The following is a 60,948-nucleotide window of genomic DNA, read 5'->3' on the forward strand; positions in this document are numbered from 1 at the left end:
TCTAGTTCCTCAGCATCCTTTTTGTAATGTGGCAACTAGAACTGGACACAGTATTCCAGATGTGATCTGACCAAAGCAGAATAGAACAGTACTATCACTCCTGTGATCTTGACACTATAAATGATTTCACTACTTATGTCTTCAATCTTTTAAACAGTCAAATAAATTACATTTTTAAGTTTAGATTCATTCCTCTGTCTTGTGTATGTATGGACAGAGTTATAGCCCAATCACATTTTCCATATGCTGCCATCTCTTTCAGACCCATTCATTGATGTCATCTAACAAAATATTATCCCCCAGAATCACATTTCTCCAGAATATTGCACCATGTGTTGTAAAGCTCTTGTCTTGTTTCTTCATTGTCACCATTCCTTGAAGCTGTCATCAACTTTTGGAGTTCTACTTTCATGCGCCCCCACAGCAGTCTAGATGACACCAATTCATACTGTCTGACATTTGATGTCTTCATTCATAATTACTTTTCACTTCCCTGCACGTATTCATCAGCTCCACTCTACAGAGCATACCACATTCCTTCAGATCCTTTCCCTTTCTCTTAATTTGTTCATGATATTCTTGTTGTTGTGTTTTATACTTTTATTTTTACTTTTAATTGTAAGCTGCACAGAATCATTGGGAGTCAGGTGGCCTATAAATTGCAGAATGAATGAATGAATGAATGAATGAATGCTCTTGCCTTTGATCAGATTATGCTTCTAATAACAGAGGAAAGGTGTAGATTAGGGTACCAATCTTAGTCATACCTCTGCCACACACAGCATTCCTTGCTAAAGGTAAGGACAAGACAGTTTATATGGTCACATTTTGGCCAGTATGCCATAATAATAAACAAACCCAGTTTTGTCCCAATCATATTTATTCTATTCTATGCATGCTAGGATAAAGAGTAATTTAGAGAAAACTTGCAAGCCAAAATAGAGCTGCCCATATCCCAACAATTAGCAAGTTAACATTATATACTGACATATACTCAAGATGCTATTTTCTATTCTCATTTTTTTTTAATTCCTTGATCATTTGGAGTGGAAGTGGAGGGCTTTCCAAACTACTCCTGGACATCCCAGCTTAACATGTATATAGTGCTTACTAACACTTCTCCCCTTCAAACACATCTTTATGATTTATAGTGTTGACTTCTTTTCTCTTATTCATGGTTCTCCTCCAACAATGTGCTTGATCATCTGAATTTACAGTATTTGAAGATCTACAGGCCGCACTTCTATGTCCACATAAATTCACTCCACATGCTTGAGAAATAGATGTCTTCAGGATGCCTGACAGCAGGGATAGATTACATGGACAGATTACTGCAGTGAAGGTTGGGTGGGGGTTCAACTCAAAGAATTCTAAGAAGCTCCCTCTGAGATCTGCTTCATGCAGCCCTATAGCCCCGCCTCCAGCTCCACCCCCTGCCAATTTTTAATAGCAAAGCAAAGTGACTGCATTGTTTTGATGGTGTCTACTCTGGCACCCGAGCAATGAAATTGGACAGGATGGCTGCTCTTACACAATTTAACCTGTAATAGTTTCAGAGAAGAGATTGAAGGATTCCAAGTGGTATTTTCCATGCCACCTAGCATCATCTACCAGCAAGAAAACCAATCACTGACTGTTCTCTTGAATGTGTAATGATGTGAGTTTGAAACATCAAATCTCAATTTTGACTACATATTATTTTTATTCCAATCTTAATTGTACATCATTAGGACCATCACTATGAATTAGGGCTAAGAAGCATGGGTATCTCCAAATTTCTGAAATATTAATTATGTAACCATTGTATGGTTTTCTGATACATTTTAAAATAAAAAAGTATACATTGTATAAGTCTTGAAATAAAGAAATAAGTACAAGTGGACAAATCTAGAAAGAAGATTTTTAAACCATGCTTTCTTCCTTCATATACAAATAAGTTGTGTGTGAGAGAGAGAGAGAGAAAGAGAGAGAGAGAGAAAGAGAGATATCAGGCCAGTCCATCACAAGAGAGTAAATTTCTCCTAACAAGAAAAGTTCTTCCTGAAGAGGTCACAGGGAACTATTTTCTTATAGGAGCATGAAAAAAGTATTTTACACTAAGTCCGCAGTGTTGAGTTGAAGTGCTATTCATCCATTCTTCAATAAAAAATGCAGAGTTGCAAAGAAAAGGGAAAGAAATGAAACTAAAAGGAAAAAAAAAGAATAAAAAACAGACAGGGCATATATTCATGGTTACATATCCATTCATACAAGTTCCATTTTCACATTTCAATGGACAGTAGACTTATTTCACTATAATCCTCATTCATATTGGTAGGCAATAGTATCAATTTTGTACATAGATGAGTTGGTGAGTCCATATATTTATCTTTCCAAGACAGAAAGATAAGTATTTTATTTCTAAGGATGGCACAGACAATCCACTTTCTTTGTCCAAATGTCAATTTCCATATGATAGGAATATAGTACAGTAAATAAACAAAAACTGGTACAATTGAATATTTTTTCAAACTTGCATCAAGATGGGCAATAACCTCTTTCCCAAATAGAATAATATGGGACACTGTTTAAATGAAACATTCATTTCATATCCTATATGATGATCTATTCGTCTCTTATCTATATAAGCCCAGTGGAGTCCAATACATCCAAAACACTTTTTTCTGGAACAAAACAAAATCTAAGCTCAACTGAAAAATTTGATATTGGTGGTAACACTTCTCATTATCTAGGCAATATAGGAATGTTTATTTTTTATTCTACCGGGGAATTAAAGTTTGCATGTCAATTATGAATTAATTTGAAATGCAAACTTTAATACTTCAATGGAATAAAAAAAAAAAAACATTTGTATTTTGCCTAGATCATGAGAAGGCAAAAAACTGAAAAACAGGAAATATAGATTATTATTTTTTTTGGTATTATAAGATTTAATAATTAATTAAAGAAGGTTACTTTTTTCTGATTAGGTGTTTCTGAAGCTGAAAATCCACAATCCAAACTGGGATGTCAATAGATATTGTAAGTGCTACCATTGAGCCATACTAGCAGATAATATTTATCGTTTATATTTGTATCCTTTATATTTCTACTTTAAAATGGAAAATGTTAAAAATTCATCATTTCCATCTATTAATTCATCCAAACTATAACTCTCATCTTCCATTCAAATTTGTCATACAACAGAGCTTTTTAAATGAATTCTGACATCTGGATTACTACATAGCATTGAACTAGCATGAGAAATAAAGAATCAAAGTTCTTTGAGTCAATGTAACAGCAAGTGGAAGTAATTTACTACATTTGATCCCCCTAACCAAAAGTGTAGTGTATGATTATTCTTGATGAGTTCAAGAAGGAGAATTGTCACTAAGAGGATTTGTCTGAAATGTGGAACTATCCATTTTCACAATGAAGAAATTTATCAGAGGAATTCTCCAAGGAAAACCCCCCTTTATTGTTTTTAATTGGGCTGCATTCCTAGCCCATGTTCTTAGAGGAAAGCCTCATCAAGTACAAAACTGTACATTACTGAATCTCTTTTACATGAAGAGTAAACAATCTTGTCTTCCAAAATCTACCTAACAGCTTCTTCAGGGCTTCTTTGACATCCTTATTTCTCAGGGTATATATTAGGGGGTTGAATAATGAGGGAAGGACTGTGTATAACAGAGAAAATAATTTGCTAGGGTTTTTCTTTCCTTCAGTGTCTGGCATCAAGTACACAAGTGCTAATGCCCCATAAAAAAAAGAGACAACAATCAGGTGAGAGGAACAGGTGGAAAAAGCCTTTTGTCTCCCAGTTCTAGATGGAATTCTCAAAATGGTCCTCAGGATAAATATGTAAGACATCAAGGTCAATGTAAAAGGAGGAAAAGTGAATGTATAAGCCAAGACTGCAACGGCATATTTCATAACAGTGGTATCACTGCAAGACAGCTTTATTAATGGCAAGGATTCACAAAAGAAATGATCAATTTCACTGGGGCCACAGAACCAAAGCTGTAACATTAAGACCAAATATACAGACGTAAACACAGTACCATTGATCCAAGAGACAGCAGCCAGCTGGATGCACCGGGCAACTCTCATTGCCGTTGCATAATGCAGAGGTTTACATATGGCTAAAAATCGATCATAAGACATCACAGAGAGGAGGTAGCATTCTGTGCTACATAGGAAAGCAAAGAAATAGAACTGTGTGATACATCCTTTGAAGGAGATGGATTTTTCCCCTGTTAAGAGACTGTCCAGCATCTTAGGCAAGATTGTAGAGCTGTACATCATTTCCAAACAGGACAAATTCCCTAGGAAGAAATACATGGGTGTATGCAAGTGCTGATCAGCCACTATCAGAAGAACAGTGAGGAAATTGGCCAGTATGGTAAAAACGTAGATAATTAAAAAGAAGTAGAACAGGAACATTTGCATACCATGAAGCTCCCCAAATCCCAGAAGGATGAAATGAGTGATGACAGTCTGGTTACCCTGCATTGTATTTCACATTACATGTATACTCACCCAGAAAATCAATGTACACACTTGCTGTAGAAAAACATTTGTGGAGTTTGAAATTCAGAAATATCCATCATAATTTCACTCTACAGGGAGTCAAGACACTAAGTTCATGGTGTCACCAAAAAAAATCAATTTCCATTGAAACTACAAGTAAAAAAAATAAAAAGCCGTGTTTCACAAACTGGACAAAGCTTCTTAATATTGTATTGCTAAAATACTGTACACTTGTTCATAAGAAAATTGTGGGTTAAAACTAAGATGAAACCAGATACTCTTTGGATCTGTATAAAATGTTTAATCAAATGCTACTGAACTAACAATTTCATCTCCTTGTTTGTATTCTGGCAAATTACTGGTTGACTAACATAGATGGAAGAAGTTTCACCTTGAATGAATGAATGAATGAATGAATGAATGAATGAATGAATGAATGAACAAATGTGCTTCCTTTTCCAGCCCTCCCAATATCCTCAAGAGTTGATTGATAATAGCATGCATGTTGCTGAAATTTAAATTGTGCAGAAAACATGGAGAGATTTTACCTCAATCACAAATAGATGAAAAATACAAGTTTGAAATGGCTCCAAATGCTTTCACTGTAATATATATCTGTATACACATAGATCTTCCTTCACCAATCTTGAAAATAGTTAACAAACCTATTTCTATCCAGTTCTGTTTCTTTGACATCTCCTATCTTATTTAAGCCTCCCTGTGTTGATTATTTAAACTTCAGGAAAGTAAATGTAACCTCAAGGGCCTTTGACAAATTATGAAATACACATTTGCAATTAGTTCTGTTCTGTTGCATGAAGTAATGTGAAAGAGCTAAATTTAGATTGAAAAGTATGTGAATGTACCAATATTCAGTGGAATCTCTAAAGAACACAACATTTGGGACAAATACATTTGTTTTTCTAATACATATTATTTGAAATTTGATGTCTCGGCAAATATGCTAGATAAAAATAAAAAAAAAATTGGGACATTTTACTTGAATTATCTTGGAATTCCAATTCCTTTTTTTTTTTTTTTAATAAATAGTGTCTTGTTTTTTGTTTTCTTTTAACCACCTAGACTATAAGAAGAATCACCTAGTGGTAATCAATTGAGCCAAGAAATTTTATTATAATTCAGAATACTTTCAATCACAAGTGGTGTCTACTAAAACCACTAACTATATGGATGGAAAACTTCAAACATTTCAAATAACTAGCATTTATATACAGGGACAAACAGCTTTACTGACGCAGGCATAAATCTGTAAAAAGCAATAATTTCAGGATTCACTCTGCTGTCACATAATCTTTTGAGCTTCTTCCATTTAAGTTGAACATACTCTGAACTCTACTTTTGGAATATTTCCAAATAAAATCCAGGATACAGTTAGTGGTTTCAGTAGTTTTCCACTCCCTCCAGCTAGCCTAGCCTATGTCATTTAAAATTATTTCACAATAACAGTCATTTGGATCTAAAGTAAATTCTGGTGTCTCTTTGATATCTAATACCTCACTTGTTTCTACTTCTGGCAGAATAATAAAATTATGCAAGTAAACCTTTAAAATAGGCCTTCTCACTTGCCAACACCCTGAATGATGGGTAACAAAAGATATGACCAAACTAAGGACATCTTGAATGACACTTGACGTGGGCACACACATTGTCCTTTGGGTCAATCTTTGTAATATATATGTGCATGCTACAAATCAATGCAACAGCCTTAAGCATAATATTTATTTGCAGCAATAAGAGTTAGCTTGTTTCCTGGTAAATGGGTATCTTATCAAAGGTCAGGTTCCCCATGACAGTCATTCTGGGAAAAGACAGCTACCTCATGGCACTATCTACAGACTCTAAAAGTCCAGATTTGCCCTCTACCTCAGTTTATCCCTGTATCATCATGATCTATGCAAGTGGCTGTAGACACAGATATGATGCCATCAGTATTATATCTAATCTCCTTCCCTTGCTCACTGCTACATAATTCTTTGAAGAAGGATTGTTGCAGCAAAATACATCCAACCCCCCCAACCTCCTCCTGATTGATTAAAGCCTTTCAGAAGGCGGCATGCAGTTGGGTCCAAGCAATTATCAATCCCTCACTGTGGGAGGGGGTGGTGCTGCCTGCTTTGAGGGAGGTAACGGTGTACCCTCATCTTAAGAGGCCATCCTTGGGCCCAAGCATATTGGACAATTTTTGTCCAGTCTCTAATCTTCTCTTTTTAGGGAAGGTCATAGAGAGGGTGATAGGCTCCCAGCATTGGAGGGCCCTTGATGAAGTGAATTATCTGGACCCATTTCAGTTAGAGTTCATCTAACTGAGACAGCACTGCTCACACTTATGGATGACCTTTGAAGGGGTCAAGATTGGAGAGGTATGTCGCTATTGGATATCAACAGCTTTCAATACCATTGACAATGGTATTCTTCTGGACTGGCTTTGGGAATTAGCAACGGGGGTCATTCTTTTGCAATGATTCTCCTCCTTCCTCCATGATTGGTTCCAGTCAGGGTTGGTAGGGGGGAAGGCTTCTTCTCTTTAGAATGTCTCAAGGCTCTATCTCTCCCTTCTCCTATTTAATAGTTGGCTGCTCCAATCCTTTGGAACAGCTTTCCCCCTCCAATTGAGAGGGCCCTCACACTATTAACTTTTTAAAGTGCTGTGAAGACATGGCTCTTCACCCAGGCATTTAGCTAGGATGGAAGCGAGCCCAGTAAATATAAACGTAGAATCAGTGGGATGTTGTGGTATTGTGGTTGGGTTATATGATGTTGTTGTGGGTTTCTATTGGTTGTATTTATTCTGTTTTTATTGAATCTCATTGTGAGCTGCCTATGATTATCATGTGTAAGATTGGCCACCATATAAGTTTTCTAAATAAATAAATAAACCAAATCCACATGAGTGTTGACATTTGCAATTCTCAGACAATGGGGCTAACATTGTAGATCAAAATATATACAGATAATGTATTATTTTAAAAGGGCACACCCTTCTATACAGTGTGGAGAATTGAAATACTGCAAATTATGCACCTGTATACATTTAACTTGTTTATACTTACAGTATTTATGAATTTTCCTTTCCTAAATCTTAATTGCATTGTGTTTATTGTTTCCAAGCCAATGGCATGGTGAAAAGGTGTTTGGGTATCTGTTTATCAGCAAAATCACTCTCTGAAAACTGAACAGAACAGGCCAAATTTGGTGTGGGAGAAAAGCCAACAGAACAATAGTGTTCAAAACTGGGCTAGATCAGGCAGGGGGATGCAGGAAAAAGAATCCCAAAAGAATTCCCTAACACATTCCTATGGGAGAGGAAGTTGGGAAGTCCTTCAGAATGCTGCTGACAGCTCCATTCTTAAGTTCTGTTCCCTTCTGGTTATATAATACAGAACTGTGTTATTAATAAGGGCTTGGAAGGAATTGTAGAAGCCATGGTCTGCTTGCTTTCCCTTCCTTGTTATTTATTTATTTATTTCAAATAAAAGACATCTACAGTATCACAATCACAGTCAGCAACAAAACCTAAGCTTCTATGCTTTAGTTGAATTTCTTGATGAAACTTAATAATTTATTCTTAATAAGCCTGCATGATTGTGCTTCTTTACAGACAGCAATTCATATATTTATTCAGGAAGTGGAAATAAATCTGATAATCAATTATTAATCTATAGATTAATCCATGAAGCAAAATTGATAAAAGATCCAAATGAATTCATAGTGATCAAATTTCTGAAGCATTTCTAATCTAGATAGATAAACAGATATAGATATAGATATATAGATATAGACACAGATTCTTTATCATGGTCAATGACATGTCCATAAAAAAATTACATACATGAAATTAATAATAGTTATTAATTAAGCATGTCAATCAAACTGCTGTGAATCTTACCTATTGCATGACAAATTTTAATGAAATAGAGTCACTTGAGATCAAAAGTCATACTTGTAAATAAAACTGATCAGGATGACCAAGGAATTTGATCAGGTATGGGGTTATCAGCTTAAGGGGGGTATTAGCATAAAGCAAACAGTAGAAGAAATCATGTCTAACTTTTCATTGGCTCCTCCTCTGCATGGGAATAGTCTAGATTCAAATGAAATGTCCTTATATTTCCTCTCTAAAATCACTGATCAGACTTAATCCAAATAGTTTGGCCTTCATAGTGAGGAATATTTGTAAATGGAAGGAATGATTTGAGAATCACAGTAACCTGATGTAGGTAGCTTTCTATCTGTGGGATTCCTTGTATGAACCTTATTAACTTAGTAACAGTTGTTACATTTCCCTACACGTCTCATCTATTTTCTGCACTAAGACCTATTATTGACATTGTTGCTTTTCTTCACTGTTAGTAAAAGTTTTGGAGTCAGAAATTTATATTGCATCTTTATGCAACAGAAACAACAACATAACAAAGCTAGATGCAGAAGATTCCATAGTGGATTACCCCAGAGCTAAAATCTTGGTTGTCTTTCTAACCAGATTGGAAAAATCAGTGTTTCCTCTTTGATCATATACTGTACTTTTTCATGTGAGCATTTCAAGACTTACAAAGATGAATCATTATTTTTCTTTCTTTTAATTTTTGCAAAGTATCATCATTTACTCTGTAAATCTGTACTACTTATATGACAATAAACTCCACTAAACTCAGTGGAATTTACTACCAATTAAGCATGTATTAATTCAATTACTTTATTACAGTCAATTAGACCAGTACAATATTAAAAAGAAGGGAAGGACATGAAATATGTCCAATCCAAATAAGGGATTATATATCCGAGGTATACTAGCCAAGGTACTTGTCAATTATAGTTAAAAAATCATTTACAATCATTTGTGCACCTGGTTTCAATCATCCTAAAATTACACATTATAAACCATTAAAATTAAAAGTTAGTATCGTTTTTTAAATACATAAATATAGAACACAGAATGCTTATATCAATTATTCACAATAATATGTCGGCTCTTAAGGGCTGCTGCACAAAATCTTGCCACCTGCACTGTAACATTACTCCACTCATCTTTAAGGAGGATTTAAAGATATTCAGCGTCTGGTCTGCCAGGATATCTGCTGATTGTTGGAGAAATAAATTTTGTTTGTATTTCTCTATAAAATGGACACCTTAAGAGGACATGCCCAGTGGTTTCCACTTCCCCAGAACCACATGGGCACAGCCTTTTAGCCAGTGGGACTCCCTTATATTTACCATCCAGCATAGCTGAAGGGAGTACATGACATCGGGCAAGTGAAAAGGCCCTCCGGTGGTTCACTACCTCTAGCTGCCTGAGATATCTGGGGGCAGCTACAGTATATCTATTGGATTCTGGGGCCATATACGATGGAACTTCTTCTAGGTCAGCTTGCCTTTCCATGTCTTCTACCCTTTGTCTCAAGTTCAGTTTTGCCTTGTCAAAGCCCAGCTGAAGTAACGAAATCGGGGAGATGCCTAGCCTTGCAAAATTACCCTCGACAGCCTTGGTCCATGAAGAAACAAATTTATCCTGAAAAATTAATGGAGCAAGGCCTTGAGGGAAAAGGTTAAGTTTTAACCATAGATTTAGAGATGACAAACAAATTCTTGATTCAACCTTTAGGAGGCCAGTCTCCAAGAGTAAGCAGGCATTTGATGCACAGTGAGGCAATTGTAGAATTGCTCTTAAAAATTTGGACTGGACTCTCTCCAGGGGTAAGAAGGAGGAGGATGAGGGTCCAAGGTGAGTCCCATACAGCATCTGAGCAAGCGATTTCACCTGGAAAAGTTTAATTGCGGCGGGGACATAAGCATGTATTACATTATTGCATAAATTATTCAACTGAATGGGGCTTTTATACCTGACCCTGTAGAGGATAGCAACCTTAATGTCTTTTGCCCTCAAGTCAAAATAAATCTTTCCAAAGTCTGTGTAACAGCTTTTTCATGGCTTCTTTGACATCTGTATTTCTTAGGCTATATATCAGAGGGTTGAAAAAGGGTGGAAGGACAGTATACAAAAATGAAAATATTTTACTAGGATTTTTCTTGTCTTTGCTTTCTGGCATCAGATATGTGATGATTAGTGTCCCATAAAAAAGAGAGACAACAATCAAGTGAGAAGAACAGGTAGAAAAGGCCCTTTGCCTTCCAGTACTGGATGGAATTCTCAAAATGGTATTAATGATACATATGTAAGATATGACAGTCAGAATAAAAGGGGGGAAAGTTAATATAAAAGCCATAAATACACTGACATACTTCACAAGGGTTGTGTCACTGCATGAGAGTCTTATTAATGGCAGCGACTCACAAAAGAAATGATCTATTTCATTAGGACCACAAAACCAAAGTCTCAACATCAAGACCGAATATATAGAAGTTAATACCATGCTACTGATCCAAGAGCCAGCTGCTAACTGGATGCAAAGCCTGCTTTTCATTGAAGTTGCATAATGTAAGGGTTTGCATATGGCTAGGAAGCGATCATAAGACATCACAGAGAGGAGATAACATTCTGTGCTAGCTAAGAAGCCAAAGAAATATAGTTGTGTCATGCATCCTTTGAGAGAGATGGATTTGTTCCCTGTTAAGAGACTGGCCAACATTTTGGGCAGGATAGCAGAGCTGTATATCATTTCCAAACAAGACAAATTCCCCAGGAAGAAATACATGGGTGTGTGAAGATGCAGATCAGTCAGAATCAGAAGAATGGTGAGAAAATTTGCCATAATAGTCAAAATGTAGACAACTAAGAGTACAAGGAATAAGATGATCTGAAGACCATGTAATTCTCCAAATCCCAGAAGGAGGAAATGAGTGATGGTGACAGTCCTGTTTCCCTGTACTGCCTTTCTCATAATACATCAATAGTGATGGTATCACCAGTCCTGAAAAACAGATTAAAGATAAGATACATGTTTATAATAAAAACACATTATTACCTGTTTCATTCTGCAGACAACCACAGAATTGAGTTTCTTGAGTATTACATTTAAGAATAAGCCAGTTATTTATTTATTTTCTTTATGTTATATTAGTAAGATAGTCTTATAGAATGATTTTGCATTACTATGGCCAATACTTTGAAAAATCTTGGAACTCCTACCTTTGTGCCAGGTTATATTCAATTGCATTTTTTATTAGCTTTTGTTATAAGATCTGCTGGGTGTCATATGTGATATGACATATGTGATATGTTTAGGACTAAAGTTTTTAAAAGTTATTTTTACTTTATTAAGGAATTTGGTACCATTAAATACAAAGTTTGCTCTTAATTCATAAAATTATACATAGCACAAGGAACATATTATACAAAAATAGAAAGAATGCATATTCATTTAAAACATCCCAGGAAAACAGATAAAGTCAGTTCAATCCCCTTTTGTTTTCTTCTTGGAGTATATTTTTATGTATAATAAAAGTGAGTGTCTAAGATTATTTTTATTGCAGGGGAGTAAAATATTTACAAATTCTGAGTTGAACCCAATTCATTACTTTAGCAAATGCTGTGTTCCACCTTGGGCTAAATGAGAATTTGTCTGCTTCAGTTCAATGCTCTGAATAGCATGGGAAATATGTAATTTGGCTATAGATATTTGGGGGGGGGGGTTGTTTTTGGTTTCAGAAAAACACACAACCTGTGGGATGATATTTTTTAGGAAAATTAAACGTCAATGAATGAAGGTGGCCCAATTTTAGAGAAATAGGAGCTAAGCTCCTTTAAATTCTGCTTTGGTTTTAGATAAATTCATGTAACTTTGGGGGAAATGATGAGATTTGCAAGCACCAATGTTTGACAAAAGAGGTAAGTCCTACCATATTTCAGCTAGACAGATGGAATCTTGAAAGCTTGAAGTAATCTTCTAAAAAATTATTTAACTCAAAAAAGTTATCGGCTTTATATTTTTGTTTTTTCCCCCCTCCACATAGCCTACATAGCTTTATCTTTACAAATATAAGAGTAATTCTTTGAAGTACATTCTATTTCATGAGGTAAAGAAAACAGTGTGAGGTATGGATAGCAGGGTTTGGAAGAGAAGATGGGAATTTACCAAGTGATGCAGCAAAATGGAGATGATGAACCATGAGTTGTATGATGATGTCACTGATGGTGTTCTACACAGGTTGCCATCATCTTCATTCTGTAACTGGATGAATGTTTCCTCTGTTTAAAAGAAGACATATCACTTGAATCAACTAATCTCCCTCAATTTCCATCCTGGCACTTCATCCCACCAAAGTCATCATTTTTACAAACATTTTACAAACATTTACAAACATTTTTACAAACACTCCATCCAAATATACAAGTCTTTACTCTCTCTCTTTATTCTCTCTCTTTATTCTCTCTCTCTCTCTCTCTCTCAACTTTTATTGTGACATTAAGGAATATCTTTCCATCCTAATTCTACTACTGTTGACTATTCCTTTTTGTTGTATACCCTATTCCTTTTGTTTGTTTGTTTTTGGTAGCAGACAATTCGCCAGATTAAGTATATGCAGGAGTATTTATTTAATAATCCATATGCGATTACTAACTTCTGAATACTGTTCAAGTTTATGTTTTTTAGTAGAAGTGGGATATATCTATATATTGGATGAGTCATCAGTGATGCTTAAAATGGCTGGTAATTTTAATGAGATCCTGGGGTATGTAAGAATAAGCATTTGTAATATTTCATAATGGTACTAACAGTATCTTTCAGTATCATTCAATGACCCATGTATTTGGGAAGAACTGTTCTACTAAGGGAAAAAATGAATGACATATTGTTTTGTATTAGAATTGCTACAGAGTCATGATTAATCATTGAGCAGAATCCAAAAGCAAATTAAATGAGGGTTTGAGATTCTTTTCTTTCCATCCCCACCACAATATTTTGAAGAGTTCTAAGGTTATCTACTGTATACATAAGACATGCATAACTAATAATTAAAGGAAATACCTCCATTGCAGGTAAATGTGGAATAGAAGCTTTGTAGAGGTCCTGCATCTTTGTAAATAAATAAAAAAAAACACATATTATATGTTTGTTATATAATTTATTATATTCTTCTTTTATTGATCTTTGGGTTTATTTGGGAAGAAAAAAATGTCACACTTGGTTTTATGCCCTTATTAAAGATTGCCTTTGGTGAATATCTAGCCTCTACAGTTAAATCTCTGGAGACCCTGACTAATTATGGAACAAAAATAAATTCATTTAAATTAGCTTTGAATGAGGCCAAATGAGTCTGTAGAACTAATATTAACTGTAAGCTAAGTTAGATAACATCAAACCTCCGGTCTTGATCCCTGTCCTATATTGGGACTTCTCATGTTTCATCTTCTAGCAACTTTTTTGAATAGCACCACGTCTTTAAAAAAATATTTCCAATTCTTTAGCATTCTAGATAAAAAGCTAAAGATACAGTCACTTAATATAGAAGACCCTGTCAAATCATAGGACAAAAGTCAAATATATCTCTCTATGGGTATGTGGTTGCTAAAAATGAACAAAAACATGTGTTCATTTTAATGCAGGTTTAATTTATCATGCCCATTTTCTGAGGAGAAAAATGCATCTTACATGATTTCCTGTTTCCCTTTCTGTTCCTGAGACTGATATGAGTCAGGCAACATTAAAATGATTTATTTATTTATTTATTTATTTATTTATTTATTTATTTATTTAATTGCTTTTTAATTACAGTGGAACCTCGGGTTACGAATTTAATTCGTTCCGTGACTCTGGTCGCACCCCGAATTGGTCACAACCCAAAGGAAATTTCCCCATAAGGTTCAATGTAATTACTGTTAATCCATTCTGGCGTGGAGGATAGGGAGGTGGCTATTGCTTGGAGGGAGAGTCCCCCTCCCTACGACCACATGTCAGGGGCAGAAAATGGCCACGGACTATGTGTCAGGGGTGGAAAATGGCTGAGGACCACATGTCAGGGGTGGAAAAATGGCCTCGGATCGTGTCACAAGAGGGAAAATGGCCGCGTATCCTGTTCGTGCCCCGAGGTGGAGTTCGCAAACCGAGGTAAATTTTTGCAGCCGGAGCTGGTCGTAACCCGAAAAGTTCGTTAACAGAGGCGTTCGTAACCCGAGGTACCACTGTAACTGTGTAAAGTAAGTGTAGCTGCATTATCTTTCTTCTATCTTTAATTTATTTGATTACTTCTTCCTACTCACTTTCTGTACTTTGTGTACGGTTGCCTCCCTCACAAGGGAATAGCCAGAAGAATACCTGATATATACAGTATGCACATCTATAAATAAAAGAGCTAGTAACTTACTTAAAAACAAAACAAAAACCCTGAAAATTCAGGACAGGGACTGGACTATTCCCAATATGATAGTTCCTGCAGTGTCTTCCCAGATTGTCTTATGAATTCAGTCTCACTTAACATTCCCTTTCTAACAATTAGTTCTTCTGGAGATGCTAATCTATTCTTTGTGACAAATAACCAATGAAAGCCTGCCTCTTTGTATAAATAAAACATGAGATGTGCAACAAATTAGGAAGCCCATTGAGAAACCAGGAGGAAGAATGGTCATGGATTACTTACAGGAGGACATAGAAGATTGATTCTTAACTTGTTTCCAGTGCCAATAGGTATACAGTATACAGAAATTGAACAAACTGCTAAATTCTGTTCAGTAGTAATTGCCACTGGGAAGTATTTGATTTGAATTTGGCCTTGTGGTATCTCTTGTTAATTTTAAAATTATTTTTGAACTTTTGTTCCTTGTGTTATCTGATTACTGAAGTTCAATTTCTTTCTTTCATTATATGCTTTTCAGTATATTCTGTTGCTTAGAATATCTATAAAATATTCATGGTTGTTAAAGTATGATAAAGAAGAAAAAAAGCATAGTATGAAATGCGACTAAAATGATTTCAACCTTTTTTGCCTTAGATTTTACTCTGAACTGATAAATCTGAAGTGTTTATTTAGTCTCAGCTCAAAGAAGGGCTATCAAGAAATTTACTGTTTCACATTTACTGAGGGATTGGGGTCATGCTGATATACAGTAATTCATCTCTCTCCCTCGGTCTCTGTCTCTCTCACACACACTTTTGTGAAGAGTTAAAAGTAGAGGATTTTATGACCACACTGAAGTGTTAGGGTTGAGCAGCAAAGTACTTTACCTATGCTTCCACATTTTGTATAAATTTTCTTCGGTTCTCTCTCTCTCTCTCTCTCTCTCTCTCTCTCACACACACACACACACATGCACACACTAAAAGTTATATATGAGATCATTATTATAATATTATTGTAACAATATTGCATAATGAGTATAATTCAGGTGGCAGCACAAATCTGTCCTTAGTTAATTAAACAAAAAAAAAATCAACAACAAACAAACAAACAAGACTGGATCTGATTAGCATTTGAACAGGAAACTAACAAGAACCCACAAGGCTACAGGGTAGACTGGGAAACAGCAACAACAAAAATCATAAAATATCTTGGAAGAATGCAGTGGCAAACCAATTCCATATTGTTGCCAAGTAAACTGCATAATTGTGCTTAAGAAATGTTGTCTCTTCAGATCATATAAATCCCAAAAGGCTTTTTCAGCAGTTGCCTTTATTATAATTCAAGAGTGCCCTTCAGTGGCAGGGCAAACTTATATCTTCTACCTTTTAAAAGTATGTCCCCTAAATATATTGTCATTCCTATAACATCTTATCCTCTCCCACTACTAAGGAATGGAGGGAATATTGTCAGTATCTTTCACCAGTCACTGCTGATTATTGTTAGGTACTTTTATTCTCTTTCTTTCTTTCTTTCTTTCTTTCTTTCTTTCTTTCTTTCTTTCTTTCTTTCTTTCTTTCTTTCTTTCTCTCTCTCTCTCTCTCTCTCTCTCTCTCCCTTCCTTCCTTCCTTCCTTCCTTCCTTCCTTCCTTCCTTCCTTCCTTCCTTCCTTCCTTCCTTTCCTTTCCTTTCCTTTCCTTTCCTTTCCTTTCCTTTCCTTTCCTTTCCTTTCCTTTCCTTTCCTTTCCTTTCCTTTCTTTTTGTTATATTTGACTTCCCTCTTCCCTCTGTGTGTGTGAGAGAGAGAGAGAGAATGAAAGAAAATTTATACAAAATGTGGAAACATAAAGTACTTTTAAGACATGCAAATGCTGGTAAAAAGGTACTAAGTACTTTAATATAAATTACTGTATGAATATAGTCACAGTAAGGGTGGTTTGCAAGGATAGACAAGTATGGAGAGATATAGAGAATGTGCATTGTGTAAAGTAAGTGTAGCTGTATAATCTTTCTTCTATCTTTAATTTATTTGCTTACTTCTTCCTACTCACTTTCTGTACTTTGCATAAGGTTGCCTCCCTCACAAGGGAATAGCCAGAAGAATACCTGATACATACAGTATGCACATCTATAAATAAAAGAGCTAGTAACTTACTTAAAAACAAAACAAAACCCCTGAAAATTCAGGACAGGGACTGGACTATTCCCAATATGCTAGTTCCTGCAGTGTCTCTGCTTCATTATCATAGATCTGCATGATTCCCAGATTGTCTTACGAATTCAGTCTCACTTAACATTCCCTTTCTAACAATTAGTTCTTCTGGAGATGCTAATCTATTCTTTGTGACAAATAACCAATGAAAGGCTTCCTCTTTGTATAAATAAAACATGAGATGTGCAACAAATTAGGAAGCCCATTGAGAAACCAGGAGGAAAAATGGTCATGGATTACTTACAGGAGGACATAGAAGATTGATTCTTAACTTGTTTCCAGTGCCAATAGGTATACAGAAATTGAACAAACCGCTAAATTCTGTTCAGTAGTAATTGTCACTGGGAAGTATTTGATTTGAATTTGGCCTTGTGGTATCTCTTGTTAATTTTAAAATTATTTTTGAACTTTTGTTCCTTGTGTTATTTGATTACTGAAGTTCAATTTCTTTCTTTCATTATATGCTTTTCAGTATATTCTGTTGCTTAGAATATCTATAAAATATTCATGGTTGTTAAAGTATGATAAAGAAGAAAAAAAGCATAGTATGAAATGCGACTAAAATGATTTCAACCTTTTTTGCCTTAGATTTTACTCTGAACTGATAAATCTGAAGTGTTTATTTAGTCTCAGCTCAAAGAAGGGCTATCAAGAAATTTACTGTTTCACATTTACTGAGGATTGGGGTCATGCTGATATACAGTAATTCATCTCTCTCCCTCTCTCTGGCTCTGTTTCTCTCACACACACACTTGTGAAGAGTTAAAAGTAGAGGATTTTATGACCACACTGAAGTGAAGGTTGAGCAGCAAAGTACTTTACCTATGCTTCCACATTTTGTATAAATTTTCTTCGGTTCTCTCTCTCTCTCTCTCTCTCTCTCTCAGACACACACACACACACACACACACACACGCACACACACGCACACACACGCACACACACTAAAAGTTATATATGAGATCATTATTATAATATTATTGTAACAATATTGCATAATGAGTATAATTCAGGTGGCAGCACAAATCTGTCCTTAGTTAATTAAACAAAAAAAAAATCAACAACAAACAAACAAACAAGACTGGATCTGATTAGCATTTGAACAGGAAACTAACAAGAACCCATAAGGCTACAGGCTAGATTGGGAAACAGCAACAACAAAAATCATAAAATATCTTGGAAGAATGCAATGGCAAACCAATTCCATATTGTTGCCAAGTAAACTGCATAATTGTGCTTAAGCAGTCATCAGGAGTTGAACTGGACTTGAGTGAGCCTTAACTTTTATTATTCATGAAACACTTCCCCCATGTTTGCTCATTCTGGGCTTAGAAATGTTGTCTCTTCAGATCATATAAATCCCAAAAGGCTTTTTCAGCAGTTGCCTTTATCATAATTCAAGAGTGCCCTTCAGTGGCAGGGAAAACTTATATCTTCTACCTTTTAAAAGTATGTCCCCTAAATATATTGTCATTCCTATAACATCTTATCCTCTCCCACTACTAAGGAATGGAGGGAATATTGTCACTATCTTTCACCAGTCACTGCTGATTATTGTTAGGTACTTTTATTCTTTTTCTTTCTTTCTTTCTTTCTTTCTTTCTTTCTTTCTTTCTTTCTTTCTTTCTTTCTTTCTTTCTTTCTTTCTTTCTTTCTTTCTCTTCCTTCCTTCCTTCCTTCCTTCCTTCCTTCCTTCCTTCCTTCCTTCCTTCCTTCCTTCCTTCCTTCCTTCCTTCCTTCCTTCCTTCCTTCCTTCCTTCCTTCCTTCCTTCCTTCCCTTCCCTTCCCTTTCTTTTTGTTATATTTGACTTCCCTCGTCCCTCTGTGTGTGTGTGTGAGAGAGAGAGAATGAAAGAAAATTTATACAAAATGTGGAAACATAAAGTACTTTTAAGACATGCAAATGCTGGTAAAAAGGTACTAAGTACTTTAATATAAATTACTGTATGAATATAGTCACAGTAAGGGTGGTTTGCAAGGATAGACAAGTATGGAGAGATATAGAGAATGTGAACTGTGAACTTTTGTTCCTTGTGTTATCTGATTACTGAAGTTCAATTTCTTTCTTTCCTTATATGCTTTTCAGTATATTCTGCTGCTTAGAATATCTATAAAATATTCATGGTTGTTATAAGCTACAATTACCCTGTTATTTGAAAATTTCTGACACTGTTAAAAGAACACGTGTGTATCATTTTGAAAGAACTAAATATATTTGAGAAATGTATAGTTAAGTACTTCCCCTGTCACTGAACACTAAAGACATCTGTGATGGTATAACTATTTTCATTTCCTTCGACTGGAAGTGAATTGCAGGCTAAGGCTGGATTTAGTTTAAAATAAAGTGATATCAATGGAACATGACAGTCTGCTCCAATTTTAATTTTTTTAACTTCTTGAAATATATGTTCTTTTTGCTTAATTTCTACATAACCTTTCAAATATTTTTGTACAAAATTTCATACCTATTTTATTATTTTTGTTTTTAAGAGATGTGATTTTGGATTTATTTCTTGTTCTGTGTATAATTTTGTTCCTAGATTTCCCTAATGTGCAATTTGTTTAACAGACATTCAGTGAAGCACAAAACCTGAAGGGTAATTGTGTTCTGCGACATGCATTATTTTGGAAAGTGTGAATTAAATCAGTTCATATTTAAACGAGAACCAACTGAATTTCTACTCTTTCCCAAAAGTGAACAGTCTTCAGAGACAAATAATAATGATAATGATAATAGCAGCTATTCATGTGACAGGTTCTAAACACATCCCAAAGTGCTTTGCAATCAGTCCCAGCAAACTATTTTCCTTTCTTCTTTACCTTTTCCAGGTTTTAGGCTATCAGAGTAATTCCTTCTAGCCTTTCCTGTGATCTTTTTCTGGTCCTGATATGTTTATCCTTGTTGTATCAACAGATGTATTATTGTGTTGTTTTACCAATGTGTGGAATTTCAAGGATTCCACACATTGATAAAGTGGATTGATAAAATATCTTGAAAAAGAACCTTGACATTGTCATCTGTTCACATGAAGTATATTTTTGTCAATGGATTAAATGCTGCACCAGATTATCTCTTCCTGTTCCTCACTAAGTAAATAGAGGACAAAGTAGGGAACAATTCATTTGTGGAATGGAAGGGATGGAAAATGCATTTTTAAATTCCACTTTTGTTACTTCTTTTTCTACAGAAAACATAAAGAAAGTGTAAATTGTCCTGAGTAATTGATATAGATATTAGTTACATACATCTACTAAAAAGCAACTACAGTTGAAATCGAGACTTGTAAAATCCTTTTAAAAAATTAAAACTGAAATTATATACTCACATACCTAATTTACCTTCCTGATAAATTATCTGAACCCTTGTTGTTGTTGATAGTTCTAGCTACTGATGTTAAATTAAGAGTAGCCAGTAGGAATAGGCTCTGTCTATATCTCCATTGCTTATGCTGATTAATCAGGATCTGTGTCGTGCAGGGAATTTTACTTACAGTACATTTCTATAAATCCTCAAAGAAATTTGTCTTCAGATCTCCCTACTTAATTTAGGGAGATTTTAGATTGAAGATGGATGAGTATGAGGATGTAGGACCAATTTTCCCAAATTAGGGTGAGTTCCTAAATAGGGTTACTAACCTTAACCTTACTAATGATCTCACCCATGCTTTAAATTTAGCTTAACCTTTTGAAACCAAGAGAAGGTGCTTACAGTGCCATCATATAATTGCATTTGTAACATCCATTTAGTATCCAAGTTGTACTGTTCCTCCTTCTATTTTCTCTCCCAAAGGTAATGAATTAATATAAAATCATGGATTACAAAGAGTATTTATGAGTGTTCTCTTTCAACCATGTTTCAAGATATCATGTAAATCTCAATGGAGTGGAACCAGAGTGAAATCACTGAATTCATCCTGCTGGGATTTGGAAATCTCCATCATCTGCGGATTTCCCTGTTTCTGGTATTTCTGGTGATCTACATCTTGACCATGGCCGCCAATGTCCTCATCATCCTTCTGATAGTGTCTGATCAACATCTTCATACACCAATGTACTTTTTTCTGGTCAACTTGTCCTGCTTAGAAATGTTCTGTAGCTCAACCACTCTACCCAAAATGCTGACTTGTCTCTTGACAGGGAACAAGACTATCTCTGTTCAAGGATGTTTTACACAAGTTTATTTCTTACCTTTTTTTATTAGTACAGAATGTTATCTCCTTTCTGTAATGTCCTATGATCGTTTCTTAGCTATTTGCAAGCCTCTCCATTATGCTACTCTTATGAATAGTAAATTCTGTATCCAGTTAGCTGGTTGCTCTTGGATCAATGGCATATTATTTACTTCTCTATATTTGTTTTTGATATTACAACTGCATTTTTGTGGTGTCAGTGAAATTGATCATTTCTTCTGCGAGTCTCTTTCATTGCTTAAAATCTCATGCAGTGATATCAGCTTTGTAAAATATGCCAGTATAGTCCTGAGTTTTGGATTCACTTTCCCTCCTTTTCTTTTGATTCTGATCTCTTACATGTACATTATTGCTGCCATTTTAAAAATCCCATCAGCCATAGGCAGACAAAAGGCCTTTTCTACTTGTTCTTCTCATGTCACAGTTGTTTCTGTTTTCTATGGGGCATTAATCATTGTATACCTTACACCAAAGACTAAAGCAATCAGAGAGCTTAACAAATATTTTTCCCTGATGTATACTGTCCTGTCACCCTTAATCAATCCCTTTGTTTATAGTCTGAGAAACAAGGATGTCAAGAAAGCTTTGAGGAAGTTCCAGGAAGATTTTAGAAGGAAAACTGCTAAATTAGAGATTTAAAACTTGTAACCTCTTTAAGCATGCAAATAAACATGGGAAAACAAACTAAAACAAGTGGATAATTCAACCATATAGTAATTTTAAACCATCTCTCCAAGTCAATATTGACCTGTTCCCACTACCTATGTCAACTTCTACTATTGTCACTTCATATATTTCCCACCAGACAAAATTGAATCCCCATTTCAGAAAAGAATGAAAGTTACATTTTTTCCCCTGATTCTTCCCACTAGACAGTCAGAGAAGATTGATAAACTGTAGCAATAACAGAGGCTTGAGGGGGAGGAGTTTCTTGGAATTATCATTAATTCCCTGGAATTAGGAATGTTTGCCTAAAACAGATTATCTAGATCCATTTACATTAAGATTCAGGGCTTGTTCTAAAACAGAGATCCTACTATCTCTGTCAATTACTAATGGAGGAATTGGACAGAGGAATTGGACAGGGGAAAGTGTCAATATTCTGTCAAGATGCTATCAACTATGAGTACCTACTAGTGATAGGACTATGTGGTAATTGCTTATGATGTTCCCATTGTATTTTGATTATTTAAATATACATGAATCCCCCAGAAAAAGAAGCCTGTAGTCTAAGCTTTGATGCCATCGGTAGGAAACATTATTGTATAGAATTTTAATTTCATTATTCTATGGTGTAGATTTCAGGGTGGTCCATGTTTTGTTATCACTGACCATAAATAAATAAATAAATAAATATCTACCTACTGATACTGTCAGAGTTTGAAATCAGTATCTGATATCAATAATGGTTTGTAGTAAAACAAACTTAATTGAAACTTAATCTATAAATTATACAGATGTTTTTGATAAACTGAAAAGTAGATAAATAATTAAGGATACAACCTGTGATGCATAAGGTTATGTTTCTTTTGAATAGCTGAAGACTTTACTCCTAAACCTGCATGTCCAAGGTCTGTTGGTGGCCAAGAATATGTTTGCTTAGCTGAAATTTGGTTGCAGTAACATAGGCTTTATTTCCTATGACTGCACAAAGGATTTGAAGGGTGCTTCACTCACACTAGCACACATACAGTAGTGAAGCATTCTTTTAGAAGAATGCATTTGTTTGCATTGCGTACAACCATAATCCTAGGGACTCCTGGTGTTTAGCAATGCTAAAAAACTTCCATTAAAACATCCATAGTAAAAACAATATCATAGAGTAGGTAGTAATATGAGATGACCACATACTTAGGAAGGCTCACTGTGGTTGCTCTTAGTGTCTTCCCAGGATGCCTGTTCAGGAATGAACAGTTAATAGTTTCACTGGCCTGTAACTGAACCACAACAACTGTGCACGCACATATTGGTGGAGAAGATCCTTGAATCCCTTGAAACAATCATAGCAAGACTTTCAGATGAAACAGATGCCTCACTATGTTTATGGAGGGGCCCTTTGCAATGAACCCCTGAATGTTCCACACAGCCCAATTCTGTATATTTTGTATGGGTAATTGCAGTAGCTCTGTAGAAACTCTTTTCCCAATAGCTAGCTAGCTAGTTAAACAAATAATCAGGACATTTCATTTGGCCCATATAATAGTAATTCTAGTAACTGGTATAGTCCTAGAGAACATGACTGTCCAGTTACAAGTTTCACCGACTACTGGTCTATTTTTAGTACACATTTAAAATGCCAGTTATGAACTACAAAACTATAAACAACTGGAGAACAAGTTATTTTAAAGGCCAATGTGACTCTTCCTGCTTTTTAAGATCTGTAGGAGAAGTCCCCCTCTCTTCCCCAATATTAGCAGAGGCAGATTTAAGAGAAGCATCTGATAAAGATTTCTTTCTGGTTGTCCCAAGGCTCTGTAGCTGCTTGCATAAAGAACCGACACATGCCTGCCTGCATATACGGAGAATTGTAGAAGTCTGTCTGTAGAAGACAGAGGGAATGGCTATGAAGGACAGGAGGAAGAGCCTCTAACAAGGCAATGGCCAGATAGGTCAAGAAAATTTTGAGAGAAAACATCTCAGACAAACCTCTCCCTAGTTCACATGAAGATAAAGTGAGGGAAGGGAAAGCACATTCAGACTTACAAAATTCTGTTACTAAAGCTGTTAAAATAAAAGTAGTCCTAACCTATATGGCATTGGTTTCTTAGTTTGGCCTATCTTGTTGGGCTGACACAGCATGCATGTATCCATCTCTCTTTCTCTTTCTCTTTTCTTTGATACAGCCGAGCTTCTGTAAATGACCGCTCCCAAGAAATAAGGAGGATGAATCATGCAAGTGCTAGTCCACAATGCAGTTCAATTAATAGATTTGGGTACCAGCTGGGTCCAACGTTTTTAATCTTGGATATAAAGGGCCTCCACTCTTCAAAAGATTAAATTCTGCTTCTCCTGCAATGAATGTAAATATTATTTTAACAAACAAACAAGTGTCTTTCAACAGTGGAGGGAAAACTTTGGATCCAAGCCAATAGACTCAGTTTGGATTTTGTTACACTTAGGGTAATTATGAATCCCATAATATTCTAAGTATAATTAAATCTCAATCTAACTTAGTGAATAGCGAGAAAAGAGTAGCTTTCAAGCATCATTTATAAACTGATTGATGTATACAAAAATTGGTATGATGTATTTGATATTATTGAGGGAAAAGAAAATTGATGCTGTTTTATTCAGACATTTTCTGGAATGTCAACATTCAGTTCCATGCCTACAGATTTTTCCACTGACTATAGATAATAATTGTCTGTATAGCCTTCCTTGACAATTAGTCTCTTGTGTTGCCAACTATTTTTACTGAAGTTAAATGATTCCCAAAGGGAGACTTCTGCTTGATATGGTATGAGATATAAACAAAAAAAATCAGGGATAGATTCATATCAAATAATTTTACCTCCATGAAAATGGGTAAAAGGAAGACACTGTACAATTTGTTTCCTGGGACTAGGGGGAATTTCAGTGAATAATTTTGCCATGGTAAAGGTATGTACCACATTGTCTTCTTCATATTTCTCACAAATAATTTTTTTTATTATTATTAGCAATACATCAACTATTATTTTTAAATGTTTTCCCAAGAACATTTAATTATTGAAAAGTACTTTAAGATCTTTCATGTGAGTGCAGATTTAAAGTGGCTGTGCTCAGATATTGAATATAAATCCATGCAATATTTAGGTCAGGGGCATGCAGTATTTTTGCAGAAGGAAAACACTAAAAATAAACACTGGAAATCAAATCATTATGAAAAATTAAGTAATTTATTTCCTAAAATGAACATATTGAAGAATTAATGTATCTAATTCTCCCATGGTAATTGATTGGACTCTATAATGTTCTCCTAGAATGTGACATAGTCCCAATAATATTAATAATGATGATGACATGGTACAATTTTGGAGATGGGCAGAATATTTTGGCAGCCATAGTTTTGACAAATATCTTCCATCAGTGGTAATATTTATTCCAAAGAAAAATCTCCATTAATGCCAGTAGAAACTTCCATGCTGAGGGTAATACTAGCCAAGACAGATAAATTTATTTGCCAGTATCAAGGCCAAGAAATGGTAAAACTTTCTTTTTCTGCTCATCATAAACTTCCTCACATGGGTAAGTGTTCTTACTTTTATACCTATTTTAAGTGATGTAGTTGCTAATGACATTTTTAGCATTATCCCTAATTTCACGTTTCGGTCATTTTATTTAGATTTAATTCCCTCCTGTATGCAAATACCATACCCATGAATGCGAATATTTCTATTGGGTTCAAGACATCCTGTGTTTCTTCATGCAGATGAGATATGATATTTCATTGCTGAGATAATCTTCATGGTGGGAGGTAAAAAAGTTAGTGCAGATTGTGGAGAGGAAAGGGAAAAACGGGCAGCATTGGGCCATTCTATGATTATCCCAAGTGTGTTCATAATTTAATGAGTCTGCTAACTGGATTTCGAAAAAGAAGCTACACTATGAGAAAGCCAAAATCATCTTTTATTCTGTTCGTATCTTATATCCTGAAATGCATTTATTTTATTCATTTAATATATTCCCATCAGTTCTTATGAAAGTTATTTATATATTTATTTGAAATCATTTTAAAGCAGCATACAAATAATTGGATTCTGTCTTTGAAATTATTTAGTGTCTTTTAATTTCTAACTGAATTCCTTTTCTCTAAAATAGATTGTGCTTATTGATAGCATACTGTTTCCAGGCTGTTTCCAAAGCTTCATCTCTCATGTTATCTGGGAAACAGTAGGAAATTGTCAACCAAATGTCTTATGTCCCATTCCGAAAGGAAAGTTTCAGATAAAGTCTTATGCACCAGCTCGCCCTTCCTTCCTTCCTTCCTTCCTTCCTTCCTTCCTTCCTTCCTTCCTTCCTTCCTTCCTTCCTTCCTTCCTTCCTTCCTTCCTTCCTTCCTTCCCTCCCTCCCTCCCTCCTGTATTAAAGAGACATTCGTTCTAGACTCATCTCACCATTACTGCATAAATACCCAGGGCAGACAGGACAATTCTACACCCCCCTGCTGCTTTCAGATACCAACCTGCTACAGCATATAATGTTGCCAGATTCTGCACAGCAGCGATTAAAATTTGCCAGATGATGACCTGCACCATAAACTAGTCTTAATGAGCATCTAGTTTGTTATACTAGAGTGCTCTCTAATTTGATTAACCTTTATGCCTTCATTTTTAATATCTTCTAGCTTTTCATAATTTTTCTTTTAGATCCCTATTAGATATACATTTTCTATTTTATATCTTTTAGCTTTTTATTATTATTTTTCTGAAGTATTTTCTATGTTTTTTAAACTGACTGTACCTCAGTCTCTTTATGCTGGTCTTTGACTGTAATAAAGATTCTTTCTTTCTTTCTTTCTTTCTTTCTTTCTTTCTTTCTTTCTTTCTTTCTTTCTTTCTTTCTTTTTTGTAATTAGAACAAAACTTTAACAGATACTTCTAGAAATATAAGCATCATATAAAATCACTTAGGAATCTCATGTTTAAAAATTATTCCAGGAACCAACATTAATTTATAAGGAGCATAATGTGGAGAAATCAGACTGAAATCACAGAATTTATTCTTCTTGGATTTGGAGAATTCCATCATCTGCAGATCTTTCTGTTTCTAATTTTTCTGGTAATATATATTATGACCATGGCTGCCAACATTATCACTGTTCTTCTGATAGTGAATGATCAATGTCTGCATACCCCAATGTACTTCTTCTTGGGAAATTTGTCCTGCTTGGAGACGTTCTACAGCTCAACCATCCTGCCCAGGATTCTAGCTAGCCTTCTTACAGGAGATAAGACAATCTCTGTTTCAGGATGTATTACACAGCTATATTTCTTTGCATTCCTGATTAGTACAGAGTGCTATCTCCTCTCTGTGATGTCATACGATAGGTACTTAGCTGTCTGCAAACCTCTCCATTATGCAACATTTATGAATATGAGGCTTTGCATTCAATTAGTTCTTGCCTCTTGGTTGAATAGCATGGTGTTTACGTCTGTATTTTTAGGTATGGTCTTAAAAATACAATTCTGTGGTCCACATGAAATTGATCATTTCTATTGTGATTCTCTCCCACTCGTAAAACTTTCCTGCCATCACATCAGCCTTGTGAAAAATGTCACAATAATAGTTTCATTCATCTTTACTTTTCCCCCTTTTCTTTTGACATTGACATCTTATGCATATATTATTATTACTATCCTGAAAATTCCAACCACAACTGGGAGACAAAGGACTTTTGCTACATGTTCTTCTCATTTAATTGTTGTCTCTATTTTCTATGGGGCCTTAATAATTGTATATCTAATACCCAAAACTGAAACCATAAACCTCAATAAACTAGCTTCTGTCCTTTACACAGTCCTTCCACCCATAGCTAACCCCCTCATATATAGCCTGAGAAACAAAGATGTCAAAGAAGCTATGAAAAAGGTGGTGGCAAATATTCTACAAAATCCATTTGTGAATTGGAGATTGAAGTCTAGGTAGTTTCTTTCCATTTATAGATACATGAACAGAAAATAGATGACTTATCATGGAAATGAGACTGTACAAAGCACTATTCCTCTCAACATTATTTGTCCTGGTAGGAAGGAGAAACAACCTTTCTCTGCTGAGAGTTGTATGTGGGCTTTGAATGGCATGCTAGGTTGTTTTCCAGCCAAGATAGGACTATGTCAAAAACTGGAAAGGATTATGGAAAAAGTTAAACTTGGTTTTATTAAATGTAATTATTAATTAAATTAAATTCTTAAATAAAATAAAATACAGCTGATGATGATTACTTCCTAAACATTTAATAGTGACCTACTTCTGCCACATTAAATATTACATTTCAGCAAATTTGGGAAGGGATCTGGGACCATACAGAATGCTTAAAAGGGCTCCTGTGTATATTACTCAGTGACTATAGATTGTACATCTCTGTCAAACAGGTAACGATAAGTATAATGTGATACCATAGGTTTTGGGATAATCAAATCAAAGATTGTGTAGAGAAATATAAAAGGGATGTGATTTGAATAGATTTCACATGAATAAATTTATACTAATAATAAGACTGTAGGGTAAGATAGGTATGAAGAACATAAGTAGGAAAATAGAAACAAGCATAGAATTGGCATTAAGATGAGAAGAAATAGGACTTTAATTTTGCATAATAAAACCAAATGAATTCTTTGTGTCATGATCCATTCCAAATTAAAAACAAAGCAAAACAAACAAAAACCTAACATTGTTATATCCCTATTATTAACCAATTGTATTATTATCATTATCATTTATATTGCATATTTATATACATTTAAATATATATTTATATTATATATTGCATATATATATATATATATATATATATACATTTACTGTATATAAATATAAAGAGCCTGGTTTGGTACCATGTTATTTGAAGGAATGCCTTTTCCCAGTTTTACCTGCCTGACCCACCAGATTGGGGATGCAGGGTATGTTACATGCCCCCCCCCCCCATTATGGAAGTCCATTTAGTGGGACTGAGAAGAAGGGCCTTCTCCGTGGTGGCTCCCTCCTTGGGGAACATCATCCCCACAGAGATAAGACCGGCCCCCACCTTGATACTCTTCCGCAAGGCCCTGAAGACATGGTTTTGCCAGTGGGCCTGAGAATCCCAGATTGACCGAGAGCCCATCAAATGACTAGAGTAAATGCATTGTCGCCAGGGAGGTGGGGTGGTGGAGTGGGTTTTGTATTTGGGATTTTTATTCCTGTAAGCCACCCAGAGTCACTGTGAGTGAGGTGGGTGGCCATATAAATTGCTTAAATAAATGAATGAAAATAAATTTAATTATAACCAGTTTTGAGAATCAGATTCCACTTTTTTTGGGGGGGGATGCTTTTATTACGTTTTTTTTTTTAAAGAAGATAAAAACTAATACTAATATAAAATGAGAAAAAGAAGAAAAGAAAAAAGAGTATCCTTTTTGTGGTATCCTCTGCAGTTCCTGCAGTGCCAGTTGCCATTGTTAAGCAAATACCGCATGGGTCCTTCAATGAGGACCTTACATGAACACAATTTCCAACTTCCTGTCTGCTTCTCCATTGACTTTGCTTATGGGAAACAGGCAGGGAAGATTGGAAATTGCAATCACGTGATGGCAGCTCGCTGTGACATTGTAATTGGAAGCTGGGTTTACATACATTTCCTCAGACATTGATCTGATATTCTTGCTTTCCAGAAATATAATAAGGATGGCTTCCTTTTGGGATCATCAGAATATAAAACTTGCAAAAAAAAAAAAAAAAGTATTTGCATAGGATTGTGCAACTAAGTTTTATTCATGTACTAGAGGCTTTATGAAATGAGAAATGAGTGCGGACAGGATTCATTTAGGAAACACTCATAGCCACATAACAAACACAGATAACGTGATTGAAAACAAAGTAGATGCAGGAATCTAAGGGGAAAATTTCTGTGCAGTTTTGTATAAAGAAATAAGAATTGTTCCTCAATCCATTAGTGGTTAATGGTTAATTAAACATGATCTAATCAATCTGATCTAAATCAATACAACGAGGACCTCACATGAACACAATTTCCCACTTCCTCCCTGCTTCTCCGTTGACTTTGCTTGTGGGAACATTGGAAATTGCAATGATGTGACCGCAGCTCACTGTGACATTGTAACTGCAAGCCAGGTAACATACATTGCAGACATTGATTTGATATTCTTGCTCTCTAGAAATAAAATTAGGATGGCTCCCCCTGGGAACACTCAGAATTTAAAACTTTGAAAGAAGCAAAAAAAAAAAAAAGTATTTGCATAGGATTGTGCAACTAACTTTCATCCATGTGCTAGAGTCTTTGTGCAATGGAAATGAGTGTGAACAGGCTTCATTTAGGAAACAACAGAAAACACTCATAGCCACATAACAAAGATAGCACGATTGAAAATAAAGCAGATGCACCAGAAATTGGAGACGCAAAGTCTGTAAGGGACTCGGCTGTAGCGATTGTACTCAGTAAAGTTTTCTTCAGTTTTTCTAACTGAGGAAAGATATTATCCAGTTCATGGTAAAAAGTCAATAGCACTAATAAACCTGCTTCAGCAAGCGGGACTGGCTGATCCCACAGCCTCACTTTCTCAAGGCCCAGGCAGAGAGGTAGCAGCCTCGGATGCCTCTGAAACCGGCTTAAGGTGGTCATTTAAAAGAGGTGACATGGCAACAAATAAGGGTTTAACTTTTGCCTCCCAAAAGACTCTGGCGAGAAAGAGTTGAAATGAAGCTAAATATGCTCCCATCCTAAATAGCATCCGTGGAATGGTGGGATGTTTAAAAGACAAAAGGATCCGTTTATGATGAGGAGCACTTGGGAACCATTCAACAGTATGTAAATTTTTTGACCATGTTGGCAATGAAGAAGTTGTCCCAGGGAGGTTACAATTACTCTCCTAGAATTCCTATGTCCGCTTTTATATCTATTCAAAGAAAGAGTGAGAGCAATCTGATGTGTTTGTAATGTGCACTTTGGCTTTCTAGGACATTCTTCTTCGTTAGCATCCAAAGGAGTTTTGATATGTGAGACATCCCTGCTCTTTCCCTTTTCCAGCTTTACAAACTTATTGGTGCACATATTTAATTGCTGTGGCACTTCATGGAGTTCTTTTACATTATCTTTGATTGCTTGCTCTTCGACAGCACTCATGCCTGGAATACAGGTCTTAACCAGGACAGTTGCATAGGCTTTTGTAGAAGTAAAAAGTCTGGTTTCATGCTTTCTAACGTAAGCCTCTATATCTCCTTTCAACACTTTCAAATCATCTGTGCTGTGGGCAGACATTGTTTTGCCATAAACTCGGCTGAACTTTCCCAGGGGAGCTTCTCCCTGAAGAGACTTCACTTCTTATCTTTAAAGCTATTTCCAGGTTCCCTGTGATTAGTAGCTGGATTATTTAACTGCAATGGTGACCCAAAATGGGAACCTGTAAGAGAATCCCAACTCCCCTCTAACTCATCCCTGACAGATAAAGAGAGCTGTAACGGATATGTTTACAGTTCTGTCTGCAAATCCCATTCTAATATTTCAAATTTGTTGGAGGTAGAAGGGAAATTTGTTTTACTCACAGATGCTTTTTGTGGAAACTGTTCTTCCGTCTTTGACTGTTTAGCTGACTTCCATGGGGGGGGGGGGGGAGGTCCCAGGGCTGGTACCATGCTGTTTCTTTCTTTTTCCCATATCTTTCAAATCCACAAAAAGTCCTTAATCTATGCCTTTGCCTTCGTATTCGTCTCATCCAGAACAGTATAGCATAAGTTAAAAGGAGTCCAAAAAGTCATTAAAAGACCATGATTATAATTAAGCAAGCGAGCACTGGGAAAACATATGTTACCAGGCTGATATCTCTAGCTCCTCCAAAAGCAGATGCAGGAATCTGAGGGGAAAATTTCCATGCAGTTTTGTATAAAGACATAAGAAGAAATGTCCCTCAGTCCATTAGTGTTTATGGTTAATTAAACATGATCCAATCAATCTGATCTAAATTAATTTGCATGTGTTTATTTATAGATCTGTTAACCGTCAGGCATTCTCTGGGGTTCATGAAGAAACCAGGCTGCTATTAAACAATGAATCATATAATACAATAAGCCACCGTTTACAGCTATTGCAATGGAAACAATTTATCCAAGAAGTAACTTATGAAAGCAATTCAATTTTGATATGGTCCAATGCTAATCTCCAAAATGTTGCAATGAAGTGATTTATTTTTATCATTATTGGGATATATTTCTGTATCGATGAGTTCTTGCAAGACAACTTGATGACTCTCCCACCACCCCCAAGATTAATTACATTAGTACTGTGCAGTTGCAACAACATGTTCAAGTATAGGAGACTAAACACCATGCTGTTGATTCTTGCTGATTCTGTTAACTGAATGCAAAGCTTACAATTCATGAGAGGTACATAATGCTGTGGCTTCCACAGTGCCTAAAAAAGCAATCATGAGACATGCTACAGAGGTTATAACATTCTAATCTAACCAGCAAAGAAATGAAATATAACTTTGTACAGTGCATCATTATAGAGAAATGGTTTTCTCTCCTTTCAGAAAAGTAGCCAGCATCTTGGGGAGCACAGCCGAACTATATAAGATCTCGACAGAAGACAGATTTTCAGGAAGAAGTACTTGAGGATGTGCAGCTGTTCTGCAGTCAGCATGTCAAAAATGGTGAGCAAATTGGCACCATAGTAGAAAGACAGAGGATTAGAAGCATCAGGAATAGGAAATGCTGCAGCTCATGGATCTTCCCAGATGTCAGAAAAACAACCTCCCTTATTTCCCTCTGCTTCTCCTTACCATATATAGTATCTGATCTACAGTATCATAACAAGTTATGTCATTTTTTAAAAATAACATCAATAATATTTGTCATTTTTAACCTCTACTCATATTTAGGGAAAAGTATATGTGTTTGAACATTTTACTAGCCATGCTTTGGAGGCATCTGCTTTCCTATTCTTCATCTCTCTCTTCCTTCTCCTGCTCTTTACCTTTGCTTCCCTCTCAATAACTGGCCTCCAAAGTTACAAGATAAATGGATCTTCACAGTTTTGTTTATCACCCAGCAGGGCAACCAAAAGTTCTTCTTGGATTCAACAGAATTAGTTTTACTGTTTTATTCATTTCTGCCTTTGGCAGAGAGCTAATAAAAATGTACCCAACTGTTTTTAAGAGTAGCTAACTTTGGATAAATTTTGTACAGCATTATTATGCTATCTTCGGAATAAAGAGGAGTATTTTTACAAACTTGTTACATTTGTTTCACATATTTCTTACAGGCAGTACAGTTTAGCTTATTTGATACTCCCCTTCTTTCTTGCTAATAAAGAAATCACAAAACCCCTGGTAGGTTTAGATGAGATAGTGTGATGGCACAAAGTGATCCATTATGCTTCATAACTTATTGGGGACTTAAATTCAGGATTCTTTAACTCTAGTCTACCGCTCTAATCTGTACAGAGCACAGCCTGGTGATGTGGAATTGGTCTTTCCCAACTTTGCCAGCATTTTTTTCAAAGCTTCCTTGACATCCTTGTTTCTCAAGCTGTAAATGAGAGGGTTGGCTATGGGGGGCAGAATGGTATATAACAAAGAAAAGGTTTTGTTCACAACTTTTGTTGTTTCCATTTTTGGCACTAAGTAAACTATAATGATGGCCCCATAGAAAATACAGACCACAATCAGGTGAGAAGAGCAGGTGGAAAAAGCCTTTTGCTGGCCAGCGGTGGAGGGAATTTTCAGAATAGCAGAAATTATGTATACATATGAAATCACTGTTAACAGAAAAGGGGGAAAGCTGAATATAAATGCTAGAGTCAGTGTGACAAATCTTAAAATTGTAGTGTGACTACAGGACAGATTTATCAATGCAAATGCCTCACAATAAAAATGATCAATTCCATTGAGACCACAATAGTGCATTTCTAGCACTAGCATCAGATAGAGAGAGGTGAATACAATACCATTGATCCAAGAGCTAGCAGCTAACTCGACACAAAACTTACTGTTCATAAGAGTAGCATAATGAAGAGGCTTGCAAATAGCTAAGAAACGATCATAGGACATTATGGAGAGGAGATAACATTCTGAGCACATCAAGGAAGCAAAGAAATAGAATTGTGCTATACACCCTTTCACAGAGATCGTTTTGTCTCCTGTCCACAAAATAGTGAGCATTTTAGGTAAGATGGCTGAGCTATAGAGGATCTCCAGACAAGACAAATTCCCCAAGAAATAGTACATGGGTGTGTGAAGATGCTGATCAGTTACTACCAGAAGAATGTTGACAAAGTTGGCAGTCAGAGTCAAAATATAGATTGCTAAAAATATCAGAAATAGGAAGGTTTGCAGATGATGAATATCCCCAAAAGCCAGGAAGATAAACATAGTTATATCAGTTTCATTCCTCTTCATTAATTTCATGGTGCCATTTGTATGTAAAAATGCCATATGTGCTGTGGGAAAAAGATACAGAGAAGCTGATATAAAAATATAGATTTTTAGAAAATATTTGTTCAATTACTACTGCAATTAAGAAAGTAGGAGACATTATAAACTATCACCCTGTAACAGGCATGAATTCAGAGTTCATGCTAACTTTCTCAGGTCAAACTGCCCATTGTACCCTTTCCCATAGTCTTTTGATATTTTTTTTTCTTTTCAACAAACTCAACATCCCTTTGAACTAAGAAAATGCTGAACGCTCAATGGTATGGTATATATTCCTCCATTAAGACTTTCTTTTCCTTAAAGCAGATAACTACAGTGCATGCCTGCTTGCCAACTGCAGATTGATGTCCCTTTACTTAGAAATAATAATAAAACCTGTTGAACTTCTCATGGATGTTTTTTCTCCTTGCCGTAGAAGCAAAGTGCTAGAGGCAGAAATAAGAAAGCATTACATTGATGTAAATGAAGTCAAAGGATTACTTATTTCTGCTTGCATTGATTCTAATACTAATTGACATAGTGATAGTAGCTAAAAACATATCTGCTTGTAATCAATAAACCTATTTCCAATCATATCAATATTACCTTTAAAATTCAAATGCCAATTTGAAAAATGCAGGCACATGCCATTTTTATAGTCACAACCTGATGCATGGCAGAATCACCAAATACCTCAGGGCTGTTTCCCATTTTCATGTCCTCAGTCAATATTTTCAGGGTTATTATTTATCCACTGTGAGGATCAGGAGGCCAGGAACCATATATTTATTTCCAAGTTCTATAAATAATAATAATAATAATAATAATAATAATAATAATAATAATGGCAGCCTTACTTGGAACAGCTTACATCCTGCGATGATATCTTTAACACCATCAAACAATCTGCCTATCCCATGTCCTTGGGAAGGACTCAATAGGATAAAAATGCCAAATCCAGTCTAAACAACTGGCTGACTGTACAACCACAATAATAATAATAACAACAACAACAAAAACAACAACAACAACAATCTTTCTTCATAGACAGTATAGCATGTTTCAAAAAGAGAAGAGAAGCTTAAATTCAATTTCCTATAGAAAATTATTGTGCCAGTGGGAAGTTGAAAGACTTTCAGTCAATTAGTCAAGATTACATGATAGATCAACTCACTGTAATTCTACTGATTTACAAAGGAAATTGTATTTTTTCCTAGAATTATACATTGTTAAATATACAGTTTAATAATGGAGTGTCATATTGTTATTATATTAAAGAATAATTGACAATCCATCTTGTGTAAGAAAGCACCATGCATTGTTTTAAAAAAAATATTAAGATAATATGATAATATCTCTATTTTGGAGAACATATTAACTGAAGAATTTCTCAGCCCAGTCAATACATACTGTGGTATCCAACCTTTATTCATCTTTATGGATCACTTAGCATATTGCTATACTTAACTGGCTTGGCCTGTATTTAATACCTGATGAAATCAAAGCACTATATTGTTGTGCTTATCTCAGGAGATTCTGATAATTTAAAAAAAAAAAAAAAAGCAGGGGGGGGAGTTGAGAAGAAGCGGAGTGATAACTAAATGCAGAATAATTGAAATAGCATGAACACTTATTCAACAGAATATCTTGATGGGATAAGCACTCTCATTCTTTTGTATTCTATTAAGCTAAACATAAGGGTTTCAGGTATATCTTGGAAGAGAAATCAACTTACAGATCCAGATCTTTATGGGTCTTCCTGCCATATAAGACTCACATGTTGATTCTTATCTGCCTTCCATTTTGCCAATTAGGAAGATACTAGTGAATGCTGAAGGCCCTTCAGACAAACTTTTCACTGGAGAATTTAAATCATTTGGAGCCATTCCAACCCAATTTTAAGCTCTTGCTGGAGTGATAACCAATTGGTTTTTGCTGGATGACTTGTCCTGGAGAATAAAGAGTAGGAGTACAGGTTTGTTGAATGGCCTAACCAGGAAAGAGGGGACTCTAAGAACCTATCCCCCTCCCTTCTGATGCATCCAATTAGGAAAAAAAAAAGATGTCACTTTGTCCCTTATGTTTTTCTATATTTTACTTTAAACTTTTCTGGAGGTCTAGCCTTGTTTAAATCCTGGGGAGTCTGTGAACACACATTTTAAAGAAACTTGAAAAAGTCCAAGAGCAGACTGAACATTGACCCAGAGAAGTTGGAAGTATTGTCAATATAGATGGAGATTTGTGACCATCCATGAATGGTGAGCTCTCCCCAAATGATGAAATTCAGATTTGCTGCTGGGCAATTCTTTTAGGATTAGGTACTCTCTGTGACAGTTAAGCTGTTGTTTTGATCCGGAGTGCTTTTTATCATCATTAAGCAGATAAAACAAACTTAGTTTTACTTACCATGAACTAATTATAAGCAGGATTTTTCTTAGCTCCTATAGGTTTAAAACAAAAACAAAACCTAATCAGGAAAGAGGGGGCTCTAAGGACCAATCCCCCTCCCTTCTGATGCATCCAATTAGGAAAAAATAAAAATAAATCAACAGATATGAGCAGATGAGAACCACTTTATTTCTGTCATTAAGAAACAATGCAGATATGGAGACAGTTTCACACAGATACAGAAACAGTGTTTATGACACACTATGCTATTGAACTCAATAGGATGCATCTGCTTTTGTCCTGCAAAAAGGCCTGTTCTGAGTTTGCATTTTATATATAGCAGCCTGGACAGTCTCCTTAAAGATATAGGATATTTCAAAAACACAGTCTGCAATTAAAGAACCCAGCTCTTCCCCTTCTTCATTTCACTTCTGCTATTCTCAGCTTCTTCAAACCTTTATCCTCCCTGAGTCAATATAATGAGAGATTTCCTACCTGGTAGATCTGCCAGTCCTTTCCTCATTGGTCAGGCTGTCAGCCTATCTCCCAGATTCCTTGGCATCTCCAAACTGCCCCTCTCCCCTTTTATCTGCAGGGAGTGGAATGTCAGCTGGACAAAGGCTGCAAGGAGAAAAGTTCCTGCTTCTCCCTTCTTTCTTTTCTTTTTCCCATCATGGTCAGACACTCAGTTTTTCTGTTGAGGCATGGAAACTTCTTAATAAATCCTATTTCTTGTTGTCCTTTTGGACCTTTAGCATTGTTCCCATGTCGCCTAACCTTGAAGCAAGATACTGCCCAGACAGAGAATACAGCTAGTTCCTCAAGTTGGAAGGTATAATGGTATATTGGAATGACCTTGGGATATGGTGTGAAGAGATGATGCCTAGGGAACAATCAGATAAAAGGGGACATAGCCTGTAGCTGCATAATGGGAAGAGAATTTTTTTTAAAAAACCCTCCCTAACTTATCAGACTGTAAAAGAGACAGCTGTAATGATCTGCCACCTGCTGCTCCCAAGTCCAGTAACTTTCCTTGCAACCAATATTGATTCAAAAGAAAGTTCATTTATTGAGAACAAGTGTATAGTTCCAAAGCATTGCTAAGACTAAGCCTCTGCACGCCAAAAACTGTTTTTTCTCCTTTTTCCCTCCTTCACCCCCTTTGCCTCCTTAGTCTTCTGATTCTCCCCCTGGTACAGCCTTGAGCATTCTAGCACCTGTGATAAGAAGCCATCTGCCTCTAATGGTGCTACATCTATTTACCTGCCATCCCCCCCCCCCACCTTTTACAATGGCAGAACCGCAGCATGCAAAAAGCAACTACCAACTAGCCAACAGTAAATTCTCCTATAAAATCTTGCGAGGATTCAGACACAGCAGGAGATTTATACTTTCAGACTTGCAAGATTCCGTTAATGTAGCCTTACAATAAAGTAGAATTACAGTAGCTCATCTGGTCATGTTTCCTGTCTGGTCTACCTGGGAAGGCTGACAGAAAGTCAGGAGGGAAGAAAGGGAACCAAAGACTACAGGTGCTGTGTGTGAGATTTGCCCCGTTCGACAGAGAAACTCTCGTGACACGTGTGGTTCACAAAGAAGGTTTACTCATGCGTAACGTAGTAGTCACAAGCAAAGCCAGGACTGGCTTGGTACAATTGCATCACTTGTTATATTCCCCCCTTCCCGCGCTTTTTCCCGCCCCGTGATCACGTTGCAGCTGTGGACTATTGGGCCCCCCAATATCCCCCTTGATTGTTCATGATGGCAGGGTCAGTCAGAGTCCATTGTCCTTGATTGCCAGTCCCCCTCCGGCTGGGTTGGTTCCTCCCTGCTACGTGCAGACCCGCGGGTTCTGTGCTGCGTTGCGATCTTGTTTCGCTGCCTGCGGCCCCGTTCCTTGCTTGCTCGCGCCGTTATCAGTTTATAGTTAAAAGCTTCCGCTGTGGTTTTCCTGTTTAGCTGGCCGCAGGTGGCCCGTTAATTAGCGGCGCTTTCGGTTCCTCTTTTCCCCGCTAGCTACCGCCGGTGGATTCCGCATGGTCTGGTTGCGAGCTTCCCTGCAGCCCCGTGTTTCCCTGAAGCCTCGTGCTGACCGAACCTGACACTGTGTATATACCCACAGTTGGGACAGTTGGTAGGAGTGTACAGTAGAACAAGCCTGATACTACTACTCTCTGAATAGTTTACTTCCTTGGTTATGCATTTTCTTCTTCTTCTTCTTCTTCTTCTTCTTCTTCTTCTTCTTCTTCTTCTTCTTCTTCTTCTTCTTCTTCTTCTTCTTCTTCTTCTTCTTCTTCTTCTTCTTCTTCTTCTTCTTCTTCTTCTTCTTCTTATTATTATTATTATTATTATTATTATTATTATTATTATTATTATTATTATTATTTTCAAACCCTGTTCTTGAAAGCTCAAGGGATTGGGGAGAATAACCTTCATCAGGTTCTCTACACCTGTGGAGAGTCCAGGTTTATTTTCTGTTACTTGCTAGTCAGCTCCCCAGTTCTCTGTCTACAGGAGGCTATGCTATAAACAGTTCAAAGTGACCGTCTGAATTGTTCCATACCACTTGTAGTGTTCCTGAGTGGCAATTTTATTTGGACCAGGAGATAACAAAGAGCTCATTCATTTCTGATCATGACAAAGAGCTCATCCAACAATAGCTCTGAGACTATTATGAACTGCATTTATATTTTTACTTTTTGAACAGTGGTATTAGATCTATCTTAATAACATAAAAATTAGAAAATCTTGAATAAATCAGAGTAGTGATACATCTACTCTGGCATCCTATTTTTTTCAGTGAGAACTCTCCAAAAACCTGTATGCAAAGTAGGAAGGCAATTTCTCCCTCATTATTTCCAACCAATAATCTGATTATAAAATAGGCTAATAATGAAATGATATCTTGAATAAGGATTTCTGCAATTATCACAATATTTCACATTCAAATGTAATTTTGATGGTGTTGCAACTATCAACAGAGTTGAATATTCCCACTTCAGTCATTATTCAAAATCTCCTGAGACATTTTTTTCTGATAACATCCAAAGGGAGATTTCTTTAATAAAACCTCTGATCTCATACAAGCTGAAGAGAACAGAAAAGAAGCTGAATTATTGTTGGGTGTACAGGATGTAGTAAGTGAGTCTATCCTTACATGGATGGCTCTATTACATAATATTTTTTTTTCATTAAGCTTGCTGAATTATGGTTTTGATTTAGCTGTAAAACAGCAGAAAATGATGGTCCATGTCATAATGTTTGTTCTGACTTCATTTACACACCTAAGTAAATTAGTCAGATTTATTATTTATTTGTTTATTTGTCCCTGGATTTCTTCCTCATGAAGGAGTGAAATGTAGTCAGGACCCAGGGATCTTGTTGAGGCTAATTCTGCTTTCTTCATCTCTAACATAAACAAATAATTTTACTCATTATTGTAAAAAGAGAAACGCATCATTTATTGTATTGCTTAAGATATTTATTGACATGCATGTTGTGCAAGATAAATTTTAATTACTGAAAGTAATTAAATTTTAATTACCAAACATAATCCAAAATTATCCATTCTTGAATCAGGGGAAATTTCTCAAATGTAACTTTGTTACACATCTGCTGTTTGGTGTATAGATGTTTTATATTCCTTATATCTTACCCATTAATGTAATATAATTATAGCTAATTTTTACAACATTTTTCTTGGAAGATGATGGCTACTGTATTTTCATTGCTTACTCTTGCCACTCTATCTATCTATCTATCTATCTATCTATCTATCTATCTATCTATCTATCTATCTATCTAATCTATCTATCTATCTATCTATCTATCTATCTAATCTATCTATCTATCTATCTATCGTATAGTAAAAATATACAAAAAAGTCAGAAAGATAAAGACAGATAAAGAGAAAAAGGAAGTAAATAAGAAAAGAAAAGAAAAGAAAAGAAAAGAAAAGAAAAGAAAAGAAAAGAAAAGAAAAGAAAAGAAAGCACACAATTATACCTTCTGGCCTTTTTTCTATCAAGTAATTATCTTCTTAACCTTTTCCCTGCACACAATTTATGTGTACTCTTTCTATCCTCTTAGGGGTCAACTTTGGTTATTAAAGAGATCTGAAATGCAATGTTTTTAATGCATAGCTGTGAGATAACCCAAGCCAGCAAGATAAAAGAGGTAAATCATTAATTTATGTGCATGTGAATACCACTTCTGGCTTCATAACAGGGTCACTCTATTCTGAATGTGTTAAATCTTTAGAATACATAAGTGAAATGAGTATGCAAGTCTGATGTTTGGTAAGTCTAAACAATAACTTTGCTAGTTGTGAAAGAAGCTGTCTATGAAACTAGAAAATATCCTATTTTATTGATGTGTAATGTAATATTGATAAGAATTTCAGTGTTCCTTTGTAATGAAGGAATGAGGTTGAAAAAAGTCAAAGGGAAATCAGAACAGACTAAAATTCTGATAGCTGAAGGGGAAGGTGAAGTTCTCCCAATGTCATAACTTTTTAGATTTCTATACAGCATGAGGGGTTGGGGGCGGATAAGGGCTAAAAGAGAGAGTGGGAAAGTCTACATCTATGTTGTTGTTGTTTAGTCGTTAAGTCGTGTCCGACTCTTCGTGACCCCATGAACCATATTGCGCCAGGCCTTCCTGTCCTTCACTGCCTCCCTGAGTTTGCTCAGTTTCATGCTCATTGCTTCAGTGATGCTATCTAACCATCTCATCCTCTGCCGTCCTCTTCTCCTTTTGCCTTCAATCTTTCCCAGCATCAGGGTCTTCTCCAAAGAGATCTCTCTTCGCATTAGGTGACCAAAATATCTGAGCTTGAGCTTCATTATTGATCCTTCCAATGAGCAATCAATCCATCTATTTCTGGATAAATAGATTTGGATTCATATTTGCATTCAACTCATGATATGGATGTTAGCTGAGTGCTTTAATTTAAAATGCTTTGTGGTGCACAGCTAGATCAATCTCCTGCATTAAAAGAAAGTGTTTTTTAATAGCCATACTTTATTCAAATTTATTTGCAATAAGTTAATTGTGAAAATATGTGAGACGGAAAAAAAGTCTTTTATAAAATATGCAATATTTCTCAGAGACTTTGAAATAGTAATTACAGTTTTTGTTTGTTTGTTTTAATATATTAAGTTAAATCAGCTTTCCCCAAGAGACGTGAAAATAATTAGATGCCTATCAAGTGGTTCTCCAGGCTGGCTGAGGATTACAGGACTTGATATTTAGCACATCTGGATACTCCCAGTTTTGAGAAAATTGCATGAAAAGATTCATTTAATCTAAGATTGTAGATTCTATGTGTAATTGTATATGCATGGCCAAATTTATATGCTTCACGTTCAAATTGTTTTTCAAATTGCTTTTCAAATTTATATTGTGAGAAAGATAATGCACAGGAGGCAAAATATAATTACAGAGTTTTCCGGTTTGGGATTTTGGAAGTTTCACCTTCTGCATATATTTCTTTTCCAAATATTTCTAGAGATCTACACTATAATTCTAAATGCCAGCAACCTTGCCTCTTTCATGACAGGGACTGATCATCACACACTATTAATGTATGTTCTGGGAAATGTGTGCAATATTATAGCAGCTCTTTCAAATATTATCTCTGTACTTTTTATAAATGGTATAATGAATGCATTACAGAAGAATCAAACTGAAATTACTGAGTTTATACTTCTGGGATTTGGGGAGCTTCATCATCTGCAGATCTTCCTGTTCCTTGTGTTTTTCACAATCTTCATTTTAACTATGGTGGCCAATTTCCTCACTATTCTTCTAATTGTTATTGATCAATGCCTGCACATCCCAATGTACTTCTTCTTGGGAAACCTAGCCTGCTTGGAGATGATATACAGTTCAGCTATTCTTCCCAGGATGCTAGCTGCTCTCATGACTGGAGACAAAACCATCTCTGTTAAAGGATGCATCACACAATTTTATTTTGGATCATTCCTGGTTTGTACAGAATGTTATCTCCTCTCGGTAATGTCTTATGACCGTTTCTTAGCTGTTTGCAAGCCTTTACATTATGCAACTCTTATGAACAACAAGGTCTGCATACAGTTAGCAGCAGGCTCATGGCTCAATAGTATTGTCGTCATCTCTCTGTATTTGGGCCTGATTTTACAACTGCGGTTCTGTGGACAAAATGAAATTGACCATTTCTTTTGCGAGGCTCTCCCATTGTTAAAACTCTCCTGCAGTGATATATTTCTGGTAAAACTTGTGACTTTCACTGTGGTTTTTATCATCACTTTCCCTCCTTTTATTTCAACGTTGATCTCCTATATCTACATTATTGTTGCCATCCTGAAAATCCTATCTACCACAGGGAGACAAAAAGCTTTTTCTACTTGCTCTTCTCACTTGATAGTTGTCTCTATTTTCTATGGAGCCATTGTTATTGTATATCTCATACCAAAGACTGAGGCAGTGAGAGATTTCAATAAGATCTTTTCTCTCTTGTATACGGTCCTGCCCCCTTTACTCAATCCCCTCATATACAGCCTGAGAAATAGGGATGTCAAAGATGCTCTGAGAAAGCTTGCAGGAAAGATGTTGGAAGGACAATGTGTAAATTAGAGATCCAAAACCTGATAGCCTCTTACACATTCCAGATTAACTTGAACATTGGCTTGCTACCAATGTGTGATTGTTGATTTGACTTAAATGGTAGTTGATGAAGCATATGGAGTGCATTTATGGAGCTGAATTAATTTAAATTATTTCAAGTTGTCTTTTCTTCCTCTTCCCCTCATTTTCAGAGTATAGTCCATGATATGCCACCCAAATCCAAGTGTATCCGGGGCCTGAAAATGGTTGCAAGGGGTTAATATAGTTTAATAGATTGCAGAGTTTAAACTTTGATCAGTGCAGAGGATGCATAGCTACAGCATCTCAACGAAGCTCTTCTTGAAGATCTTAGCACCGGAGAACATACAACCTGTCTATGTGATTTGGTTTTGTTGATTGATTTGATTTAGATTGCTACCCATCTTATGCAGTATAACCCTGGGGGGCTCACAAACAACAGTAAAAGCAATAAAAACAGTAAAAAACAACTAAACATAAAAACCAACACAGTAACTCCCAGCACTCCAAACCACAACGAATCCCCACACATCCATAAAGAACCTCTCTGGCCTCCAACCTCACCCTGCCCCAATGCTTGTGGGAAAAGCCAGTTTTTCAAAGCTTTTTGGAAGGCTAAGAAGGTAGGGGCCTTCTGGATCTCAGAGGGAAGAGTATTCCAAAGGGTAGGGGCAGCTACCAAGGAGTCATGCTGCCCAGGTCCCTTTAGATGGCAACATTTGAGGGAAGGTCCCTGGAGCATGTCCACTCTATAAGAACTAGTAGAACAGGGAGCTAACCACAGGGAGAAGCAATTCTGTAAATAACCTGGCCCTGTGCCATTCAGGGCTTGAAACATGATAATCAGCATCTTGAATCTCACCCAGAAAGAAACTGGAAGCCAGTGCTGCTCACACAACAGTGGGGTAACATGGGTAAAACCTGGAGTACCCAGAACTGCCTGAGCTGTATTCTGCACCAGTTGTAATTTCTAGTTGGTCTTCATGGGCAGCCCCATGTAGACCATGTTGCAGTAATCTAGTCAGGAAGTGGTCAAGGCATGACTGACTGAGTAAGGCCTCTTGGTCCAATAAGAAGTACAATCGGTGCACAAAATGAATCTGTGCAAAGTCTACATCTTAAGTTAGCCATGGCTGAAATCTTCCAGAGCTGTCAGTGGAGTCCATTTTGGGCACAGCATACATGTGAGAGTAGAAAAATCCCTATTGGAGTAAGAAGGGACAGAAGCCAAATTTCCCAAAGAACAAGAAGAAATAGGATTTATTAACGAGTTTCCATGCCTCAACAGAAAAACTGAGTGTCTGACCATGATGGGAAAAAGAAAGAAGGGAGAAGTAGGAACTTTTCTCCTTGCACCTTTTGCCCAGCTGAGATTCCACTCTGTGCAGCTAAAAGGGGAGAGGGGCAGTTTGGAGATGCCAAGGAATCTGGGAGATAGGCTGACAGCCTGACCAATGAGGAAAGGACTGGCAGATCTACCAGGTAGGAAATCTCTCATTATATTGACTCAGGGAGGATCAAGATTTGAAGAAGCTGAGAATAGGAGAAGTAAAATGAAGAGGGGGAAGAGCTGGGTTGTTTAATTGTGGACTGTGTTTTTGAAATATTCTATATTTTTAAGGAGACTGTCCAGGCTGTTATATATATAATGCAAACTCAGAACAGGCCTTTTTGCAGGACAAAAGCAGATGCATCCTATTGAGTTCAATGGCATAGTGCTTCATAAAGTTTTTTCTGTATCTGTGTGAACCTGTCTGCATATTTGTATTGTTTCTTAATGAAAAAATAAAGTGGTTCTCATCTGCTCGCATTTGTTGATTTATTTTTATTTTTATTTTTTCCTAATTGGATGCATCAGAAGGGAGGGGGATTGGTCCTTAGAGCTCCTCTTTCCTGGTTAGGTTTTGTTTTTGTTTTTGTTTTAAAACTATAGGAGCTGAGAAAGATCCTGCCTGGAAGATACCTGGATAAATAGCTGCTTGAACTCAAGACTACCTCTGTGTTATAGCATCAACCATACAAATGATTTTTGAGGTGTCTTTCAACTCTATGATTCTATGTTCCACCTCTTTTCTGTACCAGTTGCTGAATAGTCTTTAAAGACAGCCCCATGAGGAAAGGGTTATACTAATATTGTCAAGATAGTTCATAGTAAGTAAAACTAAGTTTGTTTTATCTGGTTAATAATGATAAAAGGCACTGCTGATCAAAACAACAGCTTAACTGTCACAGAAAGCACCTAATCCAGAAACAAACTCCCAGCAGTGAATCTGAATTTCATCCTTCACTGAGACCTCACTATTCATGGCTGGTCACAAACCTCCATATATATTGACAATACTTCCAACTTCTGTGGGTTTACGGTCAGTCTGCTTTTGGACCACTTCATGTTTTTTTAAAATATGTGTTCACAGACTCCCCAGGATTTAAACAAGGTAAACCTACTCTTTATTCTTCAGGCCAACTCATCCAGCAAAAACCACATGATTAAGCAAGAGCTGGGTTGGAATGATTTAAATTCTCCAGTGAAAGTTTGTCTCAAGTGGCTTCAACATTCACTAGTATCTTCCTAACTGGCAAAATGGAAGGCAGGTATAATTAGTACAAAACAATATGTGTGTCTTATATGGCAGGAAGACCCATAAAGATCTGGATCTGTAAGTTGATTTCTCTTCCAAGATATACCTGAAACCCTTATATCTAGCTTAACAAAATACAAAAGAATGAGACTGCTTATCCCATTAAGATATTCTGTTGAATAAGTGTTCATGCTATTTCAATTATTCTGCATTTAATTATCACTCTGCTTCTTCTCAACTCCCCCCCCCTTTTTTTAAATTATCAGAATCTCCTGAGATAAGCACAACAAAAATAATGCTTTGATTTCATCAGGTATTAAATACAAGCCAAGCCAGTTAAGAATAGCAATATGTTAAGTGATCCATAAAGATGATTAAAGGTTGGATACCCCAGTATATATTGACTGGGCTGAGAAATTCTTCAGTTAATATGTTCTCCAAAATAGAGGTATTATCATATTATCTTAATCAAGATTTTTTAAAAAAACAATGCATGGTGCTTTCTTACACGAGATGGATTGTCAATGATTCTTTAGTATAATAACAATATGACACTCCATTATTAAACTGTATATTTAATAATTTATAATTCTAGGAAAAAATACAATTTCCTTTGTAAATCAGTAGAATTACAGTGAGTTGATCTATCACTTAATCCTGACTCATTGACTGAAAGTCTTTCAACTTCCCACTGGCACAATAGTTTTCTATAGGAAATTTAATTTAAGCTTCTCTTCTGTTTTTGAAACATGGTATACTGTCTATCAAGAAAGATGGTTGTTGTTGTTATTATTATTATTATTATTATTATTATTGTGGTTGCACAGTCAGCCAGTTGTTTAGACTGGATTTGGCATTTTTATCCACCTATTGAGTCCTTCCCAAGGACCTGGGATAGGCAGATATTATTGTTTGATGGTTTTAAAGGTATCATCGCAGGATGTAAGCTGTTCCAAGTATAGCTGCCTTTATTATCATTATCATTATCATTTATAGAACTTGGAAATAAATATATGGTTCCTGGCCTCCTGATCCTCACAGTAGATAAATAATAACCCTGAAAATATTGACTGAGGACATGAAAATGGGAAACAGCCCTGAGGTATTTGGTGATTCTGCCATGCATCAGGTTGTGACTATAAAAATGGCATGTGCCTGCATTTTTTAAATTGGCATTTGAATTTTAAAGGTAATATTGATATGATTGGAAATAGGTTTATTGATTACAAGTGACAAACGCAGATATGTTTTTAGCTACTATCACCATGTCAATTACTATTAGAATCAATGGAAGCAAACATAAGTAATCCTTTGACTTCATTTACATCAATGTAATGCTTTCTTATTTCTGCCTCTAGCACTTTGCTTCTACGGCAAGGAGAAACAAACATCCATGAGAAGTTCAACAGGTTTTATTATTATTTCTAAGTAAAGGGACATCAATCTGCAGTTGGCAAGCAGGCATGCACTGTAGTTATCTGCTTTAAGGAAAAGAAAGTCTTAATGGAGGAATATATACCATACCAATGATAATTGTTCAGCATTTTCTTAGTTCAAAGGGATGTTGAGTTTGTTGAAAAGAAAAAAAAATCAAAAGACTTTTGAAAGACCCTGAAAGGGTACAATGGGCTACTTGACCTAGTTAGCAAGAACTCTAAATTCATGCCTGTTACAGGGTGATGGTTTATAATGTCTCATTTTCTTTCTTAATTGCAGAAGTAAATAAGCAAGTATTTTCTAAAAAGCTATCAGCTTCTCTGTATCTTTTTCCCATACCACATATGGCATTTTTGCGTACAAATGCCACCATGAAATTAATCAAGAGGAATGAAACTGGTATAACTGAGTTTATCTTCCTGGCTTTTGGTGAAATCCATCAACTGCAAACCTTTCTATTTCTGATATTTCTAGCAATCTATATTTTGACTCTGACTGCCAACTTTGTCAACATTCTTCTGGTAATGACTGATCAGCATCTTCACACACCCATGTACTATTTCTTGGGGAACTTGTCTTGTCTGGAGATCCTATACAGCTCAGCCATCTTACCTAAAATGCTCACTATTTTGTGGACAGGAGATAAAACAATATCTGTGAAAGGGTGTATAGCACAATTTTATTTCTTTTCTTTCTTGATGTGCTCAGAATGTTATCTCCTCTCCATAATGTCCTATGATCGTTTCTTAGCTATTTGCAAGCCTCTTCATTATGCTACTCTTATGAACAGTAAGTTTTGTGTCGAGTTAGCTGCTAGCTCTTGGATCAATGGTATTGTATTCACCTCTCTCTATCTGATGCTAGTGCTAGAAATGCACTATTGTGGTCTCAGTGGAATTGATCATTTTTATTGTGAGGCATTTGCATTGATAAATCTGTCCTGTAGTCACACTACAATTTTAAGATTTGTCACACTGACTCTAGCATTTATATTCAGCTTTCCCCCTTTTCTGTTAACAGTGATTTCATATGTATACATAATTTCTGCTATTCTGAAAACTCCCTCCACCGCTGGCCGACAAAAAGCTTTTTCCACCTGCTCTTCTCACCTGATTGTGGTCTGTATTTTCTATGGGGCCATCATTATAGTTTACTTAGTACCAAAAATGGAAACAACGAAAGTTGTGAACAAAACCTTTTCTTTGTTATATACCATTCTACCTCCCATAGCCAACCCTCTCATTTACAGCTTGAGAAACAAGGATGTCAAGGAAGCTTTGAAAAAAATGCTGGCAAAGTTGGGAAAGACCAATTCCACATCACCAGGCTGTGCTCTGTACAGATTAGAGCGGTAGACTAGAGTTAAAGAGTCCTGAATTTAGTCCTGAATTTAAGTCCCCAATAAGTTATGAAGCATACTGGATCTAAACCTACCAGGGGTTTTGTGATTTCTTGATTAGCGGGAAAAAGGGGAGTATCAAATAAGCTATCCTGTACTGCCTGTAAGAAATATGTGAAATAAATGTAACACATTTGTAAAAATACTCCACTTTATGGCGAAGATAACATAATAATGCGGCACAAAATTTGCCCAAAGTTAGCTACTCTTAAAAACAGTTGGGTACATTTTTATTAGCTCCCTGCCAAAGGCAGGAATGAATAAAATTGTAAAACTAATTCTGTGAATCCAAGAAGAACTTTTGGTTGCCCTGCTGGGTGATAAACAAAACTGTGAAGATCCATTTATCTTGTAACTTTGGAGGCCAGTTATTGAGAGGGAAGCAAAGGTAAAGAGCAGGAGAAGGAAGAGAGAGATGAAGAATAGGAAAGCAGATGCCTCCAAAGCATGGCTAGTAAAATGTTCAAACACATATACTTTTCCCTAAATATGAGTAGAGGTTAAAAATGATAAATATTATTGATATTATTTTTTAAAAAAATGTCATAACTTGTTATGATACTGTAGATCAGATACAATATATGGTAAGGAGAAGCAGAGGGAAATAAGGGAGGTTGTTTTTCTGACATCTGGGAAGATCCATGAGCTGCAGCATTTCCTATTCCTGATGCTTCTAATCCTCTGTCTTTCTACTATGGTGCCAATTTGCTCACCATTCTTGACATGCTGACTGCAGAACAGCTGCACATCCTCAAGTACTTCTTCCTGAAAATCTGTCTTGTGAAGAGATCTTATATAGTTCAGCTGTGCTCCCCAAGATGCTGGCTAGTTTTCTGAAAGGAGAGAAAACCATTTCTCTATAATGATGCACTGTACAAAGTTATATTTCATCTCTTTGCTGGTTAGATTCACACGTTATATCCTCTGTAGCATGTCTCATTATTGTTTTTTTTAGGCACTATGGAAGCCACTTCATTATGTACCTCTCATGAATTGTAAGCTTTGCATTCAGTTAACAGAATCAACAAGAATCAACAGCATGGTGTTTAGTTTCCTATACTTGAACATGTTGTTGCAACTGCACAGTACTAATATAATTAACCTTGGGGGTGGAGGGAGAGTCATCAAGTTTTCTTGCAAGAACTTATAGATACAGAAATATATCCCAATAACAATAAAAATGAATCACTTCATTGCAACATTTTGGAGATTAGCATTGGGCTATATCAAAACTGAATTGCTTTTATAAGTTACTTCTTGGATAAATTGTTTCCATTGAAATAGTGGATTTGAAAGATATGGGAAAAAGAAGGAAACAGCATGGTACCAGCCCTGGGACCTCCCCCACCCCCATGGAAGTCAGCTAAACAGTCAAAGATGGAAGAACAGTTTGCACAAAAAGTGTCTGTGAATAAAACAAACTTCCCTTCTACCTCCAACAAATTTGAAGTATTAGAATGGGATTTGCAGACAGAACTTGAAAAATATCCGTTACAGCTATCTTTATCTGTCAGGGATGAGTTAGAGGGGAGTCGGGACTCTCTTACAGGTTCCCATTTTGGGTCACCATTGCAATTAAATAATCCAGCTACTAATCACAGGGAACCTGGAAATAGCTTTAAAGATAAGAAGTGAAGTATCTTCAGGGAGAAGCTCCCCTGGGAAAATTCAGCCAAGTTTATGGCAAAACAATGTCTGCCCACAGCACAGATGATTTGAAAGTGTTGAAAGGAGATATAGAGGCTTACGTTAGAAAGCATGAAACCAGACTTTTTACTTCTACAAAAGCCTATGCAACTGTCCTGGTTAAGACCTGTATTCCAGGCATGAGTGCTGTCGAAGAGCAAGCAATCAAAGATAATGTAAAAGAACTCCATGAAGTGCCACAGCAATTAAATATGTGCACCAATAAGTTTGTAAAGCTGGAAAAGGGAAAGAGCAGGGATGTCTCACATATCAAAACTCCTTTGGATGCTAACGAAGAAGAATGTCCTAGAAAGCCAAAGTGCACGTTACAAACACATCAGATTGCTCTCACTCTTTCTTTGAACAGATATAAAAGCGGACATAGGAATTCTAGGAGAGTAATTGTAACCTCCCTGGGACAACTTCTTCATTGCCAACATGGTCAAAAAATTTACATACTGTTGAATGGCTCCCAAGTGCTCCTCATCATAAACGGATCCTTTTGTCTTTTAAACATCCCACTATTCCACGGATGCTATTTAGGATGGGAGCATATTTGGCTTCATTTCAAATCTTTCTCGCCAGAGTCTTTTGGGGGGCAAAAGTTAAACCCTTATTTGTTGCCATGTCACCTCTGTTAAATTACCACCTTAAGCCGGTTTCAGAGGCATCCGAGGCTGCTACCTCTCTGCCTGGGCCTTGAGAAAGTGAGGCTGTGGGATCAGCCAGTCCTGCTTGCTGAAGCAGGTTTATTAGTGCTTTTAAGTTTTTACCATGAACTGGATAATATCTTTCCTCAGTTAGAAAAACTGAAGAAAACTTTACTGAGTACAATCGCTACAGCCGAGTCCCTTACAGACTTTGTGTCTCCAATTTCTGGTGCATCTGCTTTATTTTCAATCGTGCTATATTTGTTATGTGGCTATGAGTGTTTTCTGTTGTTTCCTAAATGAAGCCTGTTCACACTCATTTCCATTGCACAAAGACTCTAGCACATGGATGAAAGTTAGTTGCACAATCCTATGCAAATACTTTTTTTTTTTTTTGCTTCTTTCAAAGTTTTAAATTCTGAGTGTTCCCAGGGGGAGCCATCCTAATTTTATTTCTAGAGAGCAAGAATATCAAATCAATGTCTGCAATGTATGTTACCTGGCTTGCAGTTACAATGTCACAGTGAGCTGCGGTCACATCATTGCAATTTCCAATGTTCCCACAAGCAAAGTCAACGGAGAAGCAGGGAGGAAGTGGGAAATTGTGTTCATGTGAGGTCCTTGTTGTATTGATTTAGATCAGATTGATTAGATCATGTTTAATTAACCATTAACCACTAATGGATTGAGGAACAATTCTTATTTCTTTATACAAAACTGCACAGAAATTTTCCCCTTAGATTCCTGCATCTACTTTGTTTTCAATCACGTTATCTGTGTTTGTTATGTGGCTATGAGTGTTTCCTAAATGAATCCTGTCCGCACTCATTTCCCATTTCATAAAGCCTCTAGTACATGAATAAAACTTAGTTGCACAATCCTATGCAAATACTTTTTTTTTTTTTTTGCAAGTTTTATATTCTGATGATCCCAAAAGGAAGCCATCCTTATTATATTTCTGGAAAGCAAGAATATCAGATCAATGTCTGAGGAAATGTATGTAAACCCAGCTTCCAATTACAATGTCACAGCGAGCTGCCATCACGTGATTGCAATTTCCAATCTTCCCTGCCTGTTTCCCATAAGCAAAGTCAATGGAGAAGCAGACAGGAAGTTGGAAATTGTGTTCATGTAAGGTCCTCATTGAAGGAACCATGCGGTATTTGCTTAACAATGGCAACTGGCACTGCAGGAACTGCAGAGGATACCACAAAGAGGATACTCTTTTTTCTTTTCTTCTTTTTCTCATTTTATATTAGTATTAGTTTTTATCTTCTTTAAAAAAAAAAAACGTAATAAAAGCATCCCCCCCCCCAAAAAGTGGAATCTGATTCTCAAAACTGGTTATAATTAAATTTATTTTCATTCATTTATTTAAGCAATTTATATGGCCACCCACCTCACTCACAGTGCCTCTGGGTGGCTTACAGGAATAAAAATCCCAAATACAAAACCCACTCCACCACCCCACCTCCCTGGCGACAATGCATTTACTCTAGTCATTTGATGGGCTCTCAGTCAATCTGGGATTCTCAGGCCCACTGGCAAAACCATGTCTTCAGGGCCTTGCGGAAGAGTATCAAGGTGGGGGCCGGTCTTATCTCTGTGGGGATGATGTTCCCCAAGGAGGGAGCCACCACGGAGAAGGCCCTTCTTCTCAGTCCCACTAAATGGACTTCCATAATGGGGGGGGGGCATGTAACATACCCTGCATCCCCAATCTGGTGGGTCAGGCAGGTAAAACTGGGAAAAGGCATTCCTTCAAATAACATGGCCCCAAGCCAGGCTCTTTATATTTATTTACAGTAAATGTATATATATATATATGCAATATATAATATAAATATATATTTAAATGTATATAAATATGCAATATAAATGATAATGATAATAATACAATCGGTTAATAATAGGGATATAACAATGTTAGGTTTTTGTTTGTTTTGCTTTGTTTTTAATTTGGAATGGATCATGACACAAAGAATTCATTTGGTTTTATTATGCAAAATTAAAGTCCTATTTCTTCTCATCTTAATGCCAATTCTATGCTTGTTTCTATTTTCCTACTTATGTTCTTCATACCTATCTTACCCTACAGTCTTATTATTAGTATAAATTTATTCATGTGAAATCTATTCAAATCACATCCCTTTTATATTTCTCTACACAATCTTTGATTTGATTATCCCAAAACCTATGGTATCACATTATACTTATCGTTACCTGTTTGACAGAGATGTACAATCTATAGTCACTGAGTAATATACACAGGAGCCCTTTTAAGCATTCTGCATGGTCCCAGATCCCTTCCCAAATTTGCTGAAATGTAATATTTAATGTGGCAGAAGTAGGTCACTATTAAATGTTTAGGAAGTAATCATCATCAGCTGTATTTTATTTTATTTAAGAATTTAATTTAATTAATAATTACATTTAATAAAACCAAGTTTAACTTTTTCCATAATCCTTTCCAGTTTTTGACATAGTCCTATCTTGGCTGGAAAACAACCTAGCATGCCATTCAAAGCCCACATACAACTCTCAGCTGAGAAAGGTTGTTTCTCCTTCCTACCAGGACAAATAATGTTGAGAGGAAAAGTGCTTTGTACAGTCTCATTTCCATGATAAGTCATCTATTTTCTGTTCATGTATCTATAAATAGAAAGAAACTACCTAGACTTCAATCTCCAATTCACAAATGGATTTTGTAGAATATTTGCCACCACCTTTTTCATAGCTTCTTTGACATCTTTGTTTCTCAGGCTATATATGAGGGGGTTAGCTATGGGTGGAAGGACTGTGTAAAGGACAGAAGCTAGTTTATTGAGGTTTATGGTTTCAGTTTTGGGTATTAGATATACAATTATTAAGGCCCCATAGAAAATAGAGACAACAATTAAATGAGAAGAACATGTAGCAAAAGTCCTTTGTCTCCCAGTTGTGGTTGGAATTTTCAGGATAGTAATAATAATATATGCATAAGATGTCAATGTCAAAAGAAAAGGGGGAAAAGTAAAGATGAATGAAACTATTATTGTGACATTTTTCACAAGGCTGATGTGATGGCAGGAAAGTTTTACGAGTGGGAGAGAATCACAATAGAAATGATCGATTTCATGTGGACCACAGAATTGTATTTTTAAGACCATACCTAAAAATACAGACATAAACACCATGCTATTCAACCAAGAGGCAAGAACTAATTGAATGCAAAGCCTCATATTCATAAATGTTGCATAATGGAGAGGTTTGCAGACAGCTAAGTACCTATCGTATGACATCACAGAGAGGAGATAGCACTCTGTACTAATCAGGAATGCAAAGAAATATAGCTGTGTAATAAATCCTGAAACAGAGATTGTCTTATCTCCTGTAAGAAGGCTAGCTAGAATCCTGGGCAGGATGGTTGAGCTGTAGAACGTCTCCAAGGAGGAAAAAATTTCCCAAGAAGAAGTACATTGGGGTATGCAGACATTGATCATTCACTATCAGAAGAACAGTGATAATGTTGGCAGCCATGGTCATAATATATATTACCAGAAAAATTAGAAACAGAAAGATCTGCAGATGATGGAATTCTCCAAATCCAAGAAGAATAAATTCTGTGATTTCAGTCTGATTTCTCCACATTATGCTCCTTATAAATTAATGTTGGTTCCTGGAATAATTTTTAAACATGAGATTCCTAAGTGATTTTATATGATGCTTATATTTCTAGAAGTATCTGTTAAAGTTTTGTTCTAATTACAAAAAAGAAAGAAAGAAAGAAAGAAAGAAAGAAAGAAAGAAAGAAAGAAAGAAAGAAAGAAAGAAAGAAAGAATCTTTATTACAGTCAAAGACCAGCATAAAGAGACTGAGGTACAGTCAGTTTAAAAAACATAGAAAATACTTCAGAAAAATAATAATAAAAAGCTAAAAGATATAAAATAGAAAATGTATATCTAATAGGGATCTAAAAGAAAAATTATGAAAAGCTAGAAGATATTAAAAATGAAGGCATAAAGGTTAATCAAATTAGAGAGCACTCTAGTATAACAAACTAGATGCTCATTAAGACTAGTTTATGGTGCAGGTCATCATCTGGCAAATTTTAATCGCTGCTGTGCAGAATCTGGCAACATTATATGCTGTAGCAGGTTGGTATCTGAAAGCAGCAGGGGGGTGTAGAATTGTCCTGTCTGCCCTGGGTATTTATGCAGTAATGGTGAGATGAGTCTAGAACGAATGTCTCTTTAATACAGGAGGGAGGGAGGGAGGGAAGGAAGGAAGGAAGGAAGGAAGGAAGGAAGGAAGGAAGGAAGGAAGGAAGGAAGGAAGGAAGGAAGGAAGGAAGGAAGGAAGGAAGGAAGGAAGGAAGGGCGAGCTGGTGCATAAGACTTTATCTGAAACTTTCTTTTCGGAATGGGACATAAGACATTTGGTTGACAATTTCCTACTGTTTCCCAGATAACATGAGAGATGAAGCTTTGGAAACAGCCTGGAAACAGCATGCTATCAATAAGCACAATCTATTTCAGAGAAAAGGAATTCAGTTAGAAATTAAAAGACACTAAATAATTTCAAAGACAGAATCCAATTATTTGTATGCTGCTTTAAAATGATTTCAAATAAATATATAAATAACTTTCATAAGAACTGATGGGAATATATTAAATGAATAAAATAAATGCATTTCAGGATATAAGATACGAACAGAATAAAAGATGATTTTGGCTTTCTCATAGTGTAACTTCTTTTTCGAAATCCAATTAGCAGACTCATTAAATTATGAACACACTTGGGATAATCATAGAATGGCCCAATGCTGCCCGTTTTTCCCTTTCCTCTCCACAATCTGCACTAACTTTTTTACCTCCCACCATGAAGATTATCTCAGCAATGAAATATCATATCTCATCTGCATGAAGAAACACAGGATGTCTTGAACCCAATAGAAATATTCGCATTCATGGGTATGGTATTTGCATACAGGAGGGAATTAAATCTAAATAAAATGACCGAAACGTGAAATTAGGGATAATGCTAAAAATGTCATTAGCAACTACATCACTTAAAATAGGTATAAAAGTAAGAACACTTACCCATGTGAGGAAGTTTATGATGAGCAGAAAAAGAAAGTTTTACCATTTCTTGGCCTTGATACTGGCAAATAAATTTATCTGTCTTGGCTAGTATTACCCTCAGCATGGAAGTTTCTACTGGCATTAATGGAGATTTTTCTTTGGAATAAATATTACCACTGATGGAAGATATTTGTCAAAACTATGGCTGCCAAAATATTCTGCCCATCTCCAAAATTGTACCATGTCATCATCATTATTAATATTATTGGGACTATGTCACATTCTAGGAGAACATTATAGAGTCCAATCAATTACCATGGGAGAATTAGATACATTAATTCTTCAATATGTTCATTTTAGGAAATAAATTACTTAATTTTTCATAATGATTTGATTTCCAGTGTTTATTTTTAGTGTTTTCCTTCTGCAAAAATACTGCATGCCCCTGACCTAAATATTGCATGGATTTATATTCAATATCTGAGCATAGCCACTTTAAATCTGCACTCACATGAAAGATCTTAAAGTACTTTTCAATAATTAAATGTTCTTGGGAAAACATTTAAAAATAATAGTTGATGTATTGCTAATAATAATAAAAAAAATTATTTGTGAGAAATATGAAGAAGACAATGTGGTACATACCTTTACCATGGCAAAATTATTCACTGAAATTCCCCCTAGTCCCAGGAAACAAATTGTACAGTGTCTTCCTTTTACCCATTTTCATGGAGGTAAAATTATTTGATATGAATCTATCCCTGATTTTTTTTGTTTATATCTCATACCATATCAAGCAGAAGTCTCCCTTTGGGAATCATTTAACTTCAGTAAAAATAGTTGGCAACACAAGAGACTAATTGTCAAGGAAGGCTATACAGACAATTATTATCTATAGTCAGTGGAAAAATCTGTAGGCATGGAACTGAATGTTGACATTCCAGAAAATGTCTGAATAAAACAGCATCAATTTTCTTTTCCCTCAATAATATCAAATACATCATACCAATTTTTGTATACATCAATCAGTTTATAAATGATGCTTGAAAGCTACTCTTTTCTCGCTATTCACTAAGTTAGATTGAGATTTAATTATACTTAGAATATTATGGGATTCATAATTACCCTAAGTGTAACAAAATCCAAACTGAGTCTATTGGCCTGGATCCAAAGTTTTCCCTCCACTGTTGAAAGACACTTGTTTGTTTGTTAAAATAATATTTACATTCATTGCAGGAGAAGCAGAATTTAATCTTTTGAAGAGTGGAGGCCCTTTATATCCAAGATTAAAAACGTTGGACCCAGCTGGTACCCAAATCTATTAATTGAACTGCATTGTGGACTAGCACTTGCATGATTCATCCTCCTTATTTCTTGGGAGCGGTCATTTACAGAAGCTCGGCTGTATCAAAGAAAAGAGAAAGAGAAAGAGAGATGGATACATGCATGCTGTGTCAGCCCAACAAGATAGGCCAAACTAAGAAACCAATGCCATATAGGTTAGGACTACTTTTATTTTAACAGCTTTAGTAACAGAATTTTGTAAGTCTGAATGTGCTTTCCCTTCCCTCACTTTATCTTCATGTGAACTAGGGAGAGGTTTGTCTGAGATGTTTTCTCTCAAAATTTTCTTGACCTATCTGGCCATTGCCTTGTTAGAGGCTCTTCCTCCTGTCCTTCATAGCCATTCCCTCTGTCTTCTACAGACAGACTTCTACAATTCTCCGTATATGCAGGCAGGCATGTGTCGGTTCTTTATGCAAGCAGCTACAGAGCCTTGGGACAACCAGAAAGAAATCTTTATCAGATGCTTCTCTTAAATCTGCCTCTGCTAATATTGGGGAAGAGAGGGGACTTCTCCTACAGATCTTAAAAAGCAGGAAGAGTCACATTGGCCTTTAAAATAACTTGTTCTCCAGTTGTTTATAGTTTTGTAGTTCATAACTGGCATTTTAAATGTGTACTAAAAATAGACCAGTAGTCGGTGAAACTTGTAACTGGACAGTCATGTTCTCTAGGACTATACCAGTTACTAGAATTACTATTATATGGGCCAAATGAAATGTCCTGATTATTTGTTTAACTAGCTAGCTAGCTATTGGGAAAAGAGTTTCTACAGAGCTACTGCAATTACCCATACAAAATATACAGAATTGGGCTGTGTGGAACATTCAGGGGTTCATTGCAAAGGGCCCCTCCATAAACATAGTGAGGCATCTGTTTCATCTGAAAGTCTTGCTATGATTGTTTCAAGGGATTCAAGGATCTTCTCCACCAATATGTGCGTGCACAGTTGTTGTGGTTCAGTTACAGGCCAGTGAAACTATTAACTGTTCATTCCTGAACAGGCATCCTGGGAAGACACTAAGAGCAACCACAGTGAGCCTTCCTAAGTATGTGGTCATCTCATATTACTACCTACTCTATGATATTGTTTTTACTATGGATGTTTTAATGGAAGTTTTTTAGCATTGCTAAACACCAGGAGTCCCTAGGATTATGGTTGTACGCAATGCAAACAAATGCATTCTTCTAAAAGAATGCTTCACTACTGTATGTGTGCTAGTGTGAGTGAAGCACCCTTCAAATCCTTTGTGCAGTCATAGGAAATAAAGCCTATGTTACTGCAACCAAATTTCAGCTAAGCAAACATATTCTTGGCCACCAACAGACCTTGGACATGCAGGTTTAGGAGTAAAGTCTTCAGCTATTCAAAAGAAACATAACCTTATGCATCACAGGTTGTATCCTTAATTATTTATCTACTTTTCAGTTTATCAAAAACATCTGTATAATTTATAGATTAAGTTTCAATTAAGTTTGTTTTACTACAAACCATTATTGATATCAGATACTGATTTCAAACTCTGACAGTATCAGTAGGTAGATATTTATTTATTTATTTATTTATTTATGGTCAGTGATAACAAAACATGGACCACCCTGAAATCTACACCATAGAATAATGAAATTAAAATTCTATACAATAATGTTTCCTACCGATGGCATCAAAGCTTAGACTACAGGCTTCTTTTTCTGGGGGATTCATGTATATTTAAATAATCAAAATACAATGGGAACATCATAAGCAATTACCACATAGTCCTATCACTAGTAGGTACTCATAGTTGATAGCATCTTGACAGAATATTGACACTTTCCCCTGTCCAATTCCTCTGTCCAATTCCTCCATTAGTAATTGACAGAGATAGTAGGATCTCTGTTTTAGAACAAGCCCTGAATCTTAATGTAAATGGATCTAGATAATCTGTTTTAGGCAAACATTCCTAATTCCAGGGAATTAATGATAATTCCAAGAAACTCCTCCCCCTCAAGCCTCTGTTATTGCTACAGTTTATCAATCTTCTCTGACTGTCTAGTGGGAAGAATCAGGGGAAAAAATGTAACTTTCATTCTTTTCTGAAATGGGGATTCAATTTTGTCTGGTGGGAAATATATGAAGTGACAATAGTAGAAGTTGACATAGGTAGTGGGAACAGGTCAATATTGACTTGGAGAGATGGTTTAAAATTACTATATGGTTGAATTATCCACTTGTTTTAGTTTGTTTTCCCATGTTTATTTGCATGCTTAAAGAGGTTACAAGTTTTAAATCTCTAATTTAGCAGTTTTCCTTCTAAAATCTTCCTGGAACTTCCTCAAAGCTTTCTTGACATCCTTGTTTCTCAGACTATAAACAAAGGGATTGATTAAGGGTGACAGGACAGTATACATCAGGGAAAAATATTTGTTAAGCTCTCTGATTGCTTTAGTCTTTGGTGTAAGGTATACAATGATTAATGCCCCATAGAAAACAGAAACAACTGTGACATGAGAAGAACAAGTGGAAAAGGCCTTTTGTCTGCCTATGGCTGATGGGATTTTTAAAATGGCAGCAATAATGTACATGTAAGAGATCAGAATCAAAAGAAAAGGAGGGAAAGTGAATCCAAAACTCAGGACTATACTGGCATATTTTACAAAGCTGATATCACTGCATGAGATTTTAAGCAATGAAAGAGACTCGCAGAAGAAATGATCAATTTCACTGACACCACAAAAATGCAGTTGTAATATCAAAAACAAATATAGAGAAGTAAATAATATGCCATTGATCCAAGAGCAACCAGCTAACTGGATACAGAATTTACTATTCATAAGAGTAGCATAATGGAGAGGCTTGCAAATAGCTAAGAAACGATCATAGGACATTACAGAAAGGAGATAACATTCTGTACTAATAAAAAAGGTAAGAAATAAACTTGTGTAAAACATCCTTGAACAGAGATAGTCTTGTTCCCTGTCAAGAGACAAGTCAGCATTTTGGGTAGAGTGGTTGAGCTACAGAACATTTCTAAGCAGGACAAGTTGACCAGAAAAAAGTACATTGGTGTATGAAGATGTTGATCAGACACTATCAGAAGGATGATGAGGACATTGGCGGCCATGGTCAAGATGTAGATCACCAGAAATACCAGAAACAGGGAAATCCGCAGATGATGGAGATTTCCAAATCCCAGCAGGATGAATTCAGTGATTTCACTCTGGTTCCACTCCATTGAGATTTACATGATATCTTGAAACATGGTTGAAAGAGAACACTCATAAATACTCTTTGTAATCCATGATTTTATATTAATTCATTACCTTTGGGAGAGAAAATAGAAGGAGGAACAGTACAACTTGGATACTAAATGGATGTTACAAATGCAATTATATGATGGCACTGTAAGCACCTTCTCTTGGTTTCAAAAGGTTAAGCTAAATTTAAAGCATGGGTGAGATCATTAGTAAGGTTAAGGTTAGTAACCCTATTTAGGAACTCACCCTAATTTGGGAAAATTGGTCCT

General features: G+C 36.0%; 6 protein-coding genes and 2 pseudogenes across 6 annotated transcripts; 3 read left to right on the top strand and 5 right to left on the bottom strand.

Annotated features, from left to right (window-relative positions):
• Positions 1 to 3,528: 3,528 nt before the first annotated feature.
• On the bottom strand, positions 3,529 to 4,494 carry LOC148215635 (olfactory receptor 10A7-like). The gene has a single exon (XM_088143117.1). It carries the CDS (start codon positions 4,492 to 4,494, stop codon positions 3,529 to 3,531), a length of 966 nt encoding a protein of 321 aa, XP_087999243.1.
• A 5,921-nt stretch (positions 4,495 to 10,415) lies between these two features.
• On the bottom strand, positions 10,416 to 11,369 carry LOC112543288 (olfactory receptor 10A7-like). Its single transcript, XM_088143118.1, has one exon. It carries the CDS (start codon positions 11,367 to 11,369, stop codon positions 10,416 to 10,418), a length of 954 nt encoding a protein of 317 aa, XP_087999244.1.
• A 9,484-nt stretch (positions 11,370 to 20,853) lies between these two features.
• On the top strand, positions 20,854 to 21,804 carry LOC112543363 (olfactory receptor 2AP1-like). The gene has a single exon (XM_025177613.2). It carries the CDS (start codon positions 20,854 to 20,856, stop codon positions 21,802 to 21,804), a length of 951 nt encoding a protein of 316 aa, XP_025033381.1.
• Positions 21,805 to 26,832: 5,028 nt separating this feature from the next.
• Positions 26,833 to 27,792, top strand: LOC148215636 (olfactory receptor 6B1-like). The gene has a single exon (XM_088143119.1). The coding sequence runs from the start codon at positions 26,833 to 26,835 to the stop codon at positions 27,790 to 27,792; it is 960 nt and encodes a 319-aa protein (XP_087999245.1).
• Positions 27,793 to 33,281: 5,489 nt separating this feature from the next.
• On the bottom strand, positions 33,282 to 34,265 carry LOC148215637 (olfactory receptor 11A1-like). Its single transcript, XM_088143121.1, has one exon. The coding sequence runs from the start codon at positions 34,263 to 34,265 to the stop codon at positions 33,282 to 33,284; it is 984 nt and encodes a 327-aa protein (XP_087999247.1).
• An 8,055-nt stretch (positions 34,266 to 42,320) lies between these two features.
• On the top strand, positions 42,321 to 43,274 carry LOC103066897 (olfactory receptor 5AR1-like). The gene has a single exon (XM_007444797.2). It carries the CDS (start codon positions 42,321 to 42,323, stop codon positions 43,272 to 43,274), a length of 954 nt encoding a protein of 317 aa, XP_007444859.2.
• A 10,429-nt stretch (positions 43,275 to 53,703) lies between these two features.
• LOC148215638 (olfactory receptor 2AP1-like) lies at positions 53,704 to 54,664 on the bottom strand (annotated as a pseudogene).
• Positions 54,665 to 59,707: 5,043 nt separating this feature from the next.
• On the bottom strand, positions 59,708 to 60,657 carry LOC148215639 (olfactory receptor 2AP1-like; annotated as a pseudogene).
• Between the last annotated feature and the right edge of the window lie 291 nt (positions 60,658 to 60,948).

Source organism: Python bivittatus, unplaced genomic scaffold (genome assembly GCF_059951505.1).
Source record: "Python bivittatus isolate LINGU-HERP-01145 unplaced genomic scaffold, Pbiv_v1 ctg000470_np1212, whole genome shotgun sequence".
Taxonomy (NCBI): domain Eukaryota; kingdom Metazoa; phylum Chordata; class Lepidosauria; order Squamata; family Pythonidae; genus Python; species Python bivittatus.

Coding starts and splice junctions, on each gene's coding strand:
- LOC148215635 (XM_088143117.1), bottom strand. CDS start 4,494: ATGCAGGGTAACCAGACTGTCATCACTCATTTCATCCTTCTGGGATTT.
- LOC112543288 (XM_088143118.1), bottom strand. CDS start 11,369: ATGAGAAAGGCAGTACAGGGAAACAGGACTGTCACCATCACTCATTTC.
- LOC112543363 (XM_025177613.2), top strand. CDS start 20,854: ATGGAGTGGAACCAGAGTGAAATCACTGAATTCATCCTGCTGGGATTT.
- LOC148215636 (XM_088143119.1), top strand. CDS start 26,833: ATGTGGAGAAATCAGACTGAAATCACAGAATTTATTCTTCTTGGATTT.
- LOC148215637 (XM_088143121.1), bottom strand. CDS start 34,265: ATGAAATTAATGAAGAGGAATGAAACTGATATAACTATGTTTATCTTC.
- LOC103066897 (XM_007444797.2), top strand. CDS start 42,321: ATGAATGCATTACAGAAGAATCAAACTGAAATTACTGAGTTTATACTT.